Here is a 60,948-nt window from a genome sequence, read left to right as displayed (position 1 = left end):
TTGGAAGATGCTTCGTTGGGGATGCCAAATTAGCTATCACTGTCTAGAAAACAGGGGAAGTAATGCAAGAATAAAAAGTTGAGAAATTGTGAAAATAGCTGCTTTTATTAGCCACTTTAATGGCAAAACTTTAATGGCAAAACTTTAATGGCAAAACAGGTCATCATAATTTTGTGATATTCAAACATTGTTAATACAAAAGCTAAAATGAGTTTTGCAGTTGTTCCATTGAAACGAGATTTTTACATGGGATTCAAGGCCCGAAGGCCACTCAAGGATAAGGGTTAATGAATGTAAGGTGGTAGTGTAATAATTGTTAATGGTGTAAATTGGGTGGAATTTGATTATTTATGAGGACGGCATACAAAGAACTTGTTTACATTGGACTTGAAGGCTACCATGTTATCTTCAATCAGGAAGCAGAACAGTGGAACAGTGTTCCACAGGCGGGCAGTTCTGGGAAAGAAGCTTTGTTCATTGTGTGTGCATTTAGATTTAGGCACAGATAGAAAGTGGGGAAAATCGTTTTTAGTGATTGTAGCGTGTCGTGTGTTTTCTGTAAAATTTGCCAAAGGGGAACCATAGATTAGAGATAAGTTGAGCACTATACTATTCTTTCCATGCAACGCATGTCCTCAACTCTCACTGGTCAGATTTCACTTTCATACATGACTACAATGCGTACACATGCGTGATAGACTCTCTCTTGGTCGACAATGATAACGCTCTGCTTGCTAGTATAAATAAATCAATATTTATATGATTAAATCAATATTAAATAAATATAATGAGCTCGAAAAAGAATCTTTAATAAAGCAACCCTATAAAAATTGTAAAAACTCTACCTGGTTAAGAGGAGCAATTCATAAAATAAGTAAAAAAAAGAATGAGGAATAAAAATTACATAGAACTTCATTAAATCCTCAGACCAATAAGAACGAAAATGTAAAGAGAGTAGGAAAGAACCTTTTTAGGTCACGGCATTTTGAAGTTAAATGCTTCTCATCAGAAGCAGAGAAAAGTCAGCATTATAACAATATAAGGGTATACAAATAAAACCTATTTAAGAACATTTAGATTAGACCCCCCCACCCCCCACCCCACAAAAAAGGGATGAAATATTGTGGGCTGATAAAGAAGATGAAAAAAAGCATAAAAAGTAGTGGGGGTGGGGGGGGAGGAGTATAAACGGGATACGACAGCATCAATGGACGAATACTTAACTGTAATCTCCAAACGTATATACCATTCACTTTACAAAGCAGGGGAGGGTAGAGCGGTAGCTCTAGATATATCTAAGGCTTTTGACAAGTTATGGCATGAAGGTCTTCTCAGGAAAATCAGATCACACGGTATCACTGGAAGAATACTTGACATAATTAAATCCTTCTTAAGTAAGAGAAAAATCCAGGTTGTCCTCGATGGTTGTACATCTAAACAATATGATATAAATGCAGGACTGCCTCAGGAGTCTATCCTTGGACCTCTGTTATTCCTGATATTCATAAAATGACTTCCCTGTGAGATGGTTGTATTTGCTGATGACACCAAGTTCTATAACAGACATAACAGGAAAACAAATGAACACATATCTAAAGAAATAACAGAAATACTAGAGGATGACTTCCAATCTGTAGTGGATTGGGGACCAAAATGGATGGTCACATTCAATGCTGCCAAGACTAAACTTGTTTCCTTCAATAATTACAAGAAACCTTCTTTACCACCAATAGCAATGGTCAAAAACTCATTACCTGAAAGTACTTTTTTTAAACTCCTCGGCCTAACGTTCACAGGGAACATGAGTTGGAACAGTTACATTGAGAGCATTGCCAAGACTGCTGCAAAAAAGGAAGGCTCTCTCTACCGTGCTAGAAAACTAGTGCCTGAAAGTACCCTGTACCTCTATAAGGCCACCATTCGCCCATGTATGGAGTATTGTTATCATATTTGGGCTGGCGCATCTACTACTAGTCTCTCATTCCTGTACAGGGTTCAAAAGAGAGTTACCAACCTGATAGGTCCTGAACTGTCATCTCCGCTTCAGCCTCTGTCCCATCGACGTAATGTTGCATCCCTCTGCTTGTACTACCAGTATTTTAATAGTGAATGCTCCGATGAACTGCAAGCACTTGTACCCCCTCGACATAAATACCCCCGACAAGCAGCTAGATCCCACCTCTACACAGTAGAGATCCCTAGATGTAAGAGAGCTTTCTACTCCTGTAGTTTCTCCCCCAGAACTGCTAGATTTTGGAACTCCCTTCTGGGTCCCTGCTTCCCCAACTGTACTTACAAGCAGAAGTTCAAGTGTAACGTGAACAGACATCTTGCTGCCCAACTCCCTACATAATACCCCTATAGCTAATGTCCCTGATAGTAGTCCCCTACATCAAAGTGGCTATGTGCCTTGTTTGGAGTGAAAAAAATAAATAAATAAAAGTGCGAGTTACTCAACAAATTTTTTTATCTACACACATAATAACATAGGTCAGATATGTCAGATGTCCAAGATAAATTTAGAAATAAATCATAAAATAAAAAAATTAAATATGTATCATTTTCTTGAATGTTTATTTCTATTGATTGCAACAAGGACTTTTAACCATTAAAAAAATCCTGTTTATTAAGAAATATTTTTATAATTTTAAAGCTAGGGCAAAACTTTATTGTTTGATTAGATTGTCACCAAACAGGCATTCAGAGCAAGAACTCGTCTTGTAATCATCACTGCAAAGATCTTTCTTTTCTTTGTGCACCTAAAACCAAATGAAACATCCATGAAGAGAGTTTCTTTCCAAGTACTTCCCATCTGAGGAACACATTACCATGGGACTTCTTTCTTCTTAACTAGAACATAGGCGTATACATAAAAAACAGACATTACATTTACACACACACACACATTTGCTTTATTTATACGATGACCATATTTTTTTGAATCTCTGAATTTTCTTCCTCCATCTGATTTCAAGAGGTTTTGCCCTTTTGTTGGAGTTATCTGCGCCCGGGTGAAGCGTTTGTAGAGTTACGAAACGTTTCGTGGATCCAAGGGGAATAAAAGGAAACTCTCGTATAGACACTTGGGTAACCGGAAGTTCTACATCCACTGACGCCCCACGATGTAATGCCAACCAGATAGTAGTAGCCATTCCGAGAACATATGAGAGGTCCGCCGGAATCACCCTAGATAAAAAAACAAAAACATCATGAGATTATAATCTTATTATAATGGAGATAATGTGTTTGTCTATAATATCACAATTATTTTCATTTCAGATGATTTTTTCTGCAATAATAATAATAATAATAATAATAATTATAATAATGATAATAATAATAATAATAATAATAATTATAATAATGATAATTATAATAATAATAATAATAATTATAATAATAATTATAATTATAATAATTATACTAATAATTATAATAATAATAATTATAATAATAATTATAATAATAACAATTATAATAATAATTATAATAATAATAATTACAATTATAATAATAATAATAATTATAATAATAATTATAATAATAATAATAATAATTATAATAATAATAATTACAATTATAATAATAATAATAATTATAATAATAATTATAATAATAATAATAATAATTATAATAATAATAATAAAATAGTCAACGAGGAAGGAAAGAGCGATGAACTGACCAGACCTGCTGCCAACGAGAAATCACTCGCAAGCAGCTGTTGCGATAATGCAAATTTATTTGCAAATGTTAGCGAAACAGATGGAGAATAGTGGAAACCTGGGGAGACTTGTTGTCACTCAGCTTCTAGTGAACACCACAAGCGGTTTTCAGAGAAAGATCTCTGAAGACCTGTGTGAAAGCTCCTTGTGAGCCAATAATAATAATAATAATAATAAGAAGAAGAAGAACACAAACACATATATATGGGGAAATATATTTATTCAATTATATTTTTGCAATAATAATAATAATAATAATAATAACAAATATATATATACACATACATATGCATATATATATATATATATATACACACAATCATACACACACACATGCATACACACACACACACACACATATATAATACTAATGAAATGTAGATTGCTTGAAGTATTATATGAGTTATGTATAAAGGTAAGTGCTAGAAATGCAAATGATGGAATGTTGAGGAAGGAAGACAAAAACAAGTGATTCATTTAAATGTATATTTAAATATGTAGGCACACACATATTTAGATTTAGTGATTTTTTGTGTGACAATTATAAGACTTACCTGAAAAGCCAAACTAATACACTGTGATGTAATGTGTGTAATAGTGTTCCATAATATATTTCGAGGAAAATCCTCTTTCTCATATGGCGGGTGTTTCAGATCTTGAGATCGCAAGTTTGAACGGGGATGCAGAAAATATCTTACCAATAAATAGAATAAATTTATTTTTTTACTAGCAAGATCCGTGTGCCGGCGTTGCCCAGTGGAAGTATGCTCTCCACTCCCACTTGTAAAAAAATCCCAATTAAACTATGATGTTTAGTGGGAGCAACTTATGCCCATTAAAATAGCGGGCAATGGTGCCCATGGACAAAATGAATGTATAATGGCGAAGTACCGACGCATTTCATATATATTGAAGTGTTTAGCTTCCAAATAACAGTGTATTTTATATTATGATTTGTTCACAAAAAATATGGAATCTTATAAAAAGAAATATGTTGCAAAAATAGGATTGTTGGTAAAAAATAAGTTTGTTTTATTTCGTTCAATAAACTTCCGAATTTGTTTCTTTTTCAGAATAATAAATTAAAAAAAAATGCAACTGTTGGAGAGCTAACCTCTTCAATTTAGTCACGAGTTAACATGTTCAATACAGCCATATGAAACTTCCGAATCTTTTCTTTATCGGCATAATAATAAAAAAAAGCAAATATTTGGGAGTTAACCTCTTCAATTTAGTCACAAGTCATCCTTAATATAGCCATATTCTCTATCTAACATTAATAAAGGTAATGTTCAAGGTGCAAAAAACGTTAAATTGGTTGTTTCTCCACCGCCTTTCACATTCATCCTAATTTGGCAATATTTATAGGTTTTTCTGGTAATCTGATAACACATGTAAAATTGCCGCTAACAAATAATCTTGCCATAAGTGAAACAACACGCGCATGTGCACATTTTTGGAAGGTCGTAGGAAAGCATAATGTTTTTTTTTGCGACAATTGTAGATGTGGTATTCAATGTCATAATACCAGAAAACATAGAAAATGTCGTCAAATCACAAAAGAAAATAATTAACAAATACACTTCCGTATTTTGTTTTTGTTTATTTTTTTTATTTTGTTTTTGTTTGTTTTTTCATTTTGTCTATGTTGTGATGAAGACGTTGTCGTAATCGTCATTGTGATAAAATAATTAAATACATTTCCGTATCGTGTTAATTGTTTTTTTTTTTTTTTTTTTATTGGAGAAATCTTAATATTAAAGACGCAAATATTTGGGAGCTAAACTCTTCAATATATAAATATATATGAAATGCGACGGTTTGAAACATCACCAGTATACACATAGTGTATTTAATAGTAAAAGGAACTTGAGAAACTGCAATTTTGTTGATGTTTGGATGACAAATGAGGTTCTTATAGTGGATAGTGTGTTTTAAACTTTGTATAATAAAGCAAGTATACTGTAATAAAAGAATTTTCAGAGCTCAACCAATCAGAATGGACGGACTTTGGAGAGGGAGCTTTCATTATTTATGAATTGGAAATGGGAAAGATTATGGTAGGTCTATGCATCTATTAGCCAGTTATGGTCGGTGTAATCACAGAATCTATAAAACATGTAGAATTTGTCTCCAATAACAACTGGTAACATTGGTAGCACTAAATATTTAGAGAGAAAAATAAGGACTCCTTCCTCTAGAGATGTTGCGATTGTGATGATGTTGCTCATAGGATGCAATGTAATATTTTATTATCACGACTGAATGTGTCTAAAATGGTGTTCAAAGCTACATAAGATAGTGGCTATTAGCCTAGCTGTATTGAATTTGTATGTGGCATCTCTTGTTGCAAACCTATGATACTTTGGTCCAGAGGGGAATTTCAGCAGTCATTTTATTATATATGGAGATATATTCGAAGTTGATAACGTATTACTATGTGTTAGTTATTACAATTTCAATTTCGCTATTTTAATTTTTTAAATTTTTGTTTATATAGCCAGTATTACCTATTTATTATTTTTTTTTGTTTTACGATTATTATTTTTTTCTATGCTAATTAGCTAGTCCCGCAGGAAATGAAATCTGCAAAATGTATCCACAGATGCACACACACACAGACACATACATATACATGCACACATGTACACATGCATACACATACACTTACATGTATATAGATATGCACATTATTAGTATATATATATTTTGTTCCATTAATTACTTAAGTTTTTATGGTGCTGGCCTAAAGAGACCCAGGCTTGGCTTCAGATGGAGTGCTACGACTTTGTACCATTGTGTTACTGGCCCCTGTCCTTCCTCCGACCTGAACCCGCTGAAGTACTACGTTTGGTCATACGTCGAGAAAATCACCAACATGACTTCCCACAACATCAAATCCAGCCTGATTGCCAGCGTTTTTTGTCTTAATTTTCATTTTTCATTTTTTCTTATTGTTCTGATTATATAATAAAGGGATGCTTTTATTTTATTGTTCATCTTTCATTTAATACAGGGTGATCCCCCCCCCCCAAAAAACGGGCCCCAACTCTAATTAGGCCCCGTTTCTTAGTGTTTTGTCCAAATGAAATGAAACTTTGGTCATAACTAGTTTATTATATTCAAAACATCACATCAAAACACTAGGGTCTTTGGCCTTTTTTTCTCCGTTCTACAGCATATGTTCTAGATGGCCTCCATTTAGCTTTTTTTTTTTGGGGGTCACCTTATATATATATATATATATATATATATGATATAGCATGTCAGGAGGTGATGAAAAGAAATCAAATAAAGTGCTCGATCGCGAATGTGGGATATATATATATATATATATATATATATATATATATATATATATATACATGGGCGGTTCCAAAAGTAAAGCATTCTATTTTTCAACCCAAATTGAAGAACTACTAAGACGGAAGTGGTACTATTAAAACGCACAACATTTTGTGCTCCAGAATTTTATTTTTTTACATAGTCACCACCATTTTCAATGCACTTTAGCTAGGAATTCAATGACGCATCTCTGCTTTTGACACACATTCATGACAAGGATGCTTTTCTTAGAGTCGCACACCATCAATATCTGCAGCAGAGAGATGAAAGTTTCAGATCATAAACGCATCAGTTCAGTTATCATAACAATGCAATTTGCGATGTTGCATTCTCAGGTAACACCAGTTCACTATGCTTACGGGCGAAGTGTTAGGGGTGTGTGTTTGACATGAGGTTTGAGAAATTCATTCTTTTCTCCGAAGTCTGGAATATGTTTTTTATTGCCGATTTGGTGGACAGATAAAAACTTTCTCGGTTGACAAGTGAAGTTGACACGGGCAAGGAGAAGATATTGTCATTGGGCCACGTGTTTTATTATCAGTGTCGGTGATGGGAATTAAACTGAAAGATTGAAGGGGATAGCTAATAATAGAGTGTCTTTAACCCGAGCGAGACAGAAAAAGGGAAAATAGAATTAAAGAGAAATATGGTTTAGAGAAAGAAAAAAGTGATCACCAAACGATGAAATGGTGATGAGAATTAGGCTTCAATAAAAAACATTGCATTTTGAAAATGAGAGATTTTGCAGGCTGGCACCGAAGAGTATGCATTGCCTTGGGCTCCTGCCCAGAGGCCAGAAACTCCCTAGAAGAGCTAAGTTGAAAAGCTCTTACTCCTGTCTAAGAAGCTGTCTAAACGAACCTAAATTGAAAATATCCTTTATCATAAAGCCATTAAGAACAAAAAAAATTAACTTTCCTTTGCACAAGGTGTACCCTGAATATCTTTTGAATAATTATTCTCATTAAAAAAATGATCTCCGAGTTATTGAATTGTTTGATTTGAAAACACAGTTAATTACAGCACCGACACCACAACTAGCCCTGACTATGCTGAAACAAGTGATAGTTGAGTCATTCATCAGGGCATCTGCAGAATGAACGGCCAACAGAAGTGCAAAAAAGATTATTGCTACACAGACTTAGTGTCATGCGCATTTTGTGTGCTCTAAGCATTAGAGTGTTAGTTCCAGTAACAAGTAAGTGTCTGGTTACATTTTAAAGGATCCATCACAAGACAAAGATAAAAGTATTGCTTAGAGCTAATGTACATTTTTTTCCCGTGTGTACAACGAGAACCTGCCCAGGGTGGTATTACTTATTTGGTCCTGTGAACCAGGATTGCGACAAATACATGCCCGAAGGTATATATAAGAATAAATGTTTAAATTTAACTGTATCTCTCGCGGTTGATGGTAGCCTTGCTAATGAAGCCAAACATGACTTCTGTTGCCGGGGTTCGAATCTCTTGACTGACGTTAATTATGACACCCTACACTGATGATTCCTGAAATGATGAAACACTAGTGTCTATAAGTATTTAATAATTATTAAAGTAAATAATAATGTTAGCCCCTTTAAGAAACTTGTTTTTTAGCGTTGACCACTTTCAGTTTTAATAAAGTACTGACTGACGTTAAAAGCATTTAATAAGAATAAATGTTTAAATTCAACTGTATCTCTCGCATTTGACGGTAGCTGAATGGTTCGGGTCATTGCTAATGAAGCCAGACATGACTTTTGTTGCCGGGGTTCGAATCTCTTGACTGGCATTAATCGTGACATCCTGCACTGATGATTCCGAAATGATGAAACAGTAGTGTTTGTAGGTATTTAATAATTATTATAATAAATAATAATAATAATAATAATGATAATAATAATAATATATATGTGTGTGTCAGGTCATGTCATATGCTACTGGTACCATGTAACCCAGTACTACCTGCAATCATCATATATATATATATATATATATATATATATATATATATATATATATATATATATAGAGAGAGAGAGAGAGAGAGAGAGAGAGAAGTTATTTCATCTTACACAACGTTATAGTTCATATAAAAATGTTTTATCGTACAATTTCGATAAAATCACTTTATGTATTACTGAAGATTCTCCCTCTTCGTGATAGCAGCACTGTTTAAACTAAAATACATAAGTTTTAGAAAGCTGAACAACGCAGATTTTAAATATACAAATATTTATTTGCTTAGAGATCAATTGAATTTTTGACGATCATAGTGTCTTCATAATGATCAGTAAATCCTTCCTACTGTCATTAAAATCTAATTGACTGTCACAAACTCTTAGCCCTCCCCCCCGAGTGATAAAACTCATAGTACCTGCAAACCAAATCTAAATATATCTCAGCTCCATTGTTTGATCCTTTTTGTTTTCGTCCTGGTCAACAATTCCACGTTAAGTTTCTTTTGTCTAACTTACTTTTTATTGTGTAGTGATAAACCCTATTTCCTATTTCTTTAGTTAAACATCTTCGTTTCTTTTCTCTTCTATTTTTTATCATTTGGAGTCGATTATGGTATCACTATATGTACTTAGGTTTTTTTTCAGGCGTGAGACATTTGTAAACAGAAGGAGAATTAAGTCTAAATTCGTTTATAAAGGTCATACATGGTTAGGAAAGGGTGTTAATACCTTTTCGAATGTTCCTCTTTCTTTCAGGTTCATCCTTATCATTTCCGCCCAAGTTTTCGAACAGTCTAAGTGAACGCAACATAAACAATCCACTCCTGATTCGTCAAGCCTTTCGAATGATGAAAGTTAACTAATGATAAAGAAGAAAAAACAAAAACATAACTCACATTACAAGCTCCATTGTCCCCATCACCAACACAGATATGTGAATTCAATATCCGTCGACGACCCCACCGAATTGCGCATTCGGAGTTGGTTCTTACTGGGACCTGCAGTTCCTGGAGAATGCTTTGATCCGCATAATCTGGAGATTAGAAAAAAACAAAAAAACAAAAAAAAAAAAAAAAACAAACAACAAGAACTAAAAAAAACAAAAACAAAAACAAATGCAAAGTCACTCCTAGGTAAATATTTAAAACGTCAAATGATTACAGAAGGACAAGGAGGAAGAGGAGGAGAAAAAAGGCTAATTTAATGTCTCTCCTTAAGCCAGCAACGCATTAGCATATTATTGCTCAAATGAAATTTAGATGACATCAGAGAAAGATTCCTTCCTCATAGGTTCCGAAACGGCTGAACCTGTCTTTTGCAAATATCACACATGTTCTTAGATATGTTTTGTACAGGAATTCATCCGATGAGTAGCGAAAATAGAAAAAAATCCGATCTTAAACATAGTCCTTTTTTTCTTATAGATAAAAAAAGAAGAATTTTTACAGGGAAATATTTTACATTACACCGGCCAAAGGAAATAATAAAATCTCAGCAAATAATTTCTTCCAAAAACAAAAACAAATTTATTATCACCAGGAGAAATAGCTCAGTGGCATGCGACTACAGATTGAATGATTCCCTGTACAAGTTCGGTTATACCGCACCATTTTATTTTAATTTTTTCTCATTAATGGGTTCAATTTATGATAAAAGAAGAGGTACCATTTAAAAATCGCTGATAATCATTTCACTGTTTGTATATTTTAAAACTAAACATGAATATTGAAGTGACTTTCCCAGGGCATTCATCGTTAAGCTCAAATATCAGCTGACGTGATATTGTAAATAAACACAGACGGAATTTGATGAATGATATTACCATTATAATTTTTTATTCATTCCTTTTTTTCGAATTAGTTCATCGGAAAAATCATTACTCATAATATATAATAATCAATAGAGAATCGATTCTATAATAATACATACGCAATTTCCATAAATTAAAATATCATGTTTAAACGTATTGTACGACCAGGCAATGCAGACAGGTAACGAGTGAACATGTAGAAAGAGACTAACCATGCCAAACTCCGACAAGGGAATCCATGAGATGAATAAAACCCGTATAATTATAAATTATTGTTATGGCGTTCCTTTTTGGGGGTTGGACCAATAAGAAGGTATGTGATTCCTTTGGTTTGAGGAGAGAAGGCATATTGTTATCGCTTGGTAGTAAAAAATTGTCTGTAAATGTTTATGTGTCACGTTTGTTACCTACGTGCATTTGAGAAGAAGCGGCCGCACATACAATAGACATTTTTATATTTTTATATGCATGCAGAACAATGAATATTTATACATTTTGTATACACGCATTCATTAGATATCAAAACTATTATATACGTCACTAGACAATACATGGATTCACGTATATATATATATATGTGCGTGTGTGTGTGCATGTATATACATATATATATGTGTGTATATATATACATATATATCCGTATATATATGTGTGTATATATACATGTATATACATATACATATATATGTGTATGCATATATATGTGTGAGTGTATATATATATATATATATATATATATATATATACATATATATATATATATACATACAATGGATAGTCCTTAATCCGCGGAGTTTCGAAGAAATACTTTCCTTCTCATCAGAGGGTAGGAATTAGCAAAATGCGGGATCGGATTTTGCATGCAAAAGTATTTGATGAAACAACAAGTAAGTCAAAGATCTTACTTGAAAACAAAAAAGTGAAGCAGAGGGAATATGGCCAAGATAAAGGTGATTACACATAAATGGATAGTCTGGTGGAAGATAAATAATCCAGTGACGGTAAAATCCAAATGTATAACTTCAAGAAAGTTAAAAGAATTTCCATTTGCACAAGTAAAATCCAAGGAAATCCCGTAATTGGAAGAAGATGGCCCATAATAATCCAAAGGCAGAAATCCATGGAATAATTCACAAAAATGTGTACAAGGAAAAAAGAAAAGATTCCAATAATATTAATAAAAGAAAAATAAGATGTGCTTTTCTTATTATAAGCTCTATTTCCTATTTGGTTTTATCGAGCTTTTACATCTGACTGAGATAATTTTATAGATATTAATTCTTTAATATTTATAATATACTTTAATTTTACCATCTTGGATCATTTTTGTAAATTTAATTGTAATTTTTATTTTATATATATATATATATTTTTATTTTATATATATTTTTATTTTATATATATATATAAGTCTCAGGTGATATTTCAGAGTTTTTCTTGTCTTAGACTAATTGTCTTAGCGAGATTTTTAGAGTTTAGTCTCCCCTATTATTTGATCGGACATGGAAATGAACAAACGCACATGCAAGTACATTTGAGTTGAAGTGAATACAGACACACGTTAAAGAGATATACGATTTTTGTGTCGGAAAAGTAATGCAACTGGTCTGACAACTGCTGGAAAGCTTCTATTCGCTTCAATCATCTGTTTTCTAAAATTTTTCTCGATCCTTTTCGACCGGTGACGTAATTCTTCACTTTAAAAAAGACATTTCTCAATTATCATGCTTCAAAATAATACAATTCCATGTTGACGTTTTATCTCAACTCGAATTATCAAAACAATCGCAGACACATTACAAGACGCCCAATTTTAACCTACATCTCGTTATCATCAATCATTTCTCTTCGTTATCCTGTTTTTTCTTCCATCACCTCGTGTTCATCTCTTTACAATTGTCCTATCCTAACAAATAGCATCTTAAATCATATTGCTATGTCTTCTCTCATCGACCAAAACTATAGGCGACCAGTTATTTTTATAAATCAACCAAAACCCTATTAATGGGGACGACATAAATACGGAGAGTAGAAAGTTAACCATTGGTTTAATTTCGCACCCTCGCTTCTCTTATTTTATACCTTAGTCCTCACATTCCATTGGTGATAATACATGATCGGCATAATTCGAAATAAAAATATTTACAAATTAAAATTTCAGCTTATAACTTGAAATCATCAAAACAATCCCAGTCCCATTCCAAACACAACGCCTAACCTTAACCTACATCTCGTTACCATCAATCATTTCTATGCACTATTCTGTTTTTTTTCATCACCCGTGATCATCTCGATATAGTTATTTTCGGTTCAAAATTCAATATGGATTCCAGAGTTCGACAATACACACCTGAAGAAAGGTTAAAGGTGACAACCTAAACCTTGTGCAAGTAAAAACCAAAGGAAGCTAAATAGCCATTTAGTGGACGCAAACCTGCTTACAAGTGCACTAGAATTTAAGCTACTACAAACGCACACACACCTAACCATAGGCCGGTTGATTTACTGCAATGGATTTTGACCCCAATGATCGTTTTGTAACCTCTGTCGCCTTCTCAATGGCACAAACACGATGTCATCAGCAAACGCAGAAACCGTAACTCGTGCTCCGCCAGGCAAGGCGATTCTGCACAGGACCGAACTTGCTTCCTTGCTCTTTAGCTTACAAAGTAGCAGATCCAACGCAAGGATTTGAGCAGCTCTAACATACCGAATAGGAGATAGTGAAAGGCTGTAGGCGCTTTCCATTTACATGCATCGTTGTCGTCGGTGAGTGATACTGAACAGAGATATATTTGCAGAAGTCTGATTCATTAATAAAATCGGCGGTCTCTAAAGTAGATACCAAAAAGTGATGGTTGACTTTGTCGAAAGCTTTGGACTGATTCAAGTTGATTAGTTTCCATCATGTCTTCTATCCACTATATGACCCAACGAATCAGATCTGAATCGATCTCCTCTTCACATTGTAGTTCTGCTCGAGTTCGATCAATTTTCTGATAACACCCGCCAAACAGTTAGAAAAAAATCTTGACCAAAATCTTTAACCCTGCCTTATCATCGTTTAGTTCTTCCATATCCTACTTCTTCGACAATGTGATCATTTCTTGATGATTTGATCTGCGATAGAACCCTCGTCAAACCAATCGTTGAACACATTCGTCAAAATCGATACAAATATGTGCGACAGCCTCAAATACAATTTGTGGGACAAACCAACCACATCGAGGATGGGAAAGTCAGCCAAATAGTTGTCAAACCTCTGGACTAGGAGGTTGACTAGTTGCGAGAAGTGCTTTTTGAAATTCTCCCGAAGCAAAATTTAGTTGTAAGTGACACTCTTCTGGGAGTTGATGTTTCGATACCCACTGCGGGCGATACTGAGAATACAATTGTGACTTGCTTAAGACTTCTACTCGATCATGGCTGATGGAAGAAAAGCATTTTACCTTCGCAGATTTAATAATAGGTTCCACTCGAAATTGCATACAAATTCCTGAGTTCAATAGAAAAATTCCTGAGTTCGGCAAGGTACACCTGAAGGTCGAAAGTTATATCGGCTGAAACGTTGTGAGTATGACAGTCAAGAATAGGGCAGTAGTCCGAATACGCATAATATGCAAAAATTCACAACATCATATTTTATTATATGCAGTAGGAATAGTTTCACTTTTGTAAATTGTAATCGCGATGAGAAAATTTACCTTGTGTCTCTCCCCAGCCCATTGTCCAGCATTTGTCCCCTGGACGAAACCCTGCCGCCGGTGTAGGGATACAAGCCGGTCTCACATAAAATCCACTGACATCGGCAGCTTCATCAAGGCGCATCAGTGCAATATCGTTTGGATAGTTACCACCATTGATAAAGTCCGGATGCTGAGAAAATTCAAGATTAAAACAAATACAAATTCATCGTCAAAAAACAAATAACAACAAAAAAAAACAACAACAACAACAAAAAAAAAACCCGTACAATTATTTCCGATAATTCACTTTTTAAAATATGAACAATAATCTGAAAATATCGAAAAATTTAATAAATCTATTAATTCGTTTAACCAGCTACGAGTTATATATTAATAATCAGACTTTATCCGCTCTACTAGTTTGTGAATCAGTTGTCGTTCCTAAAAAAACAGAACCACACATTTTCTCAATTCATCTGCGACATTTTTATGTAAATAACGCACCAATAGTGAATAATATAAATAAATAATAAAAAAAATGAATTTTGATCGAAATATGGCCTTTTAAATATTCACTTTAATGCGCTCCCATCTGAGCCATTTCAGCTGTTCATACCTCTTAAAATATTTGTCCTGTATGCGTGTAATGATTTGAGAGGGCCGCCGTTATTATTGAAAAATATTTAAGATGACGTCAATTGAAAAAATATTCCTATGCAGATAAATTATTTTTTGAAAGAAATCAAATCGAAATATATTTTTCTTTGTTATAAACACAGTAATATTCGCCAATAAAACTAACCAATCCGATTGAAATATTGATTTTGTAGGAGAAAAGTTATTGATCATAAATATTTGAATTTATCAGATATTGCACATCAACAGATGTTAAATATTATTTGGTATATATATGTTACTATTATTGTAACAATGATCAAAGTGTAGTATGTGTTCGATTATAGTGTATGGTCGTACTTTTTAAGAGACTGATCATCACGGTGTTATTCACCAGCCACCTGACACTATTTAATTCTTATCCTCGAGTTTCCAATGGGACTTGGTAAGTGGCGACTCCCTCATAAAACAAAACCAAAAACTTCCGTTTTATAAAAGTAACTTTAGTTTCCATAAGTACATTTTATTACAGACACAGAGTAATGTTCTTCAAGGAAAGTATTTTACTAAACACTTGCGACAAATTAAGACACGACAAATGTACGACAACTACTCCCACTGATTCTCTATTCGTGTGATATTTTGGCGCGTCATTCAAGCAAAAATAGGATTCTTAAAACAAGAAGATTTTAATTTAGACGAATTGTCATGCTGTATTTTTTCACTAAAACCACTGGCCGAAATTTTGTGGAATTAAACAATGTATTGATATCTTTGCATTTCATTGTAGTTTTTTGTGGACATTTACAATTAAAAAATAAACACTTACTATAAAAACAAACTTTCAAACTTTACGACTTTCAAAAAGTAAACAAAACTCTTTTTTTTAATTTGAGTGAATTTCTCTAAATATTTGACTTGTATTTTTTAATATTCCGTTTAAATAAAAAAAATAGTTTTTTTTTACAAAAATATTTAGGTTAATAAACAGCATGGCCCATTTGTTGTGTCTTGGTTTGTCGCAGTCTTATTTTTCAGGCCTTAATTTGTCGTGCCTAAATATCACCCAAAAAGAGAACATATATATATATATATATATATATATATATATATATATATATATATATATTGTAGAAGTGAATGAACACGTAGAAATAAATTAACATACCCTGAAGATGAGATCGATTTTCCGATGAATTTCATGACCTGTATTAACGCCCAGTTGAAACTCACCCAGGACGGCTCTCCAGTCACCTTCTTTCGCAAACTGATTACTATAAAAACAAAATATATACAAGCGTTACATATTGACCGGACAACGCCAGATAACCTGGTTGATTATTATTATTAGAAAAATAAAGCAATTAGATGTTGGAAAATTTTTATTTACATTTTGGAATGTTTAGTCAGGAATTTAGGCAGAAATTAAATAAACAAAGTCGATTTAGGAATTTTTGGAGTAGTTGTGAGATTAAAAGTATACAGACTTTGGCTTACGTGAGAGACCACCTGTTTTTGTCCTTGGACACGCTGTAGAGGTTTGCTGACGTAATAGTTAGTCAGCAGAGATCAAACTAAAGAATTGTCGAAAAACATGTTAGCGAACAGACTCTGTTAGAATGAGAAAAGGTAACAAATGAAAATGTAGAAAAAGACTCAGCGTGCCAAACTCTGATAAATGAATCCATAAGAAGAATAACACCCATGTAAAATATAACTCATTATGGCGTTCTTTTAGGATTTAGACAAATAAGAAGGTATTTGGTTTCTTTGGTCTGAGACAAGCAGACATATTGTTATCGTTTGATTGTAAAAAGCTGTCTATGAAAGCATATGCGTCACGTTTGTTGACTATGTGTATTTATGAAGAACGACCGCACACAATGAACATTTTTATATACATGCAGGACAATTAATACTTTTTCACTCTGTATACACATATTCATTAGATATTAAAGACAATGTTACATACACCACGAGACGATTGACACAAGTGAGAAATACGGACACTTATATATACAAGACACACACACACACACACACACACACACACACACACACACACACACGCGCGCAATTATTTGCTTTTGAATTCTTTACTCGCAAAATATTAAATGATACAATTTTCACAAATTATGCAAAAGCCATCAAAAGTATCAAACCTACTCTTAATTAAACGCATTCTTATCCATTTGTCCAAGCACCATTTCTTTCTCTTTCTTTCTTTACGATTTAAGAAGTCACCACAATACTACATTTACTCTGTTTAAAATATCGCAGACGGTTTGAAGTTGCTTTTGATTTAACTATATATAGACAGTGGAAAGTTGACATTAAAACGACTTTTTACACCTATTTTTTTCACTCCAAACAAGGCACATCGTCACTAAGTCACAAGGGACTACTATTTGGGACCAAATTTGCAGGAATATTATATAGCGAGTTGGGCAGTGAAATGTCTGTTCAGATTACACCTAAACTTCTGCATGTCAGTACAGTCAAAGAAGCTGTGGCATGGGAAGGGATGCCATAGTCTAGCAGTTCGAGGGAAGAAGTTATTAGTCTACCCAATAAAAATAAAATGATCGCCTCGTGGGTGTATTACAGTAAAACACGTCTATGTTATTTTATTGAATTTATCATCTAGTCGGGAATATGAAGGTGTACTTTGATTTGATCGATTTTTGAATTTATGATTAACCGTACACTTTATTATCTGCCGTTTATCATATCATATTTTGAAAAGAGAGATTTGAATAATCGAATGTGACTGGTAAAGTGGTGGTTGGCGTTCGGCAAAGTTCATTAATTAATGTAAATATCCCACCGACGGACTAGTTTCACAAGGTAATGATTACGGGTTATTTCTCTACCTTCGATGGATCAACTTATAAATTCAATGGAACGTTTATTTTGATGTATTTATTCAGGAAAGTTGTTTCGTATACTCACCATTTCACATCAATATTATGAACGGCATACGAGTCAAATATGTTCTAACATGAAGTATTGCTTGAACATTTGTTTGTGTGGGGTGTTGGCTAGAGACTTTGTCCTTGCATTGACAGAGTGCAAAAATCTTGCATTGACAAAGTGCAAAAATCTTACATCGACAAAGTGCAAAAATCTTACATTGACAGAGTGCAAAAATCTTACATTGACAAAATGCAAAAATCTTACATTGGCAAAGTGCAAAAATCTTACATTGACAAAGTGCAAAAATCTTGCATTGACAAAGTGCAAAAATCTTGCATTGACAAAGTGCAAAAATCTTACATCGACAAAGTGCAAAAATCTTACATTGACAGAGGGCAAAAATCTTGCATTGACAGAGTGCAAAAATCTTACATTGACAGAGGGCAAAAATCTTACATTGACAAAGTGCAAAAATCTTACATTGACAGAGTGCAAAAATCTTACATTAACAGAGTGCAAAAAACGTACATTGACAAAGTGCAAAAATCTTACATTGATAAAGTGCAAAAATCTTACATTGACAGAGTGCAAAAATCTTACATTGACAGAGTGTAAAAATCTTACATTGACAAAGTGCAAAAAATCTTACATTGACAAAGTGCAAAAATCTTACATTGACAAAGTGTAAAAATCTTACATTGACAAAGTACAAAATCTTACATTGACAAAGTGCAAAAATCGACTTCGTAATCTAGTGCAGAATATCTTTCGTATTATTTAGATTTTTCGAACTACTGTTTTCATCTGGAGGATTATTTTCACAACGTTTCGACCAATGTAACTTCCGACCTTCGTCAAGTGTATCTATACCTCGATAATCTTTCTGTTGAACTCGGGAATCTGTATGAATACAACCCTTCATTAAATCCACGGGTGGTAATATATTTCGTTCTGTCAGTCATGACCACGTGGAGGTATTACATATTTTTTCGTATAACTCGCACTGAGAATTTAACCTTCAAACCCTAAATGAGTGACAGTTACAACTGAATATTACATAGTATTTTATCCGTTACGCCACGTATCTTTACAGACAACATAGTTACACATGGTTACATCAGGCAAAACGAGATGAGAAAAGTAATCTGAATAATCCAAATGCTACAAATTATTCTCATTTTAAAAGTTCTTTTCTCACAGAGAGAGAGAGAGAGACAGAGAGAGAGAGACAGAGAGAGAGGAAGAGAGAGAGAGAGGGGGAATGGGAGAGCGGGAGAGGGAGAGCGAGAGAGAGAGGAAGAGGGAGAGCGGGAGAGATAGATAGATAGATAGATAGAGAGAGAGAGAGAGAGAGAGAGAGAGAGAGAGAGAGAGAGAGAGAGAGAGAGAGAGTCAGTCTGCCTTTACTTTTTCATTATTTCCATTGAAGGTGCTTGACTGAGCTTCAATCTCTAGTTCCTTCTTTTAAGATATTCACAGCACGAACTCGTCTTACTATAATAACTTCAAAGAAATCTCCCTTCTTTCCCCGCTTGTCTAATATCAAATGGAATTTCCATCAACATGTTACTGTAACTGGTACTCTACGATGAGAAAAGACTAAGTTACATTAGGCAGGTTAGTTATGCACTTTGCATTGCTAAACGAAAAAGGAATGGTAGAAACCAAATTGTGAAAATAGTAAACACTTTGACAAGAATGGAGTTTATAAAAATCGGGCTAAATTTGTAACAATGGCAGTCGAACCGGATTGAACGATAACAATAAACAAACGCGACAAGGATGGAAAATAGGTTGAAATAATAATAACATAAAGTAATGGTAAATACGAAACAAAAATAGTTTAGGCCAATAAACAAAAGTTGACGTTTTACAAACGTTTTTGACATCCGTGTGCATCACTTGGATATATTGAGAGAAAAACTGATCCTGAACCCGACAACGTATCATAAAAGCCGACATATCTTTTATATTTCTTTTCTTTTTATTCATGCGTTGCAAGTAACGTAGGGAGAAGCTTCCAATTAGTGGTGTCGTACATTTTGCACCGAGTAACACATTCGAAACTGTTTCTCCTGGCTTATAATGTAATACCATGACACTTCCTCTTTTGAAGGGAGCTGGTTCAACTCGCATAGAGTGAGTGCCGCTTCAGTTCGAGGTAGGTTTTCCCCTTTGTTTTACCCAAGAAGAGTCAAGGAGTTTCAAGAATTTCAACTGCTGGACGTCAGAATGGATCATCCAGATATTTATATTCCTATCTTATAATGTAGAGTAAAAAAACCTATTATATTTGACATATTGTATAGTGTTATGTGGTTGTTCTTTATGAATGTTAACATGAATAAACGTGTGAATGGTATTTGGTTTTTAACTTCGTCTGTTATTCGTTTTGGTGATGAATCTCTTTTGAATGAATGCTTAATATGTTTTGAATGAATGCTTAATATGTTTTGAATGAATGCTTAATATGTTTTGAATTAATGTTTAATATGTTTTGAATGAATGCTCAATATGTTTTGAATGAATGCTTAATAATTTAAATAAATGCTTAATATGTTTCGAATGAATGCTTAATATTTTAAATAAATGCTTAATATGTTTTGAATGAATGCTTAATATGTTTTGAATGAATGCTTAATATTTTAAATAAATGCTTAATATGTTTTGAATGAATGCTTAATATCTTTTGAATGAATGCTTAATATTTTACATGAATGCTTAATATGTTTTGAATGAATGCTTAATATGTTTCGAATGAATGCTTAATATTTTAAATAAATGCTTAATATGTTTTGACTGAATGCTTAATATGTCTTTAATGAATGCTTAATATTTTAAATGAATGCTTAATATGTTTTGAATGAATGCTTAATATGTTTTGAATGAATGCTTAATATTTTAAATGAATGCTTAATATGTTTTGAATATATGCTTAATGCTTGAATGAATGCTTAATATCTTTTGGATGAATGCTTAATATTTTAAATGAATGCTTAATATTTTAAATGAATGCTTAATATGTTTTAAATGAATGCTTACTATGTTTTGAATGAATGCTTAATATGTTTTGAATGAATGCTTAATATCTAAAATGAATGCTTAATATGTTTTGAATGAATGCTTAATGTTTTATGTTTTGAATGCATGCTTTAGACATTGGCTGTGAAATAAAATAACATACCATGATTAACTAAACGAAATTGCTTGAGTAACACGAAAAGAAAAGAAGTGGGTTTGGCTTACCCAAATACACAATGTGCCGCTGTAATGACCCAACGGGGATGGATGAGAGTGCCGCCACACACATGACGTTTCGCCCATGTCAACCGCAAAGATACCATCCATGGCCACCGTCCTTCGACTGATGAAATCCCACCAACAATCATATGAGTTCTTGCAATCCCGCATTCATCTGAAAGAAAACCGATCGGGTTAGTTTGGATTTCATATTAAAAAAAATCGAGCATGCGAAGTCCCTTCCCCAGCGAAAAATTTGCTTTCACCATAACTTATGTTTGTGCAAAATGAAAAACAATTCAAAGCGTGATTATTGAGAAAATGCGAACAAATGAACGGATGAATGATTTAGGGGCAATCTTACCCTATCATGTTCCTTAGAGTAGCAACCAGAATTATCCCGGAAAATCTGTTTTGGCAAAAATTTACTTTAACCATGACTAATGTTCGTGCAAAGTTTTTTTTTTTTAAAGCAAGGTGTGGTTATTGAGAAAAGTGCGAACAGACGAATGGGAATGAATTACTAGGTCTACTCCCTCCTTTGTCGGAGGACCAAACAACAAAAAAATCGGAAGTGGTCGGATTTTACTAATTATGCTAAACAAATTAAGGCACAACATATGTACGACAAAGCTCGACAATTTTTCATACTGATTCTCTATTCATGTGATATTTAGGCACGTCATTCGAGCAACCTCGAATTCTTATGCCAAGAAGAGGAATCAACTGAGTTTAATTTATACAGACTGGCACGCGTTTTTTTCCACTAAAGTTTTTATAAAAAATAAACTAGTGTTTTTTTTCAGACTGACTGGACGAGGTTTTATAAGAATTTAATAATTTGTTGATACCTTTACTTTTCAATGACATTTTTTAAACATTTACTATTAAGAAAGAAAAAAAACCCCTGAAAAAATACTTACTATAAAAACAAAAGAAAAACATTTATGATTTTTAAAAAATAAACACTTTTTTCTTTTTATGTTTGACTCGTATTGTTTTAAAATATTTCCCCTAAGTCTAACTTGTTTATTTTTTAGTTTGATTTTCACAAAAAAAGAAGAAAAAAAGAGGGATCAATTTGTCGTGCTTTAAATGTCATGTTTTAATTTATCGTGCTTAAATATCATTGGAATAGAGAATCAGCAGGAGCAGTTGTGCTTTGTCGTACATTTGTCATACCTTAATTTGTCATACAAAGTAAAAAGCGTAAGTGGTACGTTAGTTGGTTCTTCAACTCACAATTTTGCATTTAACCTTGACATTGAAAGTTGCTGCTGATATTTTTTATTTTAACTTTTAATTAATCTAATAAACGGGGTTCAAAAGTTTTCGAACAGGAGGAAGTATATTGTTGACTTTTTTCAAAATATTATTTTCACTCAAAACAAGGCACAGTGCCACTTTGATGTAGGGGGTTACTATCTGGGACATAATTTGCAGGGATAATTTTTAGGGAGTTGAGCAGCAAGATGACTGTTTACATTAGACTTGAACTTCTGAATGTCAGTACAGTCAAGGAAGCAGTGACCTGGAAGTTGGTTGGTTGGTTGGTTGGTTGTCTTTGTTTTACGGCATATCAACCCTTTTCGGGTTATTTAATGCCAAATCCAAAGATTTTGAAGAAAATTTTTTTTAATAGAATCGATTTGTTGTTTTCACGCCGGTTTCTATTTAACCCATAGTTGGGACCCTAACAGGTACTACCACTCCGGGTCAGAGTGGACCTGGGAGCAATGGTAATTAAAGGGTGGCTCCACACTCCCCAAAGCCCACAAGCTGGGGCCTCACCACTGGATATAGTTTAAGGTCATATCCAGGACCCCCATTGAGGGACTTTTACCCTCTGCAGGAGGGGGGGGGCAGTCGGCGTATTCTAATGCCCCACCGACAGGGCCTGACTTGGAAGAGAATTCCAAAGTCTTACAGTCCTCGGGAAGAAACTATTAGAGTAGGTTTTCTGGCATCTGGGCTTCTCTATTATGTAAGGTGGGATTTTGCTGCTTGTCGAGTTTGTCGGGGTTATTTACGTCGAGTGGGTACAAAAGCTTGAAGTTCGTCGGAGCACCTACCATTAAACTACTTGTAAAACAGGCAGAGGGATGCAACATTTCGCCGATGGGACAGAAGTTGAAGCGTAGTTGACAATGCGGGACCTATTAAGTTAGCGACTCTCTTTTGAACCTTGTCTAAGAGGGAGAGACTTAGTAGCAGATGCACCAGCCCAAATGTGACAACAAGATTCTATACGTTGGCGAATGGTAGCCTTGTAGAGTTAGAGGATACTTTCTAACACGGTAGAGAGAGAGAGAGAGAGAGAGAGAGAGAGAGAGAGAGAGAGAGAGAGAGAGAGAACACCTTCTTAGCAGCAACAGCAGCCTTGGCAATGCCCTCAATGTATCTGCTCCAACTCATGTTCCTTGTGAATGTTAAATCGAGAAGTTTGAACGAAGTAATGTATCACTAGCCATGGTTATTAGTGGTTGAAAAGAAGGTTAAAAAAAAATAAAAAGGTTTATACTGCGTTGTTCATTAGTGAAACTGGTTATCCAAAACCTCATTCTTGTAATCATTTTCTAAAAAAAAAAACAAAAAACAAAAAAGAAAACAAATAACAAAAACACCACGCATTTCTTTGAAACCCTCAGATTAATAAAACTAATTATTTATTGAGTATCCTGTTGAACAATAAATTTCTGTAAAGTTACCTGAAAAGAAAATTAATTCTTGCAACAATATTCAAGCTGAATACGTGATCAGCGGCTGTCCGGATCATGGGCCTAGAACAGAGAATTGCTCTGCGTAGTGTGACATACCTGTTTTTGACAAACTTTATTTCTGTCTTATGCACCTAAAATGAAACGTAATTTCCATGAACAGCATTTCTTTCCAAGAGTTTCCCTTTTGGGGAACACATATATACGACATTGCTTCCCTGCAGACTTCAATGTAGTCGCCCTCAAGTTCAATGCAAACAAATACTTAAATAATCACATTTTTCTATTTCATTCATTGTTTTCAGTATGTAATGCCAGGGTAAACAGTACAGAGAATGTATGGACTATGCAAAATAAATACGACTTATTGTATTTTTTGGGAACTATTTTCGATGCGAATTCTGCGAGCAGTAATCAAAGAGCTCTAATGCTACGATGGCTGAAAACACCTTGGTTGAATATCGATCTGTGAATGATAGCTGTAAGTCTACCCATTCATAGGATGATCGATCGCAAACGTCAGACATGTTGGCGAACACAACATGTCTGGCAAAACAAAAAAGCCAGTTATTATGCTTAAGAGTGCACATTTAGCCTAGTCAAAGTCAAAACCAGTTAAAAATATCTTTATTTCTTACCACATTTCTCGCAAGTCTTTCGCTTCTTCTCCTTTCTCTTTGTGAGTATTAAGTTAGATATTTAACATTTAGTAACATGGTTCAAGAGATTTAACCAAAAGAACCAAAAGTTAAATGGTGATTCTGGTTTACTTTGAGAATTGTGTTGTCATCGGTGCAGCACGTCAGATAAAATTTTCTTTCTTTCACCAGTAAAAATAAACATAAAATAGTGACAGCGTTTGGAGTACTTTACACCGACGAATTTAGGACAACTAGTATTTTCACTAATGACTGAGAAAGATTAAAATGGATTATTTTAACGAGAAAGTTGATAATCCAATGCGATCGTTTCATTTGTCACTAAACTGAGAATGCAGAGACGTTAATCGCTAGAACTAAAAAGAAAAAAATATCTAAACCCCATTTGTTGACTTCAAAGCCACATCTCTTCCTTTATCGCCTACACGAAAAAAAAAAAAAAAAAAGAAAAAAGAAAAAAGAAAGAAAGGAGAAACAACTTTCAAGCTAACGGACAACCCGTCTGTTAGCTTGAAAGTTGTTTCTCCTTTCTTTTTTCTGAGAATATTTTTTATACTAACGAGTCATCACTTACCAAGACCAAAAGCCACTCAAGAATAAGGATTAATGAAAGTTTAATGATGAATAATACTATAAGAGGATTGAAAAACGATTAATACAATTGACAGAATTTAATTATTTAAAAAGGCGGCTCAAGAAGAATTTGTTGGCATTAGACTTGAAGACGACCATGTAACGGTCTGGAGATAACTAGTCCCCTGGTAATTTGTTCTACAGATGAAAAGGACTTGATTTCGCACGTTTGACTAATGAAGTTCTACATTTCCTAATTGCTGGAATTAGATGATTCTACTCCCATCTTTAAACCCATATTGTTATTTTAATTTTTATTTATTCATTTCTATCATTTTTTTTTAAATTCAATTTTCACCCCAAACAAGGCACAGTGCCACTTTGAAGCTGGAGGCTACTATTAGGGAATTAATTAGCGGGGTCATTATGAGGGGAGAAGAGTAGAAAGATGTTTGTTAACATTACACTTGAACTTCTGCATATCATTGCAGTTGGGAAAGCAGAATCCCGGAAGGGAGTTCCAAAGACCCGCAGTTCTGGGGAAGAAACTATTGGAGTAAAAGGCTTTCTTGCACCTAGGGATCTCTACTGTAAAGGGATGAGACTTAGTAGCTTGTCGGGTTTGTCGGGGGTAGTTACGTCGGGGAGGTACAAGTGTTTGCAGTTCGTCAGAGCATTCACCATTAAAGTATTTGTAGAACAGGCAGAGGGATGCAACATCTCGTCGATGGGACAGAGGTTGAAGCCCAGATGACAGTTCAGGACCTATCAGGTTGGCGATTCTTTTTTAAACCCTGTCCAGGAGCGAGAGACAAGCAGCAGATGCACCAGCCCAGATGTGACAACAGTACTCCATACATGGGCGAATGGTTGCCTTATAGAGGTATAGGATACTGTCAGGCGTAAGTAGTTTTCTAGTTTTAAAATTTAAAGCAATAAATAAAATAAAACAATGACTTTAATGTTTGTGGATGGCCAGTATGAAGGCAGACCGACGTAGAATCGCTTAATAAAAAATAACTGCCACCATTGGATTGCTCGGTTAATTTTAACATTTTTCCCTAACGATCACATTATTATAAATAGTAAAATCATTGTCTAATTGTGAGGTGACATTAGTCAAGTGGTTAACGACACGGCTGGCGACTTGGGTGTTCTAAGTTCGAAAAAAAAAAACCCGGCCAAACAAAGAAGAAATAAAGAAGTAAAATAAAGGATTATTAAGTTATAAAGTATGTAGAAAAAAACGATAAAGTTAAAGAAGAATTATATATCTATCTGAAAGGTTTATAACTTTATAATCCTTTATTTTACTTCTTTATTTCTTCTTTCTTTGGCCGGTTTTTTATCTGCAATTTCCGTCTTAGTCTTTAAATATTCTTATCTATCCACACATCTATATCCTGCATGCATATTTACTTATATTTTACTATATGCATTTACTTACATACTTACTTGCTTTATCCTGAATTTGCAGATACCGGCCATCCTCTCCTCTTAATTTTTTTTTAATTTTTTAATTTTTATATTTGATTATTTATTTATTATTTATTTATTTATTATTTATTATTTTTTATTTATTAATTAATTTATTTATTTTTTCCATTTAGTGTCTTTTAATAACTCTTGCTTACATTTTCTTAAGTAATAACCTGTACATTTCAGTTGACCTATATTTTTTGCCCTATATTTTTTCGCGTCATTTAACATCCTTTTTGTCTGGGTCATTTTGACATTTGCTTTTCTATCTTATATTTAATTCTATCACCATTTAATTTTTTTCCTCTTCTTCTTCTTCCCTGATCTTTCTTATTATGTCTCGGCAGTCGTGTGAAAATCATATCTTATTTTTCTTTTATTAATATTATTGGAATTTTCCCCTTTTCTTTTCTTTGTACATATTTATGAATTATTCTATGGATTTCGGCCTTTTGGATTATTTTGAACCATCTTCCAATTACGTGATTTCCTTGGATTTTACTTGTGCAAATGGAAACTCAATTAACTTTTTTGGATTTTACATTCATTGGATTATTTAACTTTCACCAGACTATCCATTCACGTGTAATCACCTTTTTCTTCACCATATTCCCTCTGCTTCCCTTTTTGTTATCAAGTAAGATCTTTGACTTACTTGTAGTTTCATCAAATACTTTTGTATGCAAAATCCAATCCCGCATTTTGCTAATTCCTACCCTCTGATGAGAAGGAAAGTATTTCTTCGAAACTCCGCGAATTAAGGACTATCCACTTATCAACTGTTTCCTTTTCAGATTAAATATGTTTTTAACTCTTTTTCCAAGTGTTTTTAACATTTTTTATTAACTGTTTGCTCTTATTATAAGCTCTATCTCCTATTTGGTTTTATCGAGCTTTTACATCTGGTTGAGATTACTTTATAAATGTTAATACTTTATAAATATTAATTCTTTAATATTTATAATATACTATTTTGGTAAATTTAATTGTAATTTTTATTTTATATATATATATATATATATATATATATATATATAACTATTTCATTTATTCACATAAATTTACTATACGAAAGTATAGATTTATGCGTAAACTTTAAGTATTTACTTCAAAAGTGCTCAATACGTAGGTAGAGCTAGTTAGTAATTTATAAAATATATATGGCGATTAAGCTACACTGAATAAGCCTGACGAATCCTATAGTTGGATGAAACGCAGAATATTCAGTGTAGCTTAATCGCCATATATATTTTATAAATTACTATATATATATATATATATATATATATATATATATATATATATATATATATATATATATATATATATATATTAAAGCAGACATTATCAAATACAGCGATCGAAAACCTTTATTTAATCTCCGGAGTTCCGTCATTTATAATTAATTCCAAGTTGTATTCTTAGTTACGTCCGTACTGAGGATTGAATCTTCAACCTTCGAAAATATGTCACTTAAAAATGATTATTACTTATTTGTTCGTCCGAAATTCTGTATGAATTTCTGAGTTCCACATAGAGATTCTTGAGTTCGGCAAAATACACCTGAAGGAGGTCGGAAGCTACATCGGCCGAAACGTTGTAAGAATAGAAACCAAGATAAGAACAGTAGTCCGAATAATCCAAATAATTTAACTAACCTGTTCTCGACAGAATGTCTTTATTGTAATGGAAGCAAAGTACTTATTTTATGTTTGGTATTGGAAACATTTGCATGCACACATACATACACACACATGCACACATGCACAAACACGCATGCACAAACACGCACATGCACTCACACATACATACACACATACACACATACATATGCACACACATGCACACATACACATATGCATGCACACATACACACACATGCACACACATACACACACATGCACACACATACACACATGCACACACACACACGCCAAAGAAAAAAACAGTTGATTACTTACGAATTAGTATATTTGGGTTGGTGGGTTCCTCATATTTCTCGTTCTTTCGATTTATTTCTTTATAAGATTTTTCCTCTTTCATCCAGAGTCGTTTGATTCCCGACGTCGTGGAAGTTTGAAACTTCTGTAATTCTGGAGTGCTTTTCGTTTTAAAAGAGATAACGCGAATGGTAGTTTTTCTGTGTGTAGGGTCTGTGGAAAGTCCTCTCCAATTAGAATAAGAATAATTATTATTATCATCACCATCGATAATACGAGTCGTCCTACGATTTGAGGGAAGCAGAGTAACCGCGCTGGCATGTCCTATCTGTTGTGAACTATCAACAACAGATGACGAGGATGTATGTCGTTCATTTTTCGTTGTATGTTCGCCGCCATTTCTGCTTCGATCACAGTCGTCCCATCGCGACGTTACCGGTACGCAGTTAGTTACGCTGTTCGACCACACCCAATGAGGAGGACACGAGGGCATCTGATGCGGTATGCCATGTCCACACACGTAATAAATTGAACAGTTCCGTGGATGTCTTACCCATTGGACATTTAAAGAAGTACAGGGGAAATCCGGAAAAGCTAAAAACCGTTTCGAACGACGTGGAAAGAGAAATGCCAAGGAGATACACACATGAAAGGAAGCAGCGACCGCCAACGTTTGTATGAGTTTTGATATCATTGTTTGACCTTTTTAATTGACACGGTGAAGAAACACCCTTTATTTTTTATTAAAAATTTGGAATTTTATATAGATGTCTACTAGCAAAAGGGATCATGAAGAACTCATCATTATAAATTATACCCGTTTATGAAATAAGAACATGCTCCAATCCGGGAACGTCGCCAAGATGTGAACAAAATCCTCCACTCTAAAATACAGACGAATGTGTGTGTGTGTGTGTGTGTGTGTGTGTGTAATATATATATATATATATATATATATATATATATATATATATATATATATATATATATATATATGTATTATATATATAGTAATCGCGCTACGAGGATAAAAACGTGTCAGACAGAACAATTTTAACGTTTAAAAGAAGCTAGAAAGCAAATAGCAAGTCAGACAACTCCCGTCATATGAAATCGATTCGAAAAGAAACCATTCATTGTAAATAAAAGTAATACCAGTGTTTTTCTTTTATGTAAACACGTTTTTGATCAGCCGTTCCATATAATTACATATAATTCACTAAATTTCCATTACTAACGATTACTATATTGTCCAATTTCTACTGTACACTCTTTAACCCTTATCCTCGAGTGGCCTCAAGGCCTTGATAAGTGGTGATGCCCATGTAAAAAAAAGAATGTAATCAGAAAGGATGATTTGTGAAAAAAAATTAAATTACATAATTTTCTGATTTCATATGAATTTTAGCGGGAACATTTTTTTAAAATTAGTAATGCTATATTATACTAGTATTTCGTAACGAATAAATTAGTTTTATGTTGTTAAAAACACTGATTTTTAATTAGTATTAATTGAATATGCTGAAAAATGTTTCAAAATATAATCTATTTCTCAATAAGTTGCATCATATTACGTAACATTATAGAGATTACCCAAATGTGGTTGTAGTCATTATTTCCAGAAAAAATATAAAAAAAGTATTACAAGAATAATTTATGGTGTATACACTAACATTTTGCCAATGTTTTTTTTAAAATTATTTTAAGTCACAAAGAAATTGTGGTGAGTTTAGATCAGAATTTTATTTCATGCGTTGAATTTAGAATGAATTGTTTCTCTTCTTACCTCAAACAAGGCATAGCCAATTAGACGTAATCGGCCTATTATTGGGATCATGTTTGCAGTGGACTATATGGGGGGTTGAGCAGCGAGATATCTATTCACATTACATTTAAACTTCTGCACGTTAGCACAGTCAAAGAAGCAGGAAACAGAGAGGGAATTCCAAAGTCTAACACTCCAAGGGAAGGAGCTATTAGAGTAGAAAGCTTTCCGGCATCTGGGGATCACGACAATGAAGGGGTGGGATTTTGCTGGTTGTCAGGTTAGTTGGAAGTATGTGCGTCGGGGAAGGGGGAACAAGTCCCATGAGTTCATCGGAGCATATTCCAGTAAAGTACTCGTAAAACAGGCACAGGGATGCAACTTTGCGGCGATGAGACAGAGGTTGGAGCTTGGTGGATAGAGCGGAATCTATTAGATGGAAATTTCCGGTGAAGAGATTTGGTTTCGTGATCTCTTACAATGAACTGCTAAGATGTATTCTCTTTAAAATAAAGTAGGGTTTTCCTTGTAGTGTACGCATATTTTTAGTCATTTTTAACAAAACTGGGTATCCATTCCTGTATAAACTTGACGTTTTAAGTTTAAAAAGAAGAAAAACAAAACAGAAAAACATTTTTCATCCTAAAGTAGAAAAGTCCTCCTTGTTAAATTGGTCAGCTGTTCATATCCATTTTTTGTGCGTTCTGTGTTTTCATCCGTTTCTTCTATTCTGATTGTAAGAGTAAAGTTAAAAAACGAACGTAAACGTGAGCGAATCCAAATTGTCCAGCGGACCCGGCCTGATCCCAAATGAACTGCCCTCCCCCCACTCCGACCGATACTTAAAAGTGTGTTTGCCGTATTTGTATTCGTGTCTGACAGATATTTATCTTTTTCTTTCCTCGACATTTTCCTCTTCCCTAATATTTTGAGAAGAACCGAGAAGCGAAGACTATTTGCTTCCCGCTCTCCATGGACGCGCGTGCACTTGGTATGAAAGCGTATAAAGTAAACAAGGTTGTTTCGTTAATGTTTAATAGGTTGTGTGTGTGTGTGTGTGTGTGTGTGTGTGTGTGTGTGTGTGTGTGTGTGTGTATGTGTGTGTGCATGTGTGTGTGTGTGTGTGTGTTGGCTCGCACTTGTTTTAGAAGAGATTAAGCGCGAATACATGTCGGAATTCCTAGAATCACGAAAGAGGAAACAAAACAAGTAAAGCGTGTGTGGTCCGTAAGGGGCAACTGTGAGAGGGGCCAGATTTATAGAGAAATAACGTTGGTGGGGAGTTAAGCAGCAAGATGTTTGTTTACGTTTCATTTAAATTTCTGCATTACGGTGGGGAAAATAGGAAGCAGAGAGGGAAATCCAAAGATAAGCAATCCACGATCATTATCTATTCGAACAGAGAATCTTCCAGCATCTAGACACCTGCAGTGACGGGGTGGTGTTTTACTGGTTGTCAGGTGAGTAGAGAGTCAGGGTACAAATGAAGTAAGTTAATCCGAGCACATTCTGAGGAAGTACTTGTAAAACAAGTACAGAGATGCGACAGGGACTGAAGCTTGGTAGACAGTAGCAACCTCTTTGGTTAGTAATTCGTTTTTGTATTTTTTTCCAAGAGGAAGCGACTAGTGGTGGGTGCAAAGCGGGCGAATAGTGGATACTGACAAGTTGGAGAAGTTTTCTAGCACGGTATAAGGAGCCTACCTTCTTAAAAGCAGACATGTTAGTATTAAGTATATTCTATGTACTTATTCCAATTTATATTGCTTGAGAACGTCAGGCCGATGAATTGATTTGCCGATCTTTTATAGAGGGGCACTGTCAAAGAATACCCCCTCTCTTACAGATAAAATGTGATTTTTAATAAAAAAATATTTTAATACTTAACTAGCGGAGGTGGGTGGGGGAGCCTGGCCTTGTGCACTCGTAAAATACGCTTAAATATATTTCAATTCATGCAAAGTTCATATTTATTATTACAGAGACGATTCTCTGATGAATATTATATATATATATATATATATATATATATATATATATATATATATATATATATATATATATATATATATACTAGCTGTACCCTGCCACGCGTTGCTGTGGCTTGATTTCGTGTAATGGAAAATTCTAATAAAAAGAGAAAATGCATGTTTCTTAGTACAGCAATCCACTCCAAAAAGAAAAAAAAAAAAAAAAGGCGAAAATGAAAAAAAAAAAATGGTACTCTTGTAGAATTGGATCCGGATCCTCGGGAGTTACCATCAATCATGGCTTGGGCTCGACCAACATTCAGTGGATTAAGCCGAAAGTTGCTAAAATGTTGAAACGCTAAATAGTTTTCTTTTTTATTGTATTAAAAATGTGAGTTTTTAATTAATATTTGGGTAAACTATACACAGATTCGAAAAAGTTGTCCAAAAACGAATAAATGAAAGCAAAGGTAAGGTAAATTACGTTTCTATCTAACTGGATAATCTTTTAGTGTTTTTATTTAATGTAAAATGTTTAATCGGCTCAAAAAACTCAGTGTTTATCTATGTATTTGAAAAAGACGAATGGTTGCGGACTCTGTTGAATACGTTAAGTTTGGGAAAATCAGTTAAAAACTATACAAAACAGTGTCAGACATCTACTGATTATATTTTATTGTGAGATAGGCTGACATATTCGGTGGGTTTCTGATAGTATTTTGTATAATTTTTTAGTTTTAAATCATTTTCTCAAACTTAACATCATCAACAGTGTCCGTCACCGTTGGTATTTTTCAAATACACTGATAAACACTGTTTGTCGAGCCGACTAAACGTTATAGTAAATAAAACGGGTTTGTATTACTAAACACAGAAACGAAAAAGTTGTTGGAAAATAAATATAACAAATAAATTTTATCAAAGGCAAGATAAGTTACTTTTCTACCTAACTGGATAAGATTTTACTGTTTTTATTTAGTGTAAAATGTTTAATCGGTTTGAAAACATGTAGTGTTTATCTGTATATTTGAAAAATACAAATGGGGGAAGACTGTTGAACACGTTAAGTTTGGGAAAATGAGTTAAAACTAAAAAACTATACAAAATACTGTCAGGAACTCACTCAATATATGTTACTGTGACATAGGCAGACATGTATTCGGTGGTTTTTAACAGTATTTTGTATAGTTTTTTTAGTTTTAACTCAGTTTCCCAAACCTAATGTGTTTAACACAGTCTGTCGCCATTTGTAATTTTCAAATATAGCAGTAAACGCTGTGTTTTTTGAGCCGAATAAACATTTTACACTTAAAAAAACAAAACATTTATCCATTTTGGTAATAAAGTAACATATCTTGCCTTTGATATTTGTTATACATTTATTTTTTGACAACTTTTTCGAATCTATATGTACAGTAGTACAAACCTAATAAAAACACTAAATATTATCCAATTAGGTAGAAAAGTAACTTATCTTGCCTTTGAAAATATTTACTTGTTATATATTTGTTTTTGTTGACAACTTTTTCAAGTCTTTGTTCAAGTACAAACCCAAAGGTGTATTTTTCTGTCTAATTTTATTTTTAGTACCGCGCTTAAATTTAAATTTCACAATATCTTTTTTGAGGGGAGGGTATTTTTTTTTACATTAGGTCCACCTCCACAATTTTCGACTATGCTGAATAAGAAAATCTCATTTAAAATTTGCAGAGGCAATTAATTTTCGAGATATAAAGATCTGTACTATGCACTATAATTCACTGATGGCCATGAATAAACACACCCAACCTCCCCATATTAAGAACGGCTTTCGGAATAAACAATACCCATGCCTAACCACATGTTTTAACCTTTTACCTGTCTTTCGTCTTTTAAAAACGGCTTTTGGAATAAATACCACCATTTTCCCCATGTTAAGAACGGCTTTCAGAATAAACACCCCCAACCTACCCATGTTAAAAATTGTGGAGGTGGACCTAATGTGAAAATTTACCTTTTGTTTTTTTTAAGAAATTGTTAGTTGAAAGCACAGAATAGTGACTAAACACCATCCCCTCCCCTTGGTAAGAATAGCAAAAAAAAAAAAAAAATAATAATGGTTTTCTTGGTAGAAACTTTTCTGTATTTCACCTAACAATTTCTGGTGCTAATGAACTTACTGATCCGCACTATTTTTTAAATCGTATTTCCAAGTTTAATTAAAGTTTTATGATATGTTTTTTTTTTTATTCAATTGTAAGGTTAAAGTACAGAATAGATACAAAACCCCCTCCCCTCCCCATGTTAAGAATGACTTTTTAAATAATAACGTTATTATTTCAGCACAGATCACTCTCTACATGAGTACCTAATATTTTTTTTCAGCCATTCTTACCATAGAGAGGGGATGGTGTTTTGTAACTATTCTGTGCTTTTTAACTAACAATTTATTATTAAAAAAATAAAAAGATGAAAGCTGAATTTAACTTGAACCCCCCCCCCCCCAAAAAAAACAATGTGAACGGCGCGTTCAACATTGTAGCCGGACCTTATTTGGCAATAAGGTCACGTTAGTCGAAAGAGTGTTCAAAATTGGAAAAGCAGCCGCAGAGTTTGCCACGTGATACCGCGAAATATAGAACAAAAAATGACGTTAGGAGAACGTTAAAATAAATCAGTTGGTGTTTGAAATACTTGTTGCGTTTGTGAATCAAGGGAGATGACTATTCAAGCAAGGGTTTTTTTTAACACTCTTCCGCTGTCTTCTCTTGAAAAAGGACTAATAGGTCTGAAATATATTGAGATTTATAACACCATTGAATACAACAGAAAAAAAAATGACTGTTGTTTAGAGTTAAAATTATATCTCACTGATTTCAAAAGTTTTAAACAATGACTTGGGTACTATCAACTAAACTAAAACATTTAGCGGTACAGTCGCGTTTCCTACCGTTTAAGTTAACTCGACAAATAGATAAGAAAGATTTAAAATTAAACCACTTCAAGTTATGAATGAATTTGCGTATGCACAAAAATAGAAATATGTCGGCAAGTTGAAATGAACATTTTGCATTTCAACTTGCCGACATATTTCTGTATGCGTTATTCATCCATCCAAACAAAGATTTCACTTGTTGCAAACAATCATTGGTGTATGATTACTATTTCCTGTTAATTTCACTGTTATTGGAACAGTAGTTTAAGAGTGTATCGGTTAAATATTTACAGACACATACATACACACATACATACACACATACATACATACATACATACACACATACACACATACATACACACATACACACACAAACTACACACACAAACACACATACATACACACATACACACACATACATACACACATACACACACATATATACACACATACACACACATACCTACACACATACACACATACATACACACATACACATACACACATACACACATATATACACACATACATACACACATACACACACATACACACACATACACACATACATACACACATACACACATACACACATTGTTATATTTGTATAGATTAAGAGGGCGTAATTCATTAATATCATTCAAAATTTGAAAAAAAGTTGATTACATTTATTACTTAGAAAAAAAAAAGACGGCCTTAATTAGAATATTCTATTTTTTAAAAAATAATTTTATAATTGAAATCCAAATTAAATAACTACTAATTATATAAAATAATACATGGATAGAATTGACCCCCCGTTAACCATTAATACATGGACAAAATTAACCCCGTTAATTATCAAAATATTCAAATTAAAAAAAAAAAGTTGATAAGTTAATGTTATGACCGATGATTAAGAAAAAATAACACAGAGGCGGATATCAGGTCGAATATTATATTTGCGGCAAAACGTATTTTATGAATAATCGGGCAGCTGAGACACTTTCTCTCACATTCGTTCTGACTCACTCGATCTCTCACTTTGTGGTCACTCGGTATTTATCTCTCTCTCACCACGAGGGGATGTGGCACAAGGTCGCAAGGTTGGATGAAAGCCAGCACCCCCAAAGAAAGAGCACTCTGATCCTGCATAAATAATTCTGAGTAGCCCCGTCGATATTCCTCGGTGAGGACGCCTCATACAGCAAGCGATAAACTTGTTCCACGCGAAAGCCGGGAAGCAAGGGCTGGGAGGGTGAACTTTCTAAGGCTACCCAGAACATTTGCCTCAGTACAACAGCCACCGAAATAGTCCAGTTTCTGTCGGACTGATTGTCGAAGTTGGAATCTCAACTGACCGACTATGAGGAGTATCCCTCTGTGATCACTCATTCTCGCTCAAAGTTCGTAGCAGCATGTATATGATTTTTCAATTCATCAGTTTTAGATGCTGTTTTTTTTTGTCCCTTTTTGATGACCAGCTCCACCCCAACGTTTTCAATTTCTAGAAACTGTATTCTCTCTATCCGCGTTGACTGGAGACGCAGGTTTAGTTTCTTCATCTTTATTGGTTTTAGCTTTGTTTCATTTAACCGAACTTCCTAATTTTCCAACTTTTATTTTCTGATGCTCCTCTTTTTATAGTAAGTAACAGATGGATTTTGGCAAAATTATTGATTGGTTGTTCCCACACAATTAAATTAACACACAAATAAACCACTTTATCCAATCAGTTCTAAATAGCTTTTCAGGATTTTTATTGGCGAAAACTTTGAATTTCATTATGATGTCATTTAGTGTTAATTTAGCTTCAAACTTGATTTGTCCCCCGTCACTGCACGGGTTGTTTTGTAATTTTTTTTTCTCCATGTGTGAATCTTAATAATTGAAATGTCCGATCCAGAATCCAGTTGCAGATAAACTGTTTTATTTAGGAATGTTGACTTCGACGTATTTTCGTAGATTCTTATCTGCTTTTTCATTTGATCTAGCTTGCTTGACACTGTTTCTATTATTCATTTTATTTTCAGTTTTGTGGCCAATTTTGCTACAATTATGATGTTGCACGTAACGACCGCATGCGTGCGAGGTGATTTCTTAAAAAAAAAAGGATCGGCTACTTTTTACTTATGAATCGACATATTTTTTATCTTCCCTACCTTTTTGGTTTGTACTGAATTCTTCAAACATATAATATACCAGATTCAAATCGCGTTTAACACTGATGATCTGCTGGCAATATTCAGTCAGTTTTTGCAGCGTGATACCTGGTTCACTTTCTAGTCTTGGCAGAACTCTCTGTCTTATCTCCGAGTTTTTTCAAAGATGAGTCTTTAGGCGAATATTAAGGATTTAAAATCATCGGCTGGCAACTTTGTCAATCGAAAGTCATCACAAAGCACATTTACAATAGACGTGAATGTAAGGTAAGTCGCATTACTTTGTTTTGACAAGTTGAAACACTTCCATTTTTGTAGAATAATGTTGTATTTGGGCGAAATAACCCAGACAAAATTTCATTGCTTCAGAATTCTAATTCGCTTGTTTTCTCCGGTAGGATATAATCGACAAACTTACTATGTTTTGCTGATTCAAACGTTCTCAAAACTAAAACGAACCTTTTTGACATCTAAGTAATCCTTACAGTCTATCGTACAAAAACCTTCATATGTTTTATCTTCCTCCGGAAAATAAGTGATTATCTTAGTAGAATTTCAAATTGTGTTGTGCGGAAAATGCAGTGTTATTTTGACTAAGTTCATTTTTACTTAATGTTTTAAGAAATACTTCTTGTTTTTTTAAATTGAAAGAAAAGCAATTGCTTCACTTTTTTATGTCGTTGTTGTTTTTCTTCCAACATTTGTTGTTGCTGTAATATACGTTTCTCTGGTTTCTGTCGATGAACAAGCTGTGCGTTCACCATTTGGACGATTACTGCTTTTAAGTTCTTCATAATATCTTCAAACACGTTCTTTTTTCAGAGACAAAGCAGAATTTAGGCAAAATAATTTTTCTTCGAAAATAGACTCGGGACAATACTCCCCCTTAATAGTTTCCGCAGTGTGTAAAAAAAAATAAAAATAAAAAATTACTGTTTAGAAGCTACTTTTTGAGTGGTCGAAGAACAATAAAATACTTTGGTTATAGAAACAAGGAAAAAAAAGACTTACATGTTTTAGTATTTTCGTGTTACTGGCTTAAAGATTTTCCTTTTTGTCCTAATAATTCGACGTCAGACTGTGTTCTTTTTTTCAGTTTTTTGCAAAGCTATTTTATTTGGAAGATCAGAGTATTTTAAATCCGGATTTTTGTCGTGAGTTCTCTAATCCTCATTTGCTAGATATTATGGTCGATGACTTAGGAAAAAATAAAACGGACGCGGATCTTGGGTCGAATATTACATATTTGTGGTAAAACACAGCAAATGGGCAACTGAGTAGTTCAGAGTAATTCTCTCGCAATCGCTCTGACACGTTCACTGCTCTCTTTCGCTCCGAGTTGGTAGCAGTATTTATAAGGTGTGGAAGAATTCATTCGTAATTAGGTCTTCCCAACAGCTAAATAAAAACATATTCATCTAGTACATCCAATTTGAATTCAAATAAGAATTAGCATTCTGGTAAAACTTGAGTTATTTCCCTTGAAGCACAACAATATTTAATAAAATGAAACCAATACCCCTTGAATTTGAATTATCTCCCTTAGTAAGAATATCTCTAAAACCACACAGAGAAACCATCTTGCTTGCAACTAAAAACCTGATATGATCGTTGGATCTACTTTCAATTCATATTTAACACTGGACATCCCAACGACGGAATTTTCTCCTGGAAATGCTTATTACAAACAACTTTTTCATTTAGTTTTTTATCTGGGTATTTACTTCTCTCCCACTGCAAGTTTACTTCTCTCCCACTGCAAGTATACTTTGATAATTATGTTTCAATTTGAAGAAATATGGTATAATAAAATTATAGGGTGTTCGTTCGCGCCTGACCTCCATAGAATGGAAATATGTCGCAAAGTTTAACAAGGTTTTTTAATATATATCCACAGAATATTGTGATAAGTGTTTCAGTGTGAACAGGTATGGTATAGTTAATTAGGGGTTTATCTATTTTATTTTAACTTTCATCATATTTTGCTTTGGTTTTGATACCCCCAAATTCGAAGCTATCTCTTTACAACCCTTCCTTTTCATAACCTATCATACTTTCATAAATCGGAATCCATTTTCTGTAGGCTGTTTTTGAACCCAATCAACGACGGGTACTTTTGCTATTATATATATATATATATATATATATATATATATATATATATATATATATATATATATATATATATATATATATATAATGGGACGATTTATAAATTCCATAATGGACGAAAAATAATTAAACAATAAAACATAGAAGAGTTGGGTGGAGGTAGGTCCAGCTGCTTGCTCTCTTAAATAGAGATTAGAAGTATATTCATATATGTATAATTAGTGTATTTCGCCGTCTGAAGAGTGGCTATTTTGGAATATTTTTGAATGGCATAATGTTTGATATTGTTCGAAAGGTGATGAAACAATTGTAACGAATATGAAAATACACAATATGATTCTATCATTTTTTGTAATTTTTATTATCTTGGTTTTGTGAAAATATTATGTATATATATATATATATATATATATATATATATATATATATATATATATATATATATTCAACGCACACACATAGGCACATACATATGTGTGTCCCCACACACGTACTCTAACACATTCTCTCTCCTCTCTGATAAAATAAAACAACATTCAATAAAAAAAATGTGCATATACTCTCAGTCTATTCATATATGATAAACTCATTCGACACACGTTTAAATATTAGCATACGTAGAACGTAGCTTCGCACATTTAAACAAACTAAACGGCCGATGATGAAAAGAATGAGTGTGTGTGTATATGTGTGTATGTGTGTGTGTGTGAGAGAGAGAGAGACAGAAAGAGAGGAGGGGAAAGGGGGAGAGAAAGAAAGATACAAGTACGCGCTCATTATATAAACGTCGCACAGTGATTTGATCCCTGATTTAGTACATTAGGCACAGAAATCGCGGGAGAGAAACAGGAAACAAAAGTAAAAACAATGCAAATCACATAAAAGTCAAACGTTTGCTTAAACCTAATCGCCATATTAGCTTTCGTCTCTCTCTCTCTCTCTCTCTCTCTCTCTCTCTCTCTCTCTCTCACACACACACACACACACACACACACACACACACACACACACACAGAGTATATAAGGTTATGGGCTCGGAATTTAAAATCAGACCTAAGTACCAACCATCTGACATATCGATAGTTGATTTGGACTAACCTAATTTTTGTTTTCTTTTCTTACTATGATAGTGGCATGAATATATTGTATTTTACTTCGATATTGTTTTCTGAAAAAAAGAAAAGAAACAAAAAAAAAAACATTTTCCATTCTCTACCCAAACAAATTACAAACTGCTCGAAATAATACTCTTTTGAGTATTCATTTTTTTTTTTATCTTATCCTCATCTTCATAATAAAGATAAGAATAACAGTCCGAAAAACAAAAATGAATACTAAAATTATGCAGCCCTATCTCCAAAGAATTCGAAAAAATAAAATATTATATATATATATATAATACTCTTCTCGTCCTTAAGACATACATACATACATATATATATACATATATATATATATATATATATATATATATATATATATATTTAATAACTGTCCTAATTTTTAATTACCGAAACAGTTACATAGTAAATAGCTGATAATGCCCGCTTTCTATTTCATAATATGTCAAGGGTTCTTGTTTAATTTTCACTGTTATATATTTAATCCGTTTTTGCTATTGGGAATTTTCCAGCAATACGCCGGCTTATATAGGTGTAAAGGCTGCAATATATATATATATATATATATATATATATATATATATATATATATATATATATATAATTTTAGTCATTCAATGAATTTAAAAATATATGACGTCTCCATGTGTTGACAAGCTTCTAGCCTGACCTTTTCTCTTGATCTGAAATGGAACGCGTACATCAAATCCATTGGCAAGACTGTTGGAAAAATGGTGGATCATGGTTCCGCTCCAATAGATATCTCACTGTGGATGTAATTCTCTACCTTTATAAGAGACAAGCATGTCTGCTCACATCTACAGAGTAGAAGGCTTTCTGGCATCTGGGGATCTCAACAATGAATATCTCAACAGTTGATGCTTATCAGGTTAGTCGGAAGTATGTACACCGAGGAGACACAAGGGCACATTTCATTAAACACATACTTAAATCATTCGTTGACATCTATACTGATGACACGACCATTTATGGCAACACATCAAAGGCTGTAAATGACAAAAAATGACAAAGTTCTCTCTAATTCTCTCTCCTCTGATCTTGAGCGTGTGGTACAATGGGGGAAGAGGTGGCTGGTCACTTTTAATGCATCCAAAACCAAGCTTCTATCTTTACATCATCAGCACTCTGATCCCCATCTGGCATCAATTGAAATGGATGGCTCTCGTCTTGGGGAAGCTCCATGTTTTGACAAGCTTCTGGGCTTGACCTTTACTCCTGATCTGAAATGGAACACGTACATCAAGTCTGTTGCCAGGGACGCTGGAAAATGGTGGGATCCTTCTACCGCTCCAGAAGATATCTCACTACTAATGCAATTCTCTATCTGCATAAAGGTCAAGTGTGTATTAACTAGCAGGGCTACCCGGCACTGTCCGGGACCATGAAGATCAAAATAGACTTGGTTAAACAGTACGTGTAACATCTTTATATTAAAACTTTTATCTCTCTATCTCTTTCAGTTTATCTCTCTATCTTTCCCTCTTTCCGCCTCTCCTCCCCTCTCTTTCACCTTAGCGAAGTTCATTCTTCTCTATTGAAATTGATAATAATGTTAGGCAATCACCTTTTTGCAATAACTAATATTGGAAATGGCTGAAAAACCTGACCCCCTTTCCCTGATCCACTTTACGCCTAAAGAATGAATAATTTATTTTAATTTTAGGGCAACGTCAATCAAGAATCTATTAGGTACGGGCAAAAAATGGTGGAATAAAAATAGGGGGACATGGTTTTGAAAGCCGGTTTATCATCATTTTTTTGTAGGTTTCGGAATAATTTTTGATTGTATTTGAAAGATTAAAGACTAAAGTTAATTTCCAAAAGGAAAAAAATATATTTGTACACATGAAAAAAAATGTTTTCACGGCGAGCTAACTAATTCAGCTAAATTTTGAAGTTAAATAAATTCATTGTAAAAATTCTTTGAAAGATAAATATTAGTTTTCTGGGTCTATTTCAAAGTAAAGTCCTAAGATATTGAATTAAATAAAAAAAAAAAACAACACCTTGTTTGTACAAAAAAAATAGTTTAATTAGCTCCTAAAAGCAAGAGATTCTCACTTCGTTCAAAGGAAAGAAAACAAATTCCTCGTCACGTGGATTATACAGAAGCCTAAAATTTCAGACAGTCGAAAGGCGGTTTGAAAATGACATCAGGTAGTTAAAAGGAGGTAGGAAGTGCTGTTTTTCTTTTTTTTTCTCCGTAATGTGCATCCGTACATACCTATCGTGAACGTTTGTCTAATTTTTACGATTTTTTTAATTTAATTATTTTTTTATGTTTCTGCTTTTAAATAAAAAAAAAGTTTCATTTTTCAAGATTATAAATAAATTATGTTATGCTGAAAGTTTCACATTCAGGCAAGCAAGGAAATTATTAAAATCTTGCGCATAAAAATTATGCGAAACCTGTAATTAAAAAACAAAAGTAGAAACATTTTTTGCAATTGTAATTTTCTTGTGTGAAAATGTTAAATAAACAATGCTTAATTCAATAATAATATCGGTAGTTTGAGAAATTAATTTTTCTTCGAGTTATATCGAATTCATTAATACGGACTTTAGGGGATTTTTTGTATTCTCCCTTGTAAAATTTAAATATTAAAAAAAAATTGTTATAATTTGCGATGCTTTATTTTTATAAAAAAGCAAAAATAAATTCATGCATTTTTTTTTACTACTGAAAACCATAACTTTAGTAAATTAATTTTTTTTGTTCAAACAAAATAATACATTTCTAGTAAGATTTTAGTAAAAATAATGTTTCCATTATATTCCATGACCATTATTTGATAAATACTGAAAATTCCATTAAAATTTCATTAAAATTTCATTAAAATTTCATTAAAATTGGTTAATTTCCTGATTTTTTAGTGAATTTTTAAGTAAAGGGAGGGATCAAAATGTTTATACATTTTTAGCATCGGCAATATCGCAGGGAAAATTAGCGCAGACAAATAGTTTTCGAGATATAAATATCTGTATTTTGAAATGTAAATCACTGTCGGCCATGTTTGAACGGGAGGTATATGAAAACGGCAAACCCCCAGTTTTTTTTTCAGCGCAATTCCAAAAGCCATTCTTAACATAGGGAGGTGTTTATTTCAAAAGGCGTTTTCTTATTTTCACCCTCCCCATGCTAAGAATGACTTCCGGAATAAAAAGACTGGACAACTAGTGCACGCTGACCGAATTTTCTTGATTTTGAATTCTTGAAAATAATTTTTTGGCTGGATTTAGCAAGAAATTACGTTGAATAAAAAATTGCATTTCGTAGATTTAACTTCACAGTTCATTTGCGCATGCTCACTGAACCATTTCATTGAAACAACAAAGATGGCAATCAATTCAAACTACTAGAAATTACATTGCATAATATAGGTAGTTATATCTCGAAAACTATTAGTCTACACTAATTTTTCCTGCTATATTCGTTTTCAGCATATCCAAAAACCTATCAACGTTTTTTTTAAGAAAATGTTGAGACGTATTCAGTTAGCGTAACAGAGCACATTGACCAAAATTCGTTTTTTCAAAAAGTCGCACGCATTTCAATAAATGACTATTCCAAACTTTATAAATCATACATTTTCATTTCAGAATTTAATTTTAATTTAATTCCATAAATATTCAGATAATGTTCTATTTTGTATCATTTGTCGAAAAAAAAAAAAACTTATTGCAACGGTGAAGAGCGATTACCCAAGTGGTCATGAACACTGTAGGGTAAGGCGATTGAGACAGCAACTGGCAGCAAGGGCTGTGCTGTTTGCTCCGCAAAGAAATTGTGATAACGACTTTGTAGAAAGAGACTAGAACTGAGAGTTACAGTAATCTATCGCCTATCAACTCTAATATTTTGACTGATCCAAGGCAGTTTTTTATAACAAAAGAAACATACCTCCTCTCCCCTCGTCATAGTCTCAATATTCATTTGTCATTTTTGCAATCAGTTTGGATTTTTTCCCTGACGACACCAACGCGGTGTATTAATTTAGTGTATTTGTTGGTCACCCGACAAAAGGAAGGTGGACCTGTAAAATCACACTTGTCCATTCGCCCGTCCGCACTTTTCTCAATAACTACGTCTTGGAAATTTTTGAAATTTTGCACAAACATTAAACATGGTATGAGTAAAAAAGTAACAGTACTGATTTTCCGGGAAAACTCCAGTTGCCCTCCTAGGGGTGTCTTTCGGGTTAAAATGGCTAAAATTGACATTTTTGTGCTTATTAAAACAACTTAAATTTTTATAAAACTTTCTGAAAAGTTGTAATTAACTGATTTCTATATAATTTTGTTTGTCTATACTTTACGATAACTCTTGGGTGTGCCCCAGGGGCTCTTTTAGGGCTAATAATAGCACTCCATTTTAGGACTATTTTACCATATTTGTACAAAAATTTGTGTATGTCTATTTAGCAGTTTTGCATGGTGCTGAACTCAAATTTACATATGTTAAGGCCTAAAACTGCACCGTTTGTTTAATTTCACCAGGATTTGATGTCCCCTGGGGACTTTTGGGCCTAAATGAGGGTAGGGGACAAATGCTGAACTTAGTCATTTTTTAATGCCTCATTCAGTATGCACTCTCGGGGGACCATGCATGCTTCACTTTTTTTTAATTAAAAGTTGCACGAAATTTTGACATTTTCGGATATGTTCTTCTTGATTTGTCTCCCCTTGTTATGAATGGAGTTCTTCAAAAATGAAGGCAAAAAAAAAAAAAAGAAAAAAAGAAAAAAGTCTAATAATGAACAGGCGCCAAAGGTTGTTCTATTCGCTGGAAGTGTTTGAGTATCTCCGTACGCGATAACTCGGGAATCACTGTAAGTAATGGAATTCTTAGATATCCGTTCTTCACAAGCACCCAGCTTTCTTTTTGATTTCTTTACCTCTTTCCAATTTTTCTTGTACGTTTAGTCACCTTTTTTTTTTTTTTTTTTTTTTGATGGGTTATTTTTGCAACTAATCTTTGATTGCCACAATTATTAATTTTTTTTTTATAGTAAATCAAATAAAGCACGTATATTTAAGATTCCATTTTCTCCTGATCAATTTAATCAGGTAATTAAAACTCCTTCAAAGTCATTCCGGTATATTAACTGATTTTGATCTGCAGTGCAGTGACTTAAAGTAGACGATGATAAACTTTTTCTCGTTCTTTGATGAAAAAAGGGGTATTTAAAAAAAAAATTTTTCCGGGGGCTCCGACAAAGGAGGGATTGGGGTGCTAATGCACTTACTTATCCGCACTATTTTTTTTAAATCGTATTTCCAAGTTCAATTAAAGTTTTATATGTTTTTTCTTTATTTAATTGTAAGGTTAAAGTACAGAATAGGTACAAAACACCCTCCCCTCCCCCATGTTAAGAATGGCTTTTTAAATAATAACGTTATTATTTCAGCACGGATCAATAAGTGCTTGAGTACCGGGATTGAGCCTAGTAATTCACTTCTGTTGGTTTATTTGCAATTTTCTCAATAACTACACCTTGGATGTTTTTGAGAACAAACATTAGTCATGGTGAAAGTAAATTTTTCATCTGTTGAGGGGGACCCGGATTCTCAGCTTTTTTTTTTTTTTTTGCACATTTTTAAAGATATATTGTCTTTAAATAAGAATATCTGTATTTTATGAATGTGTATTTACTTTTCTGTATAGCATGCGTTCTTTTTAAAATAAATCTGTTTATTTTGGATGTTCACAGAAATTAATGAATTTTTTTTTCAGAATTCCATTTTCTTTCCGACTTCCGGTCGTTAGAATACTCTCTAACTGCTTACTATGTTATGCCCGCATTTGACATTTATAAGAGTTTAATTTCTCTTAATTCTCGTGAAAATTGCCAATGGCCTAAAGGTAACGTCCTAGTCAATGGAGTCAGATTGACTTTGTGATTGGGTTCGGATCTCCCGACCAACGGTAATTATCACTTCCTACACTGATAATTGTGAAAGCATGAAACATCAGTGTCTATAGGAAATAATTATTAACTCATACCTAATTAAGCATAATAATGTGCACAGTGACTAATCCGGCTGTAAAAATCAGAAAACAAGTTAAGGCGAACCTGAACGGGAATTACTCCCCCTATATATTAGTGTCTAATCAATAATAATCCACCGAAAAAGTAAAAAAAAAAAAAATTAAAAAAAAAAGCCGTTCTTAACATGGGGAGGTTGGGTGTTTATTCCGAAAGCCGTTCTTGAGGGAGTGCTGATTCTCGTTCAAGTCCGCCCAAGTTAATATTTGCAAATTAAAACAAAATAATCCACATTATTTGAGAAAAGGGAAAATTGTGCATTATTTTTTATCCTTACACCAGTTGCAATATGAGGCGGAACTAATAGAAAAGTTTGCTTTTATTTATTTTTTCTTTTTACTGGAATTTCTACGTTGAGTACTTCTACAGAATTTGAACTTTTTACAACTCTAACCTGTTTTAAGTTTTAGTTTAACAAAAATCAGCCTGGTTCGGTTCAACTTCTGTAGAAGCACCCAAAGTTTCTACCCATTGTAACGTTTATCATTTGTACTGAGTGTTGTGTAATGGTGCATTTATTTCGAAGAGATCGTCTGTTCCGTGTTGGGAGCTGAAATATCATGGTAATTATGTAGTATGGTTAACAGGGATTCAAGAAAAAATAAATTATACAACGATTAATTATTACCAAACTCAATGAAATTTATCTTTCTACTGACCTGATTAGTTTTAAACGCATGAAAGCGTTTTAAAATTGTTTCTTATTTCAATATTAAATTTCGTCAATATTCTATTTTTAGGAGATATTAAAAAATAAATAGTCGACCACCCTGTGGTTCCATTCCTTAAAAAATAGTTTAAGAAAATGACTTGAACCTAAGTCCGACTAGCAAACTCTGGTCTCCACCTTTAAAAAAAAAAAAAAAAAAAAAATTGTTATTAAATCTTAAGTCTAAAATTTTCAAACATAATCGACCGATATTTTCGATTTACTTGTGATTAGCCAAGTGGCGCTAACACATTCAGAGATAATAAGTCCGTTTTTGCACTTTAAAATTATACAGGTCGGTAGAAAATTAATTTTCTTCTGTTTGGTAAAAGTTATTTGATTTTGTTTTCGATTTCAGTTTTCTTTATACTGAATGAAAGCTGAGAACTTTCCGAACATTAAAGGTAAAATGGTGCTAGTGCAGAGAGTGATCCGCGCTATTTTTTAAATCGTATTTCCAAGTTTTATGATGTGTTTTTTTTTATTCAATTGTAAGGTTAAAGTACAGAATAGGTACAAAACACCCTCCCCTCCCCATGTTATGAATGGCTTTTTAAATAATAACGTTATTATTTCAGCACGGATCACTCTCTGCATGAGTACCGGTAAAATAAAAATCAATTTTACTTGTATATAAGTTTAGTGGATCTCAAATCCAACCTTTAAAACTGGGGAGAGGATGTTAAATGACAGCTTAAAATCCCACATATAAAATATTAAAATTCAAATTTTCAAAATTTTGATTTCACATGTTTGTATGGGGAAGAACTAATAGATTTTAAAGACTAAAGTAACCGTTGACAATTGTCTATTCAAATCCAGTCAATTTAACATTTCGTTTCGTTTTTTTTTTTTTGTGCACGTATTTATTCCAAATTTGTACGTGCCCTCCTTTTGCATCTTGATTATTGCTTCATGGACTTTATACAAATATGGGTAGGTTTGCTAGTAGATATTAGTTCATATGGCTGATAGATAAATCAAGATAACCGCTCACAGAATATAATAAGTTTTCTGTTTCTTTATGAATTTTCCATATTACATCGTTATGCATTATTCTCTTTGAGAATTTTTATTTTTTTACTTTTTTGACAACTCCATGGAAGAAATATTCAATGCCAACATAAAAATATTGATTGTTTCCTATGAATGAAACGGATCTGTATAATCTACCAAAGATTATTTTGGAAAAAATGATTAAGATAAATGAAACCTTTGATTTTAGAATATAGCAAAATTGTTGATTCGTTTATATATTCTTCAACTTAGCATCATGGCGAGGAAAAAAAAAATTCTGACAAAGGAGTACAACTCTGAAATGTATTAATTTTAAACAAGTAATTACTTACGTTTCTGAATTTTTGAGATGAGGATTGGTTATTATTGGTTATTCATCGGACTACTGTTCTCAAGAACCCGTGGCGCAGTGGTTAGAGTACTAGGAAAAATCAATTGTAAAAGTGATATTCTCCCGAAGGTTGAAGGTTCAATCCTCAGTGTGGGCGACCGAAATATACATTTGCGAATTACTTAAGACTTCTATCCGGTCATGGCTGATGGAACAAGAGCATGCTACCCCCGTGAAGTAAATAAAGGGTTCTGCTCAAAATTCCGTCCAAATTCCCGAGTTTGACAGAAACATTCCCGAGTTCGACAAGATACACCTGAAGAAGGTCGGAAGTTATATCGACCGAAACGTTGTGAAAATCACACTCAAGATGAGAACAGTAGTCGGTGAATAATAATACAAGTAAATACTTCTTTATTTTTACGTTGTAATTTAGCTTTCAAACGTATTTCATACGTATTTCAATTTAAAATTCCAATTCAATCAACGCTTCTAACACGGAAAACGCTACCTTGAATAATATATATATTATCTCGGTTATGTTGGGAAACAGGAAACGTTTATCGATACTCCCAGAATATCAATTTTACTATTTTCCATTTTATTTTATTCTCATTCTTATTTTTTTCTCTTTTTTTATCTTTTTTAGTTTTCATGAATGTTAAATATATCGGAAAAATTAAATTTTAAAATTATTCTGATGTTTTTTTTTTACCTTTTTACCTGGAGGTAATTAGTTATTGCAAAAAAAAAAAAATATGGTAAGATAAGTTTCAACGTTAGGTGGATAGTTTTTCATGTTTTATGCTAGAAATTCAAATTACGTATCAATGAAAAATTGTCTGACGATGTAGTACTTAACGGGTTTGTATTAAAATCCACATGTGTATGAAAAAGTGGTCAAAAATTAAAAAAAATATAAGTTATCAAAGGCAATATAAGTTACTCTTCTACCTACCTGGAAAAGTTTAGTCGTTTTATTCACTTTAAAACGTTTAATCGGATCGAAAATCATTCAGAGTTTATCAAGATGTGAAAAAGACAAACGGCGGCATGATGATCCTCTAAATATATTAAGTTTAGAAAATGAGTTAAAACTAAAAAATTATACAAAATACTGTTAGAAACCCACCGAATATGTCACGGTAATAGATATTGGGTGGGTTTCTAACAATATTGTTTAGTTTTAACTCATTTTCCAAACTTTGCATGTTTAGGGGTCATCGTGCCGCAATTTTTACCTATCGATAAACACTATTTTCGAACTGATTAAACGTTTTAAAGTGAGCAAAACCATTAAGATCTTTTCCGGATATGTAGAAGAATAACTTATCTGGTCTTTGATAACTTTTGTTATATATATATATATATATATATATATATATATATACACACTAGCAAAAGTACCCGTTGTTGACTGGGTTCAAAAACAGCCTACAGAAAATGGACTCTGATTTATGAAAGTATGATAGGTTATGAAAAGGAAGGCTAAAGAGATAGCTTCGAATTTGGAGGTATCAAAACTAAAACAAAATATGATGAAAGTAAAAATAAAATAGATAAACCCCATAATTTATTATACCATACCTGTTCACACTAAAACACTTATCACAATATTCTGTGGATCTATATTAAAAAACCTTGTTAAACTTTGTGACATTTTTCCATTCTATGGAGGTCAGGCTCGAACGAACACCCATAATTTTATTCTACCATATTTCTTCAAACTGAAACGTAATTATCAAAGTATACTTACGCAGATATATATGAAAAGTCTTTATTAAAGTTTGTGCCTATTTTTTTATTTTTTATTTACTTTTTATTATTACATTTTCACCCCAAACAAGGCACATTGCCACTTTGGTGCAGGGGGCAACTACTGGGGCACTATGTTGGGATTTGGGCAGCAAGATGTCGGTTCATGTAAAACTTCTGCATGTCAGTACAGTTGGGGAAGCAGGGACCTGGAATGGAATTCCAGAGTCTAGCGGTTCTGGAGAAGAAACTACTGGAGTAGAAAGATCTAGGGATCTCTACTGTGTGGAGGTAGGCTTTAACTGCCTGTCGGGTTTGTCAAGGGTGTCTACGTCGTGGGGGCACAAGTGTCGGCAGTTCGTCAGAGCATTCACCATTAAAATACTTGTAGAACAGGCAGAGGGATGCAACGTTTCGTCGATGGGATAGAGGCTGAAGCTTAGATGCCAGTTCAAGGCCTATCAGATTGGTGACTCTCTTTTGAACCTTGTCTAGGAGCGAGAGACTAGCAGCAGATGCACCAGCTCAAATGTGACAACAATACTCCATACATGGGCGAATGGTGGCCTTATAGAGGTACAGGTGTCAGTAGTTTTCTAGCACGGTAGAGAGAGCCTACCTTTTTTGCAGCGGCCCTGGCAATGTTTTCAATGTTTCCTGTGAACGTTAGGCCAAGCAGTTTGAAAGATGTACTCTCAGACAGGGAGTCACTGGCCATTGCTATTGGTGGCAGAGAAGGTTTCCTGTAATTATTGAAGGAAACCAGTTTAGTCTTGGCAGCATTGAATGTGACCATCCATTTATGTCCCCATTCCACTACAGATTGGAGGTCATCCTCTAGTGTTTTTGCTATTTCTTTAGTTATGTGTTCATTTGTTTTCCTGTCATGCCTGTTATAGAGTGTGGTGTCATCAGCATATATACCCATCTCAGAGGCAGTTTTGTCGTGGAGGTCATTAATAAATATTATGAACAATAGAGGTCCAAGGATAGACCCCTGAGGCACTCCCGCATTTATATCACACTGTTTAGATGTACGACCGTCGAGGACAACCTGGATTTTTCTCTTATCTAAGAAGGATTTAATTATGTTAAATATTCTACCGGTGATACCGTAATATTTAATTTTCCTGAGGAGACCCTCATGCCATACCCTGTCAAAAGCCTTAGATATATCTAGAGCTACCGCTCTTCCCTCCCACACTTTGTCCAGTGAATGGTATATACGTTCAGAGATTACAGTGAGGATGTCAGCTTTGGAACAGGCTTGTCTAAATCCATATTGTTTGTCAGTCAGAAGTTTAGCATCTGTAAGGTGCCGGACTAGAGCATGGCTAATTATGGTCTCAAATATTTTGGCGAAAAGTGGGAGGAGGCTAATGGGGCGATAATTTGATGGGTCAGTTCTTTCGCCAGAATTCTTGAATACTGGTACCACAGAAGCAGTTTTCCAACAGCCCGGAAAGCATGATTCATTAAGGCATTTGTTGTAGAGTTTGGAGAGAACTGGAGCTACTTCGGCTGGGCACTTTTTTAATAGCACAGCTGGGATGAGATCAGGTCCACATGCTTTGGAAGTGTCAAGGTTTTTTATGATAGCGTGTACCTGAGCAGGGGTGATTTTTAGATCGTCTAGCGTGGCGTCTGTCCACAAAAGAAAGTCAGGCAGGGTTGGTTGGAAGGGTCCAGTGTGAAGTTCGAGGCAAACCGGCTGGCAAGCATATTAGCCTTGTCGGTTGCTGAGCAAACAACCTCGTGATTGTTGGTTAGTGGGGGAATTGTTGATTGCCCCTTATTTATATTTTGTTGTAGATTTTCCAGAAGTTACGATTTCCTAATTTTTGTGCTTCGATGCGTTTTTTAGTGGTTTCAGTAAATTCTCTCTTAGCTGTTGCTATTTCTTTCTTAACGTTACTTCTAGCTTCTATATACTTCTGTTTCTTTGAACTGGACTTATGTCAGTTAAATCTGCGGTATGCATGCTGCCTTTGAGCAATGGCAGTTGCGCAAGTCGAAGTAAACCATTGGGGAGAGTGAGGCTTGCTATAAAGTTTACGCATTCTATGGAGGCCAGGTGTGAACGCAGACCCCACAATTTTATTATACCATCCCTATTTAAGTTAAAACATACTTATCAAAGTATTATTATGTACATCTATATCAAAAACACTTGTAAACGTTTTTTTAATTTTTAACTTTTTTATTTCCGTACATTGTGGCCCAGGCGCGAACGCAGACCCCACAATTTTAATGAACCACCATTCTGCCAGATCAAACATACCCATTCCTGTGTCTCGATACATCTTCTATCATTATATGTAATCAGTTTTTTAAAATAGTCAACCATATAGGAGCCTATTCATGACCACACACACACACACACACACACACACACACATTCAGCTTTATATTATAGATTTTTTTATTTTTGACCACTTTTTCGTACCTCTGTGGACTCTAATACAAACCCGTATTTATCTTAACTTAAAAAAAAAAAGAAAAGCTATTAAAATTTTAAAATTGACAACCATTTCCAAACAAAATCGCCCGTCATTATCGATTTACTTGTGATTGGCCAAGCAAGTGACGATATCAAATTCAGAGATAATAAATCTTACAATCCGTTTCCATACTTGAAAATTATACAGATCGGTAGAAAACTAAAATGTTTAGTGAACTTTTTAATAAACAAACGAAACCGTGCAGAGATCAGTTCATGTAGTTTTTTTTTTCTTTCTTTCTGTAAATTAACGTCACAGGAACAACTAAAACAGGAAAAATAAAAAATCCGAGTCAGCATTTTTTTAAGTGCAAATGAAATGCATTTATTCATGGTTTTTCTGAAACGACGCATTTCATAATTTTTCGAAAGTCTTTTCAAACACGCACACACCTGCACTTTTTAAGTCTTTGTCACCACCACCTCACACCAGCGTTTTCTCACCCTCGTATTTACATGTCCATCTTACCTGGATGCAGCAACTTTTTTGACCACATGGTGTATTTTCTCTCATTCTCTTGTGATGCGAGCTCGTACGCACTTGCTAATTTGCATATGTGCTTTAACAGCTGCTAATATTTTTGATAGCCAGCTATCCTTTGGCTGCTGCTGCTATTTTCATACGCCCCCATACATGCTTTGTTACATTAGTCTGGAAGGATTTCTCTGACGACAGGAAAGATATCGACAAAACAACACAAAAAATATTGTAATAAAACTGATTTTATTATGCATATAAATTGCCTCGGACTAGGGAGATTTCGTCTTCACTGACAGGACAGGAAGGATCAGCGTCCTAAATTTTTAATTCTGACATCGGTTTTTAATGTTGGGAAATTCTGTTTTCCAGAATAGGACGATCTCTGTTTTTTGTTTGAACTGTTTTGTACATGAAAAAAAAATCCTAATTAATATACCTTTCTTTTCTTAAAATAGTTTTCACTATATAAAACTTTGATTTTGTAACCAAAAAAAGTACTTTTTATTTATTTATTTTTTTTATCTGTCATTAGTCCCATAGGGTGCTTTGTCACCCCGAATTTTGCTTAAGTGCTCATAATTCTTAGTTGTTACAACTTATTTCTTTTTCCCCCTCCTAGTACTCTCCTGGCTCAGTGAGGGTATAGCAAGCGTGATATGGCGCAGTTGTATTTCAATTTTCCTTGGAGATAGACGTCGTTTTGTCCTTCTGCGGTGTTCAGTCACTCCAGCTGTCTAACATAGGTATGATTTATATATTTTTGTATTCTTTTCGGTGCTAGTGCAGAGAGTAATCCGCGCTATTTTTTAAATCGTATTTCCAAGTTTAATTAAAGTTTTATAATGTTTTTTTTTATTCAATTGTAAGGTTGAAGTACAGAATAGGTACAAAACACCCTCCACTCCCCATGTTAAGAATGGCTTTTTAAATAATAACGTTATTATTTACGTCCGGATCACTCTCTGCACTAGTACCTTTTTTTCCAGTGAGAATAAAAATTTGTAGATAATAAGCGCATATTTTGCATCATTAGGCAACTCTGTAATATTTAATATGGAATTAATGTTTTGGTATTTTCTTTATCATAAGTTTTGTTGATTATTTTATTTACAATTTATTACTCTTTCAGTCTTGTAACTATGAGCTTAACTAATGAATATCTTAATTTTTTCCTTAGTTTTATAATTTATTTTATTGTATGATTTTAAAACAAGATTTTATCAACCATATATGAGTGATTCAGACTGTTCAACAGGAACTGTAGACATATCCCGAATCAGCAAGATAACTATATTTTACAAAATAATAACGCTATAAACGTTTTTGTATTGAAGTGTATGGACATCCCATGGGACTAACCACATTTGGAACAGTCGGGTGACTAACGCAGGGTTAAAAATTGAAATGCATATCAAAAATATAAATGTTAAAATGTAAAATAATTCTCTTTTAAAAGGAAAAAAGATTTATATTTATTAGAATTATAATTTCGAATAATCGTAGCGAATGGACTTGTTTGAAACCAATAAATTACAATGAATGGCACACTGTCGCTGCGTTTTTTTTTTTTGTTTTTTTTATTATTATTATTAAAGTCTCCTTCCTATCTTCGCTAAAATCTTTGAGTCATTACTCGCTCAAGCACTAGTCCGGACGTCATAAACGCTAAAATGGAGTACTGTTGCCACATCTGGACGAGAGTTCCCATGACAAAGTTCAAAACGGGCTTCAAAACCTCGTAGGTGATGCCCATTTCTCTTCCCCGCAGAAGAGACGTTGATCTATGGTTATTTTCATGGGAAGTGTTCATCTGAGTTTCAATCTATGACCCCCCCCCCCGTGACAAACTTTCACCAAGAACACTTGTCTAGCTACAACCACTATCAAAAATTTACCCCGCTCTCTATCTATGCCTAAATCTAAACACAAAGTCCACAAACAAAGCTTCTTTCCTAGAACTGCTCGCCTGCTTTCCAGCTGACTAAAATATGGCCGTCTTCAAGTTCAATGCAAACGAGTTCTTGTTGAGCCGTCCCTATAATCAAATTCTACCTAGTTTCCAATAATAACGATTACTGCACTGTTGTCCTGGCGAACATTGTACACTCATTAACTCTTATCCTCGAGTTGCCTTCAAACCTTAATAAATGGTGACTCCTTTGTGTAAAAGAAAAAAAAAGTTTCTGAATTTTTGAGATGAGGATTAATAATTCGAATTACTTGGATTGTTTGGACTGCTGTTCTCATCTTAAGTGCAATTCAATCATATTTTCGTCCATATTTTTCATTTGTCAATTTCACTACATGTATATTAATTGTTAGCAAATTTCTTGCGACTTTTCAAAGACGTTCTATTACCAAAATACACTACTTGTACATGAAGTGGGACTATAAAACCATGTGTAACCACAGGTCATTCCTGATTAGAAGAAACCAGACTATATTTAACTCGTCTGCTTAAAATCCACACTACTCTTTCATCAAGTATTTAAAATAAATAATTTAAAAATGAATACAATTGAATTATTTTTAACAAATATTTTCGTTTTAAAAGATTTCGTCTTTAACCATTTTGATATAAATTTATTTGTTCAAATTATGTAAGTTATCGTTTGTTGCATGCGGTAGGAGAAAAACCTTACACGATGAACTCTTTGAATCGTCATGTCAACGTTGGACACTATTGGTCAATTGTTTGTTCGTCATTGGGTGCAATGAGTGTCAACAACAGACCCAGGAAAGATAACCTGGATGTTTTAATGATTGCTATTTTAATCGATTTCCTTTTTTGTATATTTACACAATTTTACTTGGAGTTGCATCAACGTTTGGAAAATCAAACACTTCATGACAGATGAATTATTTTTTAAAAACTTTTATTTTACGTCAACCATAAATTCTTTTATTTTCAAAAATTGAATGTGTTTTTAATTTCATGATTACAACTATTTTCCCATTTGTAACCTGTGAATCATACTTTTTCCACAAACCATATAAAACTGTTTTTCCACAAACCATATAAAACTGTTTTTCCACAAACCATATAAAACTGTTTTTCCACAAACCATATAAAACTGTTTTTCCACAAACCATATAAAACTGTTTTTCCACAAACCATATAAAACTGTTTTTCCACAAACCATATAAAACTGTTTTTCCACAAACCATATAAAACTGTTTTTCCACAAACCATATAAAACCGTTTTTCCACAAACCATATAAAACCGTTTTTCCACAAACCACATAAATTTGTTTTCTATAATTTTTTTTTATTGCATAATTTGTGAAAAAGACTCGTTAGAATTTGTTGGTCCTTTAAAGGGCTGCTTTTGGTAACCCTCTGGTGGGTGCAACTTCTTGGGATGTGGATCAACCATCATCAATGGAAATCCATGTCTTCAGAGGAAATCTACTGTCAGTTCCACGACAGGTACCACTTCTTCATCCTCAACATTGTAGTCATCGGGTTTGTGGTAAAATATAATTTGGAATAAGGATTGGCTGTACTTCACCATAATATCTTTCAACATTTATTTCCCAGTAATAATCAATGCTTCGGGATTCGGGTATTCCTAGAAGAATCCTTTGCAATGATATTAGCGAGAAAAATAGCTCATAACACCACAGCGAGGAAACTGGAGTCAGCACAGTTTGGCCAACCAAAACTACAAACAACAACCATAGCTTGCGTAATATCACATAACAACAAATTGCTGAAAGAAATTATTGCATTTTTAACAAAATGCGCAATTATCGATTTTCTTTTTTTTTTTTTTTGTATCGATTCTTCAAAGCATTCCTATTTAATCATATATTAGCAATATTGGGCTCACTGAAAGAAAATTATTTTTCAAAGATTTAAAAGTAAGAAATGATGACGTTAGGATGACAGAGCCTAAGGCTGACTCCTTGATTGATCTTTAACTAGTCGTGTGAGGAAAGTTGGAATTTAAGGAAAATACCAATCTATAGCCTCGCAATCCATTTCTTAGGAAGATCTAAGTCACGTGACATCAGTGTTTTATTTTGTGCATTCAAGAGATTCTTTGACCAGGATTTTATCTTTTTGTCTCTGTTTGTTGCTTCCGAAAAACAGTTTTCCAAATAACAACATTGCATACATTGTAAGTGATCTTAATTTTCTTCCAAAGTGGAATTGCATGCAGCTGTTATCATCTTCACTTCTACTGTCACATCATTTAAGCTCAAACCAGCAGCTGGTTAACAGATGTGTCCATTTTTTGAACAAAGGCGACAGATTTTCATGAGATCATTATCGTTTTAAAGCTCGACTCTTCGGATGACAAATATCAAAATATTGGCCCAAAACATTAATTCCTCCACCCTCAACTGAGCACTTTTCTACAAGGAGGAGTCGTTTTTTTTTTTTCACCGATATTTTCGAAAGTTTTCAATTGACTTAATTTGGCGATGGATGCAACGGCAAAAACATCACTTTTTTTCTTTTTTTTTCACATTCTTTTCCTACTTCAGGGTATGGGTTCGAGCCTGTCTACTACCACTTTTCTTTTTTTTTTTTTTCTTTTTTTTTTTGCTTAACACACACCTCCAAATACCCGGGCAACGCCGGGCACCCAGGCTAGTTTTCAATAAATTACAAAAGTAAATTATTGAAAAAAATATGGCACAAGGCCAAATAAGAGGAGGAAAAGATCGATCATAACAAATAATTGTTGTAACTGATCTAACGTAGCCAATACCTACTCTCTCTTGACAAACACCACAATACCATATTTACTCTACACATACTTCACGATATACATCCTTCTACAATTATCAAAAGTGATAACACTAGGAAAATTGCTTAAAACCATATTCGACAATGAAATTTTAGAGAAAATTGTAATGTGTGTAAAAAAATCACTCGCATAAACCCCCCCCAAAAAACACCCATGTGTCTGTGCGTCTTGTAGTGTTCAACTGTTGAATAATAAAAACAAAAACAATATTTCATCCACTAACGCCCGAAAGTATCCTGTAATTCTATAAGGCCACCATTCACCTGTGTATCGAGTACTCTTGTCACATTTGGGCTGGTGCATCTGCTGCTTGTCTTTCACTCCTGGACACAGTTTAAAAGAGAGTCACCAACCTGGTAGGTCCTGAACTGTCATCTAGACTTCAGCCGCTGTTCCATTGACGAAATGTTGCATCCCTCTGCCTGTTCTACAAGTACTTTAATGGTGAATGCTCTGATGAACTACAAGCACTTGTAGCTCTTCGACGTAATACCCCTGACAAGCAACTAAATCCCACCCCTACGCAGTAGAGATCCCTAGGTGTAAGAAAGCCTTCTACTCCAATAGTTTCTTCCCCAGAACTGCTAGACTTTGGAACTTCTTTCCGGGATTCTGCTTTCCCAACTGTACTGACATGCAGAAGTTCAAGTGTAATGTGAACGGACATCTTGCTGCTCATCTCCCTTTATAATGTCCCTGCAACTTATGTCCCCCATAGTAGCCTTCTATTTCAAAGTGGCATTGTGCCTTGTTTGGGGTGAAAATTGAATGCGGCTATTGAGTGCTTGATAATCCTCACAAGGTCGTCAGTTGCCGTCTGTCTGTTTGGGCACCATGTGGAGTATTGATAACCAGTTATTTTTGGAAGGTCGAACTTGCTGAAATGCCTGCTTGGCAGCTTTTAGACGATTAGGTCTGAGTGGCCGCAAACTCATAGGAAGTCTTTTGGTCTGAATATTATGGGTAACATTGTAGTTAAACTAGTCGTCGCTAAAAACGGGACAAGTTATATTGGAAGCTTTTTAAGAGGTCTGTGTATGTGTCTGTTGCATCTTTCAGTATGACTGGGTTTGTGACCCGATGGGGACCGGGCGATGCCGAGAGACCTTGCTAGTTGATTAAGGAACAGCTTGTCGCCTGGGTGGTCTCATTGACATGAATTCAGAGGAATTCGCACGGCTGAATTCTAATGATGATTGTTTGATGTTGTTTTAAACAGAATATGTCTGCTTCTTGGTGGATAATCAAAATGATCTCCCTTCCCCCCTCACTGGGAATATCACAGCGCGTGTCAACACCAGAAAAAGTCATAAAAATAAATCCGAAAATTAACAGACGGACTGCGTTGATAGATTGCCGATAGAGATGTTGTCCAGTGACGGAGGTAGAGACCACCCGAAGACCCGTTGAGGCTAATTAGGTGTGACGTTTCATATTCCTGGCATGAGAACGTTTATTTCCTTGCTGATGGAGCGGAGAAGGTGGAGGAAGAGAAGATGAGAAGGGAAAATCTTTTCTTTCCTTTTCTGCTTGCTTAGATAAATGAAAGGGTTACTTTATTTTCTCTTCTTTCTCTTCGGCAACCAAGCAAGCCCTTACTCCCTCCGAACAAAGGCACGACCGCTGATTGGTTGACCGCCACTTGTGGGTATACTTGGAGGGGTGAGGAGGGGTTACAGCTAGCGTTTTTGATAAAACAAGGTGAGAAAAGGGAGAGAGATTCTTTTTGCGACACGTTCCAATATGCGTGTCTCTGGCAGCTGATCCCTTCCCATGGACTGACGGTAGATAAAGAACGAAGAACTCGGTAAAGGAAAGAAAACTGCCAGCCCCTTAAGTTGCATGACTAGGCCAGTGTGTAACTATTATTTGTAAAGTCGAAGACAATAATCAATTCTATGTTAAGAAAAATCACTTAAGTTTTGACTTTCTTTTCTTTAATTGGAAACGCCGTTGTGAATGCAATATATTTCTCCGATAGCTCAAGTGACGTTTGAAAGCTAATTTAAAAGCAGAACTGGAGAGCGACCGACGAAGACGAATTCGACCATTAGACGAAAACACGGGTGACGCCACAGGTATCGGCTCCAGCTGCATCTCAATCCACAAGCGTATGCACCTGAGCTGCCCTGTAGGGGTTACAGGTTTATCTCCGCTGTTTTATTGATCCTCCCCTGCATGGTAAATCCAGTGCTGTTGTTGATCAATTTCCCATGTTTGACATCCACGAGGATGCTAAAACGGTGTAAGAAATCTGCTCCTAAAATTGGAACTGGCAGCTTCGCAATAGTGAATATCCACTGGAAAGCGCATCGGAAACCCAAATCCCACATCAAAGATTTGAATAGAAGAGTGATTTACAGCTTGCAAACAGAAAGTTAACTGGGGTCGTTTTTCTTTTACCAGTCTTTAAGGAATGATGCTCACTTCTGCACCAGTATCAACAAGAAATCATATACCGGTGTTTTTGTCCGTGACATAAAAGGTGCAACAAGTGTGGGTCTAGACAGGAGTATCAGTCACCCTTACTGCCTGGCCTGGTCGTTTCCCACTAGATTGTCGGTTTTCACAAAAGAACAGAACTTGTGGTATCTGAAGGCCTTTTTGCTGTAACACGCATGGGAATCACAAAAACTGCTCTTTTGGCTATTGTTTTACA

At 34.0% G+C, this 60,948-nt stretch overlaps 1 protein-coding gene across 1 annotated transcript; it reads right to left on the bottom strand.

Annotated features, from left to right (window-relative positions):
* Positions 1–2,557: 2,557 nt before the first annotated feature.
* Positions 2,558–29,533, bottom strand: LOC145266504 (serine protease 30-like). The gene is made up of 6 exons (XM_080122236.1): positions 28,664–29,533; positions 21,281–21,449; positions 16,287–16,392; positions 14,522–14,693; positions 9,904–10,040; positions 2,558–3,186 (listed from the first exon to the last, which is right to left on the bottom strand). The coding sequence occupies exons 1-6, from the start codon at positions 29,334–29,336 to the stop codon at positions 2,998–3,000; spliced, it is 1,446 nt and encodes a 481-aa protein (XP_079978362.1). The 5' UTR covers positions 29,337–29,533; the 3' UTR covers positions 2,558–2,997.
* Positions 29,534–60,948: the final 31,415 nt, after the last annotated feature.

This window comes from Euprymna scolopes, chromosome 4, assembly GCF_053919585.1.
Source record: "Euprymna scolopes isolate OS-2025 chromosome 4, ASM5391958v1, whole genome shotgun sequence".
NCBI lineage: Eukaryota > Metazoa > Mollusca > Cephalopoda > Sepiida > Sepiolidae > Euprymna > Euprymna scolopes.
This window is presented reverse-complemented; position numbering and strand designations above follow the sequence as displayed.

What these genes read in the sequence shown, in the direction of transcription:
- LOC145266504 (XM_080122236.1), bottom strand. Translation starts at nt 29,336, where the DNA reads ATGATATCAAAACTCATACAAACGTTGGCGGTCGCTGCTTCCTTTCAT. An exon ending in GCGGCACATTGTGTATTTGG is followed by an intron (nt 16,393 to 21,280) that starts GTAAGCCAAACC and finishes TTGTTTTTATAG; the next exon opens with TAATCAGTTTGCGAAAGAAG. An exon ending in AAATCGATCTCATCTTCAGG is followed by an intron (nt 14,694 to 16,286) that starts GTATGTTAATTT and finishes GAATTTTCTCAG; the next exon opens with CATCCGGACTTTATCAATGG.